Source organism: Cinclus cinclus, chromosome 1 (genome assembly GCF_963662255.1).
Source record: "Cinclus cinclus chromosome 1, bCinCin1.1, whole genome shotgun sequence".
Taxonomy (NCBI): Eukaryota; Metazoa; Chordata; class Aves; order Passeriformes; family Cinclidae; genus Cinclus; species Cinclus cinclus.
The window spans coordinates 41,320,199-41,392,287 of NC_085046.1; the positions used below are offsets into that span (position 1 = coordinate 41,320,199).

Consider the following 72,089-nt stretch of genomic DNA (forward strand, 5'->3'; position numbering starts at 1 on the left):
AGCAGTTGGAAGAAAATTTGTGAACTGAATACTGATATCAAAATACAGATTTCAATAATTTACTTTAAAAAAAATTCATATTTATAACCTCTTACAGAAAATAAAACAATTAATCTGATTATCAGATACATCCCTCAGTTTTTCCAGTTCCAAGGTATACACAGATCTCCATCCTGCAGCACAGAGTAGAAATGCGAAATGCAAAGGTGCATTCCTTGTAGGTAGGGCAGTGACTCCTCCAGCAGCCTCTTACAACAATCTATCATCTGTGCACTGGAAACACTGGGTTCCTTATACAACCGATCCAAAGAAAATCTTTCCGTGGAAGTAGTGATTAGCTCCTTCTCTGTAATCATCATCCTAGCAAATGGAGACAACACACAGTGACAAAGTTATAGCTTAATCTCTTAAAACCCCCACTTTAAAATAAGCATTTCAATATATATTGAACATGTACTAAAACAAGAAATACTGAAGGAAGTAGGTTATATGCTTGTTAAAAAAAAAAGCGCCAATTCAGCTATGGTAGAGCTGAGATTTTTGTGCAGGTTGACACGTGTCTCATCTCAGAAGTCAGAGTGAACATTCTTCCATGACTATGGGCACTGCACACCCACGGACTCACATTTCAAAGCCCGTGCCATGACATCTTTTTGCTCACTAAGTAACTGGGAAAAACATAATAATAAAAATCCTGTGAGGCTTCATTTTTAATGTAAGGAATTAAAATACTTAAATAACACTGAAAGTTTAGGTTTTAAGCATAAAATCATGTTCATGATTACTCTTAATTAAACCAGTACTCCATATGTCATCAAAACCAACAACTGATAGATACAGTAAACTGATGCATGTTAAGTGTGTTAGTAACTTCCTAATTGCAGAACTTTGCTGATGCGTTAGGACCAAATGATCTTAAAGGTCTTTTCCAACCTAAATTCTTCTATGAATTTTGAATCCAAAGCTTGCAGATGATTTCTTTCTTTCACCTCAGAGAAGTAAGACACTACCTGGCAAATGCAAATTGCTCAGAAAGAAAGTTAATGCGTAGATTTAATTAAGTCACTGGAGCTGTGACTGATCAACTGATGAAGAAACAGTTGAGGTTCAGCCAGCTCTACTAGCTCTGGCACTGTGCCACACAAACACAGCCGCACTTCCAAGCCAGCCTGGCTGCAGACACAGCACCACAGCTGCCCTACAGCACAGACCCCGTGCTAGACAGGAGAGGAGCTACAAAGCAGCAGCACCACTGGGGTGTGAATCAGCCCAAGCTAAGCACAGACATTGCTACTGAGACCATTTGCCTGACATGAAAATGCTACTGTAGGGCCTTGCCACTATGCTCCAGAGCTCAGGATGGGACCTCTGTGTACTTGCATGGCACTGAGCTCTACTGAGGCCCTCAGATCACTGCCCAAGAGCCAAGCCCACTCTGGCAGTCAGCAATAAGCTGAGCCAGTGAGTTAACCTAGAGCAAGCCTGTCCTCTCTACAGACCACTTCCATGCCACCTTCCTGAGTGCATTCCCAAATACCTAGGCACCAAGCTTTCCAGTTCTATGAAATCTTAGGCCCCCTTGAAGGAATTCCAGTTAGCTGGAGAACTGCAGGTTTGCTTTCTGTCACTTCCACAGGGAGGTTTACACCTTTACCACCACACAAACCTGATACTTTAAAGAAGCATGGAAATGAGAATCCTACATGACTAGAAGACTGAGATTATCCACACAGATAGCAGAACTTTGTAGAGCAGCAGCATTTGGATTTGCTTGTGCATGCAGGTCAGAATTACAGCCACTCTATGCTGTTTACTGCATGTAAAGCATTCAAGTCCATGCGCAAAGTGCAGCCAGTACATCTCAAAGTATTCTCCATCTTAGGGCCTTTTTAACCACCACAGGCTAAGGAAAATCAGAAGGACATGAATGACTCCAAGGAAGCATGAAGTGGAAAAGGAGTTTTCAGCTTTGATAAAAGACAAGTAAGAGGAAATACAACACAGCTACAAAACAAAAGCAGAGGTGATACAGAATGACTGTTTTGTATTTCCTACCACACAAGAAGAATGGCAAATTAAATCATCAGGCTGCTGGGTCTATAAATTACAGAACCCCTCCTCCCTCATTCACATGCCATATGTCATTCAAATACGCAATTTGCTGCCATTGGCTATCTGGAACCACAAAATGCAAATTGGCTCAAAAAGTGGTAAGACAATTAAGAGTGAGGGAAATAAGTCTATTGAATGCTATTAACATGAGATAATGTTTCCAGCTTCAAGTATTTTCTCAAGTGCTGTCAGACAGAAACTGGGAAGGAGTATGGAGTGGAAAACCACCACATTTTTTATCCCATCCATAAAGCCTCTCTGTAAGCTAATGGATGATGGGGACAGACATTGTGAACCAGTGTAGCTGTCCTTTACTATTTCATACAAACCAGCAATCATCCAGTACACAAGATATGCATCTTGACTCTTAAATTCTTACAACACAGCTGCTTGTACTCTGAGGGCACAGTTTTCCTGGATTACTGTCTTTATGAAGTGTGGTAGTATGAGTTTGCAAGTAGATGCAAATGTATCTATTTGCTACAACATCCCTCCCAAAAATCTATAGACAATACTTTCCCAGATGTAGCATGTGGACAGTTAAATAGAGAACTATTCAGTAATTACAATTTATATGGCAAAAATCTAATTTCCAAAATAGACTAGGGCTGTGGAAAAACCCCCCAAAAATCACATTCATGGAAGTCCACCTGCAAAACGTATCTTTCCAAATAATGAGGTCTTAACAGAGCTAAAACCACAGTGCCTCCAGCAAGACTCGTGCCTAAAATAACTTCACAGAAATGTATCTGGACCTATACAGCATTCATAACACTCTGATAGTCCAACAACTCTATAACAGCTTTCCAAAGCAGAAAAATAAAGTTGCAATAACTCCTCTGAAAGGACAAGTACCACCCACTTACTGGTAACAGCATTTTATCAAAAAACCCCAGTATCTCTACTTCATCCTCAAGGACACATACAAGGTACAAGGTCAAGAACCAAATTTCCAGTCCTCATGGATATTACAGAGCATGGCCCTAATATTAAGTATATTGCTGTGACTCCCTATCCAAATCACTCTCATCTCACTCACATCTGTGAGAGAGTACCCACAAGGGGTTTCTCTCATAATTCTTCCTCATTTTTGTTTTCTTTCACCTTGTTATGTACTAATTAATATTCTTCTCAACTAACCGAACAACCAGAAATAATGATTCTCTTGTTGGTCTCAGTTACCTTGAATTTAGATTTCACTGCTTTTTTGTCACATTTTAAGTAACCTTATTAAAAACTGCTGCTTTTCTTACTCATTAAGAAGGTGTTTTCCACCTCTTCTTTGGGGACATAAATGTAAAAAGAATTATGCAATTTTGTAAGCAAAGATATTTTACTTCTCAATGATGTACAATTGTCTCTGTAAGGTGAAAGAGGGTGTTGTCTAATAATTGTCTGCATTTGCTAATGCCGTAATTATTTACTTAGTAAAGCTGACGGGTAAAGTTTTGTTTTAGAAACAAAGTGGGTTTTTCCACCAAATAGTATGAATACATTCCTTAAAACTTTGCTCCCTCTCCAAATAAAAAACAGGACATGCAAAGATTTTAAAGAGCTAAATGTATATAGTCACAGGAACACTTACTCCTCCTTTCTTTTCAAATTCTCTCTTGCTTCCTGTGCTTTGGCAAAAATAAACCACTGAAGAGCTGCTGGGTCGCAGACCGTTGGGATCATAAAGTGTCCAAATTCATGTAAGCTTGGTGCGTATCTGTCACTAATGAACGATGGAAGTAAAGAACAAGGTATAATTTTTTTAATGCAACTACTTATATAAATTACTTTCAAAAAAAATTCTAAACATAAAAGAATATAAATTAATCACAATCAGAATAATTGGTGAAGTTATCAAGTTTGGTGCATGAGAACAGAGAAATATAGTAGGTTACGCTTTTTAAAAATTACATTTCAAAAGCAACTGGCAGTAATACTCAAAAAATATAAACACCATCATGACAGCACAAAACTTGATTAAACCCAGCGGAACACTCTAAAATAAACAGAACTCTTGAGTCCAACTCGAATGAAATTAAGCAGGATTTTCTTCAGTCTGATTCCTTCTTAACCCAAAAAATGCACTTAAAACCTTCAGAATCAAAAGAACTTTGACATAATGAAAATCTGAGATTATATCACTTTTCTTCTTAGTGAGAGCAATAAGCAGGGTAACAAAAAGAAAAAAAAAGAAATCAGCCTTCCCTGCCAACACCTACCTTTCCAGAATCATTTGCAAGCCTCGCAGACTGCGAGGATGAAAAGGTAGTCTGCTGTCACATAGTTTATTATAGAAAGAGTTCAGAAGCTCAAAGTACTCTTCTAGAGTCAACAGAGGTTGCAGTTCTTCAATATAAATTACTTGGATGCCTCCCAGGAGTTGGCTTATCCGATCTTCCAATAGCAGCAGCCTTTTTTGAAGCTTATAATAATTTGGCAGTCTCTCAAAAATCTGTGCATACACATGAACAAACATTTTCTATGTTACCGAGCTTAAAAGTTAATTCTAACAAATTAAAAAATAACAAGAAACTATAAAAGAGACACTTAACAATGCAAATATGGAACCCAAGGAGAAAAAAAAGTAAAGTAATACCATAGGTGAGAAATATCAAACATATACATTTTGGGACAAGATACAATCCAAGAAGCTTTTAAGTATTTTCTGTATTTCTAACATAAAGGTACTAAAAGGACATAAAAACATGGATGGATGTCCTCTATATAATCAGAAATTAATAGTCTCAGGTAAAATATATATAATCTGATGCCTATATAAAACGTTTATCACCACAGTTATAGGGGTAGAGTTATTCCTCATACAGTAGTCACTACCTACCATCTACTCTATTGATATTATTTTAAGTAATTTTTTTGTACTAAAGTAATGCTGCTGCTGCAACAAGTCAAGTGATTTCAGAACTATCTCTTTAGAAACCCAGAACAGCAGAACAGATAGTAGACAGTTCTGATAATAGAATCAGAACAGCTTTTGGCACGATAAAATTTGGTTCAGCATTCACATTTGTTACAGAGAAAGCCAGCAAAATTCCTTTAAATACCGTAGCTCTGACCAAGCATTCTACAGACTGACTTGGACAGTATTCTACTGCTTCCTTCTTCTAGTAATTAGTTACAAAATGTAACAGCACTTAGAACTGCTTTCTAAAATGAGGTAGAATTGGACAAATACACTCTCTAGAAACTGACTCACCAACCTCATCAAGATCTTTGCTGACTTCCTGTGTAACATTTCATGTGATCTTCAGTGCATTTCAAAATAAAAAGCCTTTGATTTCAGGTTTAAATATACACCACACTTTTGTCTTCCCAAGCAAATACCATCACTACAACTAACTATACACATTGTTCCATCTGCACGGCACTTTGTGTGGTTTTATGACACCTTTGGAAAAACCCGCAGCAAAGGTGAGAAAGATGAAGCATTTGTCTTTACAAGAAAGTCAGTGTTTATTTTAGTATAATCAGAACACTTTTATTGCAATGACTACTGACACTCTCAAATCTCAAAAAGTTTTCTTTCTATTAAATTCTAGTTTCTTAGTTTAAGTTCCTAGTGAATTGTTCACACTAACAAGACCTGGTTTGTTTCCCCCCCCCCTCAGGGAAACATGTAAAGGCAAAAATTCAAACCACCACCAACAAAGAGATTGTATTAACTTTTTATAGGACTCACTGATTGGAATAGAGAAATAGAATCTGATATTCTAGCAGGGTGAAATTCCCAACTATTAAATTCCACCAATAATCCCCTTTACGAAGAAATATTTTTTGATAGAAGTATCAGCAATGTTTCAGTAACCAAGATGAAAGAAAAATTCCTCAAGTGACATGTTAATATTGCTACATATTCAGTTTTTAGTCCTTCGCATACAACACTATCATTTAGGATGTCAGAAAGCTTATCAACTCTGAACTTTACACAAGCAGCAGCAGAATTGACATAGTCACTAAAGATAAAATTCTGCAACATCCACATTAGTTGCCTAAAAGAACAAAAGGGAGTGACAGATTTGGTTAGTAGTCAGTGACTGAAATCATCAGTTCACAACTCCCTTTAAATCTCATATTTACAAAAGATCGGAATAAAATCCATTAGCTCCTCATGGGAATGAAGAGTATTCTGCCAGCACTCACTGCACAGACTGGAACAGTGCATAACAAATTAGTTTTCTTTATATGTAATCAGAAATAGTACTGACTTACTAATGAAAGCAAAGATCTAGCAGAGAGTGTTGCTAGTAACAGCACACACAGGATTAAATTTCGAATGCAGTGTACGCCACTATGCTAAACACATTAACTAAGTGTTTACTTTAAATCACTCAATGGTTATCTGCACCCATTAACATTTTTGTTTGTAGTTTAAAAAAAGGATGTCACAACAAGGGGCGTTTTCATTTAATCTGAAATCTTCTTACTTTGGTCCAGTGATGGTGAACATCCATGGTCCCCAGCATTATGTGACCTGCTGCACTCATACCCGAGCGGTCTGTAAATACCACTGTGCGTCCTAGAGATTGAACAAAGCTTTTTACTAATTTGGATTACTGTAATCATTCCTACAATTACTGAAGACTTAACTAGGCTGCTAACATGTCACGAGCAACATATTTCTGCAGCACAAATGCATGTGAGAAGGTGATTTTGTTAATCTCAAAAGTCTGAAAGGTTCAAAAAAGTCTGGTTTATGAAACTTGTCACAGAAGACCCATGGTCATTTCTAAATCAATACTCTATTAGGATATATGAAACAAGCAACACAAATACCTTTAACATTCTCTAATATTTCAGGTCGCTGTTGGACCAAGCGACCCAGACTGTGTAGCTGGCTACAGCGATGAGCAATGCCCCAGCTTCTCTGCCACCTGAAAAAAAAAAGTAATTGAAAGCATTTAATATTGAGGAATATTATTTAAAAAAAAAATAAAATCACAGAAGTTGAGATGCAGCTCAAAGCCTTATAACACAAGCAAAATAGCACCCCAACAGTAATATAAGCAAAGGCTACTCAAAAGCAGTCCATGTCATATGCTATTTAAACTCATAAAAAGCCTAAATAAAATTCCAGTGTTTCTTAAAGTGAGTCCCAAAGAACAAACAAAGAAAACCAACACCAGGAAAAATAAATATAAAACCAGGTAGACAGAACTTGTAAATCTCTTCCCCAGTAAGAGGGGGTTAGTAAGGAAACAGCACCAGACAACTCAGTATTTGATTTGGTCATGGAGCACGCTGTTTGTTTGGACACTGTGTAATGTTTGTCCAGAGGAGCAAATACAATATGTAAGGACATTGTCTTTTTTTTTTTTTTTTTTGGTTCCTAACCCAAAACATTACTATGATTCAAATGGAAAGTCGCTATGTATTATTCGTATTTTACAGTGGAGTAATTTCTGTTAAACCATTCAAGAGCCAGGTGTTACCTTGCTGGCTGTAATACAAAGAGATTTGATATCTTCTCCATCACAGACTGATCAGACTAGTTGCTAAGCACATTTCAAAAAGCAACTAAATGAGAAGTTGTCCCAGTGTATTGGAAAAAAGAATACACCTTTTTACAGACTTTTAGTTGACATAAAACTGTCTGAAAGTGGAAAATTCCCATTCCTTTATTTAACTGTGTCTGTCTGGAATTGAGTAAATTTTCTTCATAACACCCGTATTTTATATTTCATTAATAGTGATCATAACACATAGGTATTTTGGCTATTGTGCAGTTCTGGCACAGTGTCCAGATGTTAATTTTTTCTTCCCACTCTGCCCCTCCACCATCAGAAGTAGGCTGGGGTGGACAAAGTGCTGGAAGGGGACACAGTCAGGCTAGGTGGCTCCTACTAATCAAAGGGATACTCCAGACCATGTCATGTTCAACAATAAATGCTGAGGGAAAGGAGAAGGAAAGGGGACCTTCATGGTTACACCTTCATGGTTACGGTGTTTGTCTCCCCAAGCAAGCATTACACATGCTGAGGCCCAACTACCCAGAAGTGGCTAAACACCTGCCCATCAGAGGGGAACAGAGAATTAATTTCTCCTTTTGCTTTGCTTGAACTCAAGAGTTTTGCTTCACTTCAGCTATTAAACTTCTGCCTTAACCAACAAATTTTCTTGCTTGTGTTCTTCCTATTCTTTTCCTCCCATTCCACTGGGGGTGTATGAGCAAGTGGTTGTGTGAGTGCTCAGCTGCTGCCTGGGGTCACCCACATAATTTCATTTAGGGAAACCTAACTGGCAAAACCTCACTCTTTGGAATGGAGAGAATGGCACTATGCCACAGCACTTGTGAGGCAATTTAATCAAATATAAGTAATTTGAATTATTTACTGTTATCTAGCAATATCACTTTGCTTTCAGCAGCACCAGATGGGAGCAGAAAAAGGTGGCCATTTCTTCATAGGTCCTAAGCTTATATATGAAATAAAGCCAGTGACCCAGTTATTTTTCAGATCTTTGTGAACACTAGCACGAGGCTCCAGAATCACAAGTAATAGTGTACTATTAAGATACGGGCTTGTCAGATTTCCAACACTCACATCCTTTTCTGAATTATAACAATGTAACACAGGGAAGATTAATAATTCTTCATGGGATACAATTTTAATGTATTTTGGAAGCACAAACTATTTAAGAAAATTAATTTAAGCCATGAACAAAATCAAACCTACGCATTTAATACTAAAGACTGTTTCAGAATGTTAAAAACCCTCACCACAGCACAGTTACAGAGAATTAGAAATTGTGTTCAAAAAACCTGGCTTCAGCTTAAAGGAAACCAGGGTCTTTTGCAGGGTGAAAGGACAAAAGCATGATTTTAGAAGCTCCAACTCTCTTTCCTGGTTGAAAAAATAGAACCTAACAGACTAGCCCTTGAAATAACCCCCCCAAATTTTTTTCTATTTTTCCATTTGTGAATACCTTCACTGCCACTTTTCCCACCCTGAATACCTCACTTCACAACAACCTCGCTCAAAGGCACAAAAATTAAAAAAAACCCTGCAAATTACTTTCTGGAAAATATTCTGAAGAATCAAGACCTCCAACTGCACTCAGATCTTTCAAACAAACAAATCTCCTCCTCTGGAGAGTGAGAAACTAAACACTAAAAGAAAGAACATTTTTATTAAGCATTCACAGGATGTCATCATGTGCCATGTGCAAAGTTGCATTTCGCTGCTGGTCTAGTTACCTTTGTAGATATTAACTTGAATTCAGGAAATGCAATTTTAACCAGCAAAACACCCAAACTAACACATACACACCAGTTCCATTTCTGTATATGCTTCAACTGGAGCCTATATTTTCAGTTACAAACAGGAGGTCTCTCGGAGCAGATTGTAACAGGAAACTTTTGTTCCAGCAGAATACTTCAAGAAAAATACTCAGTGCAGTAACACTTCTTCATATATGAAATATAGCTGTTTTGCTGAAATAAGCTTTTAAAGTTCACAGCATAGTATTAGACAACACTTCCTTGCTTTGACTGTTTTAATCCAAGTTCAACTGACCTAATTAATTACCTGATATCTGAGAGCTGGAGTTCATGAGAAAGTTCAATTTTTAAACGTTCTAATTCTTTTCTAAGCGGCAAACTCTTTTTCAGCTTTTTTACTGCACTTGCTTCATTATAATCTAGCCAGGACCTGAAAGAGGAAAAATACTGAACAGTAGAAGCATGCTGCTATATGATGTATTATGTAAGCACTACAAGTAACTCAATTCTTACTGCTAATGTAAGTATTTCTAGCCAAATTATCAGGTAAAGGGATTTTTTAAAAACAGAGGATAGAAGATGAAATGGCTAAACACTTCACCTGAAGATATCTACAGAGGAAACCCTGGCACTTAATATCTTTGGAGGGGACCAAGAAATGAAAATCAAAATCAATGACAGTGTTAAAACTGTAAGACTTGGATGTGTGTGTAAAAGGCATAAAACAGATCAGTGTGACTTCAGGGAAGATCTCCAGAATTCTGTGACTGAATTTAAGGAATTTCCACATATGTGCCTTTAAAAAAACCAAAACCCTAACAAACCCAAACACATCAAAACCTAACAAAAGAAACCACCCAAACAAAGGGATAACAGTAGACTATCAAATATGGGAGGTGGCACCTAAAGGACTAAGTTAGGTAACTTTTACAGAGCTGACATGAACATAGATCGAACAGGTCAAAGTTTTATAGTTTTTTTGCCAATAATTACAACCAGACAAACATGACTCTTTGAGAACATCTAGACTTTCAGCAGGTAATTCTGTTTCTAGGAAAAGGTTACTATTTAAGAGGTTTAGTCTTTGTTCACAGTATAAACTCATTTTCATAGTTAACTTTTGCAAACAAATAGTTCAATTCTCATTTGTATTTGAAGCAAAATAATTTAAATTCAAGTAAAAAGGGAGGCCTGATGCCAGCTGTCTATGTATTAAAATGAGACTGTTAATACGTAACTGTCTGTGGCACTCCTTGTAAATGTGTAAAAATCAGTAAAAATATTGACTAGCATGTTAAATTCCAGTTAAGTGTTTTATAATTGTGTATATTACAGTAGTTTTATTTGTGAGGTGGTATGCAGGACAAGGGGCATACTTCGCTCTGAAGATCCTTCCAGCACAGTTCTGCATGCAATACAAATGGCACCTAAATGTCATTGTTCCAAAGAGTTTTTCAAGGCCCCAAAATGCGTATGTGTCCCAAAATGAGTGCATATAAATTTTTTAGAACCATCAACTTTACTACAAAACATACTACATGTAATTCAAGTTCAGCATTTATAACTACATTGACTTAAATATTAAGGTTTTCCTGCTGAACAACAAATGAGAAGCAGAACAGTAAGATACCATACATATTAAAACCTTTTAAGCTTAGTTTTCATGTATTTTCTCCCACCCTCAACAGAGTGGGATAATGAAATAGGAACAAAAAAGTTAACAGCCATATCAGTTTGTGTTACAGAAGTCCTGTAAGAGGTAAGGAGTTATTTGGAGAAAGTGGAGCCCCTGTTTCCTTTTGAACTGCCCCCAACATTCCAAAAATCTGAAAAACTAGATCAACCAAAACTAGATTGACCAAACATGACTGCTGGGCAAAGAGGCAAGAATGTTTCAGCTTTGCTGGCACTGCAGTTACCCCAGGAGCTCACTTGAATTCTAATTATAAAAAGCATAGCAAAATTACATGTTGGACAATGAAGTTTTGTATTGTTCAGAGTGTTTACTGCCTACCTTAAAATAATTCAGCATTAGAATAAGACCAATTTAGGTTTCAAAATTTCAGTTCAATGAAAGCATTACATACAGTAAAGTTGTTTCCACTCTCTGGGCTTGCTCAAGTTCCTCCTCAGGATCCTTGAATCCAGTAAATGAATAGTAAGTTTTATCCCATTTGATAGGTCTGTTCACTGTGCTTTTTGCTTCCTTGTGGGGCTGAGAGTTCACATTCAGACTCTGAACATGCTCTGTAGATAAACTGCAGGAGTTGAGAATATCTAATACTGTGCTCAGGAGATCCCTAGTATGTAATGTAAAACTGACTGCTCGAAACCCTGTAAAAAATAAGTATAATTTAATTTAAATTATTTAAAATGCATTCCCATTTCTTTCCTCTTACACAAGAAATTAAACAAGGCTTAGATAGTTGGAAATTATGATGATACTGTTATTTCAATACTCACTGCACAATTGCACATGCACATAGTTTAATTATGTCCCATCACTTAGCTACTGGGCCTAATTTCCCTAATTAGAAAGTAAGCTTTGACTCAAGAGCAGAGGACAACTTCTAGTTCAAATGTTATGTTAAGGAGACCAGACATAACACTACCATTTTCCTGAAAAACAGCATGATTTTACTTCCTAGCATAAGGGTCCCTCACAATTTGCTCAGGGGTTCTGACTGTCAGGATATAGAATATAAAACTCTTCTGTTAGGTAAGGCATACTGGTACTGGAGACAAGTATGTAGAATGAAGTTAATCAAAAGCCAACACCCCAAATTTGGCAGTATTTTTTGTAGTCTCAAAGATAAGAGACAATGAACTAAACTGCAACTTCAGATATTATACAGCTTCTGCTTAGAAAGTTCCTACTGACTGTACAAGCGCCCTGACATTGTGTAGTACACATGAACTGAAATGAGGACAAGGACCCAACTGTTGCTACACTTAAACATGGCAATGGTGTTAAAAGCAGAAATACTACAATTTACATCCACTTTTTTTACGTCCTTATACTGTAACTTTGACCTGAGGGCTGTCATGTCTCATTCTTTCAAGGCTTTGTAAAGCTTAAGATGTGTAATTACTTGGGATGGTCCCACCTGCCTGATCTAATACAGATTTTCACACTTTGACAGGATTTTATTCAGTTAAAAAGTCATTATGACTGTACAAGGCTAAGCAATGCTCTGAAGGAATTTAAATACAGGAAGATACATTCTACCCAATATAAAAGCACCTGAAGTACTGAAGGAATCCTGAACATTAGAAGAATTTGGTTCTCTTTCTCTTACATAAAAAGTAAGCTGAGTTGGCTTAAAGGAACGAAATCCTGGTTTCTGTAGGTTCTCCAAGTAGCCATTTAGCCTCTTCAGAGAGTTTTCATTTACTTCCTGTTTTAAAACAAAAACAAACAAAAACTACAGATTATGAATTTGGCCATTTGTCATTTAAACTTTTTAATCTTACATGCATAATTAAGTTTCACAGAATGTCAGCTGCTTTTAACAAGTAGTAATATGCTTCATACTCTCAGCATTTATGAATAAATTTGTATGGTGTACATACTTGCACATTTGTGTACATTCCAAAATCCACTGGCTTTCAGGCTTAAAGAAATTCATTGATTCAAATATACTGCACAGCATTTCAAAGGGATAAAGTAAAATGTATTATAAATTAGCCTGAAAGAATTCAGCATTTTCTTTATAACAATTAGAAAATACAATTAACAAATCAGGGCCTTTTACGGGACCTACCCTTGCTAAAAATTAAGGAAGTGCATCTTTTTGTTCTCTGGTACCAGCCATAATTAATTTTAACATTACTTTTGTCTCTCTGACAGCAGGAAAACTCGGAAGTTTCCATCCTTGATATGAAATATTTACAAAGAAAGCGTACTAAAGTATTTTTACCCTCTCTTTGGGATGCTGGCCAAAGAAATCTGGATGTACAGCAAAATAGAAAGGTCTGAGAGCATTGATGGCATCAGCGCCTGACAAAGTTCTTGACTGAAGAAAGCATTGCAGCAGTATCTTGTCCAGACATAACCTAACAAAGCAGTAAAATGTTTATGTATAATGCTAACAGTCAAGTGACAAACTGACATAATTACATTTAAACATGACAGAATGGAGCTAACAGTCATAGTTGCAGGTATAATAATTTAAAATGGGAGAATTTAAATTAGGATTCTGAATTCTGGATCTTTCCCCTTGGGATTAACAAAGCTGTGTTTTGACAGTGCCTATCCAACAGGTTTGAGGAATGGTGGATGCTAGTGGTTGAACAAGACATGTAAATAAATACAGGAACTTCTCTCTACTTTCTCAAACATGCCTCAAATAAAAAATCCCCAGTCAAGTAGTTCAAATTGCAAATACTGACTTTAGTGGCACTTTTTGTACACACTTTGCTGAAGCTGCTCTTAAAAGCTAACCCTATATACCTCTGAACCTCCAGGTTAAAAAGCCAAACCCAGTATTTTTCAAGAAGTGCCAAAAGAATATTAAATTTTACCCAGGAATAATAATCACAGTTCAGTGAAAAAGGTTCTGCATTAGTTTCTGAGTTCCATACTTGTGTCCATTAAAAAAAAAAATCTACTTTCCTAAATGTACTCTTTTATAGAAAACATCAAGTAAAAAGACAATACTTTTTGTCCTTTTATCTTCACTGAATTACAAGAAACAAGGACTAAAAGAAATTTAATGGTTAAGAGAAGTAGATTGTTTTACCTAAGATCAGAAGGAAAAGTTAATTTGAAGAATTTCTAGGAAGTTCAGAAAGTTCAAATGATTGAATGCCTGCAATTATGTAGAAATTAAACAACATATTTGTTGTTTAACGAGAATATTTGTGTAACAGAAGATTGAAATGGAAAGAAAAACTAAGTCCTGCATTAAAAACCACCAAAATATCCTGCCATAGCTCAAAGGCAATATTCAGGTTTATCAAACTAAGAAGCAAGAAAGTATACATAAAAGCAACAAGAAAATGAGAATTGGGAGATACAGAACAATAGATTTTTCCTTCAGCCGATTTCACAAACTAACAAATTCAACAGGCCAATTTTGGTGATTAACATTCATTTTAGTTTGCAAATCAGAAGGGCAGAGACTCTGCCCTGTTAAGCAGTACAATGCAGTTTAACTCCTCACATTATCACTCAAACTGCAACCCCCAAATAGGAAAATATATGGCAGGTAAGAGACAAAGCTGCTTCCAACTCACATAAAACGTAACTTTATTAATGACAGTTAGCAGGACGGTTTTACAGAGAGCTATTTGTCCAGCATCCTAGACCAAATAATCATCCTAGACACAGAAATAGGAGACTTTCCCAACTGTTATAATTTATTTTAAAAAATCCAAAAATCCCCAAATTTGTACTCAGACAATAAGCATAATGTTTTATTTTGGAAAATGATAAATGACAACAATTGAGTTGTCAAACAGAAACAGTGACCCTCACTTTACCTTTTTTCTATCAATCTTCCCAGCTCTTCAATTAGAAACATGAAAGCAGTGAAGACTAATTTTTTTCTGCCTAAGAGGTGGGCAAATATTTAATTAATAAATCTTGAAAGTCAGCTTGCTGAAAATAGAAGTTATTGTAGAAAAGTGGGACAAAAACCTCATGATGGAATTCCAAATCTGCTATGACTTAAAAACAATTTTCATGCATGTAAATGAAATGTAAGATTAAAATTAAAAAAAAAAAAGGCACTAAAATATATTAGTGGTAAACACTTCTACCTCCTTGTTGGCTGCATCTCAGAGACTCTAAGACTAAGACTAGTCACCACTACATCCCATGATCCTACTCAAAACAGGAGGAGATGGTGAAGCAGTATAATGTTATTAGGGAGAGTGAAAGCTCTTAATGACAAAATCATGCCACAGTTGCCCAGTGATGCAGGAAAAACACCTCTACTAGACTAGGCAAGACAGGAAGCAAAGCACTCTGGAAAAAAGTCCACTTGGTCACATGCTTTATCACTTTGGATCTGGAAGCACAAAATAATTGTCTCGCTGCGAAAAAAATAGCAAATTTTTCTCTTTTTTTTCCGGCAGCAAGTGAACACAAAACAGTAAAAGGAAAAAAAGTATTTCCAGAAAAGTAAAATAATTAACTAACTAGTTACCCTTCTGATTGCAGTTGACTGCCATGCAAGAAATTCACATCCTCCTAGACCAAACTGCTAGGAGGAAGGGGAGCTCAGTTCTCTGTTCACCTATTTGTACTCCATTTCCCACATCCACTCTCAACCTACACTGCATAATATTTCCAGCAGTTCAGAACAAAAGTTCAACATACCTGGAAACCATTAATCATACTTCTGAGTTCATTAATAATAAAATTCCATCTGTTACTCTACATGAGAGATGGCTAAGTATGGCTAACTTTAGTTCCCTTGTTTTGTATCTAGACAACACTGTCAGGCTAGAAGGAAGGCTCAGGATTCCAGCCAAAAGTCTATTTTGAATTTGCTTAACAGAGAAATGCTCAAAGGCCAAAATTAGTCTGTGTGACAGAAGGAAGAATTCATTCACTGAAGGTGAAAGACAGAATTCTAAGGCATCTTTCAACTGAAATGACAAAGTAAGTGAATTAAAATGGATTTAGAGGGGAAAACACAATAAAGATGTTTGTGGCTTCACTCACAAGGAGCAAAGATTATTCCAAGAGCTTAATTTAGATCTGAAGAGCGGAGAAAGGCTTCATATTAAAATGAAGGTCACAACCACCTTGAGGACAGCGTCTCCATGAAAGACATGAAACACAATCTCTACTAGAACACATTATGCAATCGTACTCCAAGACTGATTTAATTTATTGGTTAAATAATACCCTTCATCTTCCTTTTTCCTCACATCTCTCCAAAGTTCAACTTTTTGATGTATAGCTTTGGCACTGAAAAGCTCTGTTAAATTATCTTCATAGTTACAGACATATTCACACATTTTGAAGCACTGAGCTTGAATAACTCAATAATGCAGTAATATATTGGGTATCATATTCGTATTTCTCATAATTAAGCCATTTTAAAACCCTTGTTTTGTTGAGAGCCTTTTTAATGTCTCACATGAGGACAGGCAATTGGCTTTGGAGGGCTTTCAACTGTGGATGTTCTGCTGAAAGCTTCAAGCTGCAAAGATGAGAACGTCAAAGAAACAAGCATTAAACAAAAATACCAAACCCGTTTCACAAATATGTAAGTCATAAGCAAACACTGGAACATATGCTAAAGGTAAATTAGTTCAGTAACATGCCATACCTTCTCACGGTTCTCAAGCAGCAAAACATTTCAGCAATTTAATGGTTGAGCCAAATTTCAGCCATCCACTAACTCACTTTTAAAAAAAAAGGAAAAAAAAATCCCTTTTAGAAATGGACATGGCTATTTTCCCCTGTTACTTACCAGTGCATTTTCTAAACCTTGGGTGGTAACTTTTAAAGTCATAATAGTAATATAACATTGAGCAACCACACATAAAACCTAAAGCTTTGTGTAAGAATGCTTTCTTGTTTCCTCTACTAACAGCGAGTCTTGCCAATATTAAGAGTTGTTACAGTACCTTGATTTGAGAATGAATACTTAAAGGTACTCCAGTTAGGGAAGAAGAACTCCTAAGAATTTAAAAAAAAACAAAACAAATAGAAGCTTTCTTTAAGCACTAACACATGGAATTCCACATAAACTTTTACTAATTCCTACACTCAAATATTAATACCTTAAAACACATGTCCCAGCTACTTTATGAGAGAGTAATATAAAACCAGAGGGAAAATCACTGTCATACAACAATGCCCGGGAATCTTTATCAAAGGTTTGCTGATATCCATAAAAATGAATTAGCAATTCTTACCAGTAACTTCTGCACTAGGCAACTGTAGGCAAGAGTTTGCCAACAGGAGACAAACCACTTGGCATGTCAGAGTGCCTGTATACACCTAGTTATTAGGGATTATGAGGTAAGCTCCCTATTGGCAATGTTTTCAAGCATTTTTTTTAAACACTTTGCACTCATCAAACATGCCTGCTATGTATGCTGTTTTAAAGAACCCGAGATGAAGAGAGAAACAACAGGCAAGTTCCGATGCAGCATGACACTTCCTATGCCTACTTTGCACAATACCTGAAGTTTCAGAAGTGCATACTACTAAAACAAATGTACTTAACCAAGAACCTAAATTTTTACTAAACGCAGACACAGGGAGGAAAAAAACATACTGAGCTAAAATACCCCCAAAACATTTGGTAATTTTTGTCTTCTGATTTTCAGACAGGTGGGCAAAAGAGTAACCATGCCATTTTCACTGTCTGAAACAACAGTCCTAATCATAAATTAAATTAAACACATTAACAAGCTCTCTGGTCATAAAACAGTTTTCCCTCACTGTAATTTTAGCTTCAGGCATTTGCGTAGAGAATGGAAAAAAACTCAACAATCTCACTTAATCCACAGCGACGATTTATATAACCAGACAAAAGCATCATTGTTTCTTACTTTAAATGCTCTATTAACTGCTCGGAAATTGGTACACGGCTTAGCTGAAAAAACAAAACCTCCTGGGTCTAAGATTCACCTGCACCCCACCTCAAAGCCAAACCCGCTGAAACACAACAAAATACGAATTATGTCGCAGGAGTCTTTGGCACCACGACGTCGCCCATCGCTGCCACCCCCCGCCCAGCCCGCTCTCGTCTGCTCCAGGTGTTTACCTACACTGGAGGGAGCACGGAAAAAACAGCGTCAAAATCAACAAGACGACAGCGCTCAGAAAAATAAGCTCGGGCGAAGGCGAACTCGCTCGCTGCCTGAAAGGGAATCAGCTGCAGTAGCCCGACCACAAATTACTTTAACTCCCAAAAAAAGAGCCCTGGCAGAATTCGCTAAGATCCACTAAAAGCAAGGTCTTCCCAGAGGGCGGCAATGCTGACCGCGATACGGCTCACGGGCCTTTCGCACCTCGACAGGGACGAGGAGCCGCCGGTGCCGGGCCGGGCCGGGCCGGGCCGGGCGGGCAGAGCCGAAAGGAGCCGAGCTCGGCCGAGACGCGGGGCCGCGCGTGCTCGCGCGCACGTACCGCCACGCGCGTGCCAGCGCGCGGGCAGCCCCCGGCCCTCACACCGCCGGCGGACACCGAGCGACGCGGCCCGGCCCGGCCCGGCCCGGCCGGGCTTCAAAGCAGACCCGACCCCCCCCAACCCACTCCACCGCCCGGGCTCGGCCTCGCACCGGTCCTCCGTCCGCCGTCCGAGCGGACCCCCCGCGCAGGTGGGCGGTGGGCCGCGCTGCCTTCCCTCCCCCTCCCGCTCGCGGAGAAGCGAGCCGAAGGCCCCCGCCCGGCCCCGCTTACCGCCGCGGCCGGACAGCGCCCGCCGGGGCTCGGCCCCATCGCCCCCGCCGACGGCCCCGGAGGGGGCGGGCTCGGGGGGGGAATTCCCGCCGGGGGCGGGGCCAGCACGCGCCTGCGCTCCCGCCCCCTGGCGGCTCCTCCGCTGAGCGACCGCTCGGGCGGGCGGGGCTCCCACGCCCGGGCTCCGCCCCCGGCGCCAGGCGCGCGCCCCGCAGGCCCCGCCCCTCAGGGGCGCCTGAGGGAAGCGAGCCCTTGGTGCTGCGGGGGTGCCGTGCTCGTCAGTCCGGGTACACCTGCAGCGGTTCCTCGCGGATACAGACGGGGAAAAATCCGACAGAAGGAATGCCTGCCGTTTTGCTGAGGGGATGGGAGCAATTTGGCCAAATGCTTGCGTGCGCTTCGCGTCGCCTTTTGTTCTGCAGAAAAAAATACCGCCAAGTAGACGAAAAACCAGGCATGAGCTCTGCAGTCCCGAGGGGAATGCAAGAGCTGCTTTCCTGCAGTTACACGGAATCAGTTAGGTTGGAAAGGACCTCTGAGATCATCGAGTCCAACCTGTGACCGAGAACCAGCCGGCCGCTAGACCATAGCGCTGAGTGCCACGTCCAGTCTTTCATTAAACACCTCCAGGGACGGTGACTCCGCTACCTCCATGGGCAGCCCGTTCCAGTGTCTAATCACCCTTTCTGTGAAGAAACTCCTCCTATTGTCCAACCTAAACCTCCCCTGGCGCAGCTTAAGACGTTATCTTACGTTAGTAATGCACGCTGTACACATACACTTTCACATCTGTTTTTCTTCCAAGATAGTTGGTGTCAAAATGCAGCTCATACAGGGACATGGAACCCCGGGACAAAAATGTCTATTGCCGCTGGTGTTTGAGAGCAAAGGGAGAGTAGGGATTGGAGTTATTTGCATGCAATTTATTGCATTTCCAGCAAGAAAAGGTTAAAAAGAGAACTGTCAAGGTTTAGGAACTATCTGTAGTTCAGTGAAGCTTTAAATTAAGATTCTCACAGCCCTTGGGGGATTTTCATAATTTCTGTAACATGCAGCATGTTTTTCACTTCCCAACAGAAGCCAATCAGTCATATAAGCAAATTGTCTGGACAATTACGCAAATGGAAAAATAAATTTAATTTATTCAACGGAAAAGCATGCTGTTTGTTTTACCTGGAATTTATTTTAACTTGTGGAGGAATAAAATAAATTGGGTGAGGTCATCAGCAAATGCCAGTCCAAGATACCAGCTCCACTGCTTATGGTACACATTTTCCAACAGAGCACCCCTATCCTGCTCCAGCGTGCAAATTAATTCCTGCTTTTTAGCTAAGTATCAACATTTATTGTGCTGATGGGAATATTACTGTGGCTTTATCTGGTCACAATATTCCCTATCTATTCCCAGGACACATCCCACTAGCTCAGCAAGAGCTGCACCGATTTCCAAATGGAAAGCTTGTTTTATACCAGATAAAATTATCATCTGGAAAAGTCTGTATTTTGATATCTTGAGTCCTAACAGAGAATTTTAAACATTCTTGCTTCTTATTTCTGAGTTGCTACAAGTGGTACTTGGAACTGTTTTTTCCTTACTCGTTTGTTTCTGTTTTGGTCCTTGGTCTGTGGAAGGTCAAAAAAGAGCATTGGTTTTGGCAATCCCATCACATGCAATGGTCCACAACTCTTGAGACAATCCTGCCAGTATAATTTTGACACTACACATCATTCTAGTAATTTAAACAAAATAAAATTTTTGCAGGAGTTAAGACTGAAAAATGTAGAGCTGGATTTGCAAGAAAACCCTCTCCACTAAAAGCACAGACGCAAGACGCATCTGGAGAATGTGAAAGGACAAGGAATTGCTTTTACTGTGGCTGAATTTTACTAAGTTTCGGAGTATGACATTGAGACTTTAGTAATTAAACTTCTACTACTATAGCAGAGACATTTAATTTTACTATTTCTCCTCAACTGAAACTCTCACTAACACCCCTTTGAATTCTTCAGTGAACTGAGCACAGTCTGTAACCCTGGCTGTAGCCTCCACTTCCAGTTAAAGCTGGAAGCTGGCCATCTCCACAGCTGGGAGTTTTAGCCCAATTTATTTATGAGCACTTGCTACATTCCGTGCTCTGGTGTAGTGAAGAATTGCTGAGTCTGACTAATTTCACACTTTCTTCACCTCCTCATGCCACCTACCATCCTCTAGACTCTTGTAGTGGTGACAAGATATTAAACTCTCTACGTCTACTTCCCTGCTTGCCTATCTTGCTGTGTATCTAAGAGTATTCATTACAGGAATCTGAACAGAATTAAATAATTTAATGACAATACAGACTCAGATTTTGGAATGCTTTATATAAATATTAAAAAACATTTATTAACAACTTAACAACTCCTCAAAAATGCTGCCCCTTCTTCCCCCACTGCTCTTTATAAAACACCATAAAACTATCAAGGTCCTTTTCCCAGCTTCTCACCTCTGTACCACATTTTGAAATTCTCAAAATTATCAATATTTTGAAATAAAATTACGGTAAGTCTTCCAAACCACATTATTCTGTTTTAGTTACAAGAAACTGTCCATACCCAACAAAAATAATCTTTCCAAGAGCACAGTGTGTAATCAGTGAAAACTGAACAAAGATTTTCACAGAGGGAATTTCTCATGCATTTAACAACATACTGAGGGAGCACAGTGTTGTCTACTCCAAGCTACTGAACACAGCACAGGGCAGTTTTTATTTTTACATTTTCCCTCTCTCTGCAAACAAACAATTTCCTATATGAAAAATTATACCAAATAAGTTGTTAAATATCAAACACAGAAATTCTTTCAGTTTAACTATATTGAGAGAAAGCAAAAATATGGACATTGTCTACTGCATGGCTGGCTCTGCAAAACTGCATTGCCTCTGTTGTGCCAGGATATTTTTTCCATCTTTCCAGCCTCATTTCCATTCTACTGTGGACAAAAACAACAGTTTTGTCCTGTTTGGCACATGGAATTTTTCTAACCAAAATATAGAGAATGTTACACAAGAAACCCTTCTGGCCTTCTGACACACATCAAAATTAGGATATTTGCATTGTATTTCACGTGGATCCAGACAGAACAAAAATGTGAAATAAGGGACTTAACAGCAAAGTTGTTTCAATTGCCTACTGGTTTATCATGGTGATACAGGGAGAAACATTACATTGACACAAACACCAGAAGCCTCAGTTGTAAGAAAACTTCTGAGCAATGATGTAGGGAGCTTGCTTTGCTTGTTAATATAAAACATGACTGAGATTACATCCTATCAGCTGAAGACGATACTCAGGAGATGGAGCCAAAACATTGCAAAAATTTTACACAGTTCCAAGTCAAGCTTGAAGGTCAATGATTAACTTCTATTTGAAAAATAAAGCAACATTTGGAATTTTGTTCTGGGGATGATCTAAGTGAAAATTCAAGGTTGCTTATAGTGAAAAAATTCTGCTGTCTGTAGAACATCCCAAGTTTTGAAGCCATACAGATTATAAAGAGAACTTTGTCCTTCTGCATCTGTCAAACACACTATTAGCCACATCGGGTACCACTCACAGAAACGTGGGATTTAGCTGAGAGTCAGATAGCCTCTGTCTAATTCCAAGGGAGATTAAGCCACAAAGGAGCTTACAAGAAGTAATGAGCAAAAATTACTTCATTTCTTACTACCAGTTTTAGTTTGTTGGAACCTTCCAAAATTGCTCTTTCCATGAATGCTGGAGTAGCTGCAAGAGCATCAGTTTAGAGCCCTCACCTGAAACCTGATTACTTCTAACCCAGTCTTTCAGCTACTGGGAAGCAAAATCAGCAGAATCCAGTTGGATTTGACCAGGTGGATACATTTACAAATGGCCGAACCATCTTCATGAATGTGAAGAGGCAGAACCCAACGTCTGTTTGGACCAGTGCCAACTGTATTCTAAGACTGAGGTGAACAGCTCCTACAGAACTGCCATCTGGTACCATTGGTACTGGATCTACCATTTTTTTACAAGGCAAGCAGATGATCCCTACAGAAGAATGATACCCTGTGAAAAGACAAGAGCCTCTATCCTAGCATTTCTCTGTACAGCTGGCACAGGAGGAAAGCAGTGATCTTGGTGGTAATCAGATTCAATCCTCTCTCTTGCAGTAGCAACTCCCTAACAGACTGGATGAGAAGCGGTACTGAAAAAGGTCAGTACCTAGCCCTGAGGATGTCAGGAATCCAACAAGTGATGATCAGATTCATGACATCAGATGAATGGCATAAAACCCAAGACTGGAGTGGCAACCTTCTCCAAAGAAAAAAACCCTGGATACCAAAACCCTCCACACAACCATCCAGTACTAAGGTCATGATGCCTTTCATGATTTAGAGCTGCAAAGGCACCTGCAATAATGGTGCTGGAACTGGGAAAAGACTTGTGCTACCCCAAAGAAGAGACATTTTCCAAACACTGAGGTCCTGTGCCACCATCTTAATCTCACTTCTAATGGAACAGCCTAAAAACTCATGAACTTCTATAGGTAAAAGAACTGAAGTGTTCAGAACAAAAGGCTTTAAAATGGATGGAGAGCAGGACCAAAAGAGCTGTATTATTGGCAAGTTTATGAAGGTTGGTGCTGGAGATCTAAACAGCACTACGAAAGTGGAGAGCTCACTAAGTATCAACTTTGACAGAGGTTGTATTGTTTTGCTATGAGAGGTTTTATAGTATTAAATGTTTGGTTCTTCTTATTCAGGCTGTAGAGTGTGACTTAAGCAACTCATGCTTGGAATGTGATTCAGGATTTTCACACTGCTAGAAGTCTCCATCTCATCATGCAGTTGGCAGAACCTAAAAGATGGGCAAAACCACCTTTCTCTAAGAGCACAATCAAGGGAGAAAGCAAGTTTTCCTTTTCAGTGGAAGTATACATATAAACAAATTTGAAACCATACACAAGCTATTAACTATATAAAATAAATATCTAATTCAATGATTAACTAAACCTTCAGCTGTGAGCAACATGTAGGCAGGCTCTCAGTTCTGCGAAGAAAGGTATCCTAAACCAGGCATGTCTCAAGTCATTTTGAGGTTATTTTTTTCTCAGTGCTTTTTATTGGGCTTTTGGAGTGGAGCAAAGAAACCAAGATCTAAGGTACAAAGAGTTGGGACAGTGACCTCACAAGTTACTGTGAGGCAGACAAAAGAAAACAGGTATTACTTCTACAGACTATGAATGAATGTGGAAAATACCTCACTCAAGAACAACAGATGCACTCAACCAATGCACTTACCTACACTTTTATCTATGCTTATACTACACTTATATGATTATCTGCTGGAAAAAACAAGCTAAGTGCTAATTCTTTGTAAGAATGGAGAACGTAGGTTCTGAGGCTGCAGCTTCCTCATTATCTGGTGATACCATTGCAAAACATCTATATAAGTCAGTGTGACAGTTTATATAGTTAGGGAAAAAAATTACTCTTTCTGTGTTGCTATCTGGATTATCATCAATATAGTATTTAAAACCTCAACTTGAATTTGAAACCTTGCTGTAAATCAGTAAGACACAGTCCGGCCATGATGGAAACTATTTAGTAATTACTGAAACAGCCAGACCTTCTCAGCCCATTCCATATTCTCCTGAAGCCATTTTAGAGCAGATGAATGTTCCAGGCTGTAAACTTCTTCCCTATAAACGTTCATTGTCACATGCTTAAGAAAAAGCTTTGGATCAGATAAATGAGCTGCCCGGATCAGCTTCTCCACTGCCCTGTGATAGGCACTGTTATTCTGAACTGCATCTTCAGATCTGTAAGGGAATTTTAACAAATATAAAACTAGGTACGCCATACAGGCCCAGTATCACTTGCCTAACACTCTATATTGGCAGGAAAAATATAAAAACATTAAAAAAATGCCTTGTATTTTTCACTGATAAATACTATGCTATTTCTAGACAGATTATATTATTGTTCTGAAGAATTAAAAAATTATAGAAAGTGTATTTTTAACATATTTAATGGTAAAGAAAAGTAATCTGCTTTAATGCCAGGGCAAAGTAGCTCTGCAATATTCACAGCACATTTCATGAAAAAATGTCTCTGGGCTGAAAAATTCAGTAAAGGAATGTAAACAATTTAATGAACTGGATATAGCAAGAATTCATGTACATGCTTGAATCCATAAGGTTTACTCAGTTTTGGCATGTAATCACTTCTGGAACAAGACTGTGCCTAAGTGACATGCCTACATTTTTTGGAAGAGCAGATCTTACTCTTTAAGAAAACAAGCAGATGTACAGTAGCATAAACATGGAAACAAGGGATAAAAATCTTCCCATTTATCCAAGGAGCAAAAAGAAGAGATGCATTCTTAGGGAAGGATAAGGAAAACAAGATTACTTACATGATCACATGAATAAATACAATCAAAATGGTACATATCAGACAACAAACCTTTTCAGTATTATTTGAAGAGCCTGACTAGTCCTTGGACTTTGAATATCACTGGCGTTTGAAACAAGAAATATTTCAATGGTCAACAGCATCTCAATTTCAGACAGGTAAGAGGGAATCTTCAGAAGTTTGTGATATAAATTTCCCTGCAGCTCTGTGTAACAACCTAGTGATAAAGCATCTGTGAGTAAAAGCAGAAACATAAGGAATTAGGATTACCAATACTAAACATAGATATGTTTGCTTCTGTCTGACTAAATGTGGAAAAACGCCAACCCCAAACCCTTAATGGATTTTACTATTTCACCTATGAAATGGCCTGATTTGAGAACACATCACACAGCATTCACATGTAATATTCATGGCTATGAAATGTTTGGATTTATTTTTTTTTCAGTGAGTTTTATCAGCTATAATTAAAAAGCTCTGTCAGAAGTTTGAGGATACCAAATGTGTCATAGCACAAGTACAATTTAGGAAGGTCAGACAGAAGCTGTTAATCATGGTCAAAGTGAGAGAACATTTGAACAGTATCTCCCGCTTTGCTCCTCTCTCTTCTGTCAAATGATCCCAGCAACCCATCATATACAGACAGCATTTCAGGAGGAAAAAAAAGAGATGAGGAAAAACAGTAATTTCAATGTTAACAAAACCAAATATCTATGCCAGGAAGGATGGACTCTTAAAGAAATCTGCTAACCTCAACAATTGTAAGACAGAATCAAAGAGTAAGTAATGTGACGATACGGAGACACCCTATGCACAGTGGCACACCCAGTATTATGTCAGCTCAGAAATGAGGAGTTGAAAACAATTACAGACTATTAGCTTTTAGTTGAAAGGAATTTTCTTATAGTTAGGAAAAAACTAATTAGCTAGACTTCTCAAATCCTAAATATTATACCACTGCAGAGATGCTGGTACACTTCTAGAGAGAAGTATGAGGAAATCTAATTTGCCTAAATGAAAATGTGAAGATGATGCACTTTTCAAACATTTCAGGGCTCACACTGAAATACTGAAACTGAATGTAAAACAGTAATTTTATCACAATTACATTTATTTCATGCCTGATAGTATGCACTGATTCTTATTTTCAAGTGACCATTTCCTAATTAATATTTTGATTACAAATAAATTCCTGAGAAAGACATAGAAAGTACCATTTTTCTTTTTACTCATACTGAAATGTTATGAGCACATTATCTAAAGAATGTAAGGTGAGGATACTGTTTAAGAAGCAACTTACTTTTGTAATAGGTCCTAGCTTTGGACAATAAAGAACTTCTTCCCAAAGCCGTGATTAATCCTCTAAGTAAAACAAAATCAATAGCAATCTTCCTGGAAAGCATGAAGTCTACTGCAGAAGATGAGACCGCAAGGTTCTTGTTCTCAAAACAGGCATTTATCAACTTGTTAAAAAGGCAGCTGTATTGAGAAGCATCTATAATATCTGAAATGAAATTAAACTACTGAATTAATTCAAATGCAAATCTAGTTGAAGGACTGTTTCTAAATCAGAACTCTCGCCCTTATCAGCAAGATGGAACAAGGTTGGGAAAACATGAATGCTTTATTCATCGGAAGTCTTTTCATACAGTAGGTCATTCATATTGTGAAGGACAAGTGTTAAGGTTCAAGTAATAATTTGCTTCCAAAACCAATAGAATCAGAGAAAAATACATTTACTTGCTCAAGCCTATAAATACAATCTTCACCTGATCTCTCATATTTAAGATTTCCACCAATAAAAATCCCCTTGGTTTTCTGCTTCTACTCTTACTCTGAACTGTCTCCCTTTCGGCAGGAATGAGCAGCCTTGTATTCACATCATAACTCAAAGAAATAGATCCTTTCAGTATTCTCTAAAGTAGATGGTCTTCCAACCAATCTCTCCTAACGTACCTAGAAGTGCCAGTACACAGTGAGACCTACACACAGGAATCAGCTGAGGTTTCCTCAGTGGAGCCTAAGTAACTATGTATTGCATTTTGAAGTATTCATCCAAAATTTGTCAGATAAATAGAGCCTGAAAGAGCACTTGGTTCTTAACATGGTATACAAGAGATGCTTAGGTTAGCTACCTCAGTTAAAGAAAAAATCCCCACCTCAGTCATCTGAAATTGAGATAAAATAAAATTAAAATATCCCTATTTCAGCTCACTGTATAGATTGTGTATGATCCTTAAAAAGTTAATGGGTCTTTCTGTAAAGTAACAGAGCAAAAGAGGATGTGCACACACACCTATCCAAGTGTGTGTGCACAAGTGCAGCAAGAACTGCAGAGCACAACACATACTTAAGTGACACTATACTCTTTGGAAAACAGAAACAGGCTTGTATCTCACTTCTTCAGTAAGTTTTAGCTAGAAAACACTACAAGAACAGCACAGAATCATCTGTTAAATTTTTACTCTTCACACAGTATCTTTTTCTTTACTTACCAGAATGTTTCTGCAAACCTGGTAAGTTCTGCAGAACTTCAAATGCTTGCCTGTACAAACTCTTCCCCAGATATTTGTGCACTATTGCACATAACAGATTATGTCGATTGAGGATGTCCATTTTATCACAGGGCCACAATGGTGCATCCGTAATCCATTCTGACTCTGTGGCAAACAACAGTGCAGCGTTATTTCTAGGAACTGGAGCTTCTGGATGTCAAGACTTTGGGCCATTGAGAACATACTGTAAGCTGTACCATGACACAAACTTCAGAATTGCACAGAAAGTGCAGCTCAACTTATTAATAATTCATTCCTCATGACCAATACTCCTTAGACTGATTCTCTGAACCTTTATATATAACCTTTATTTATAACCCTTCTGTGAAATATCACTGCAGTAAAATGGACTGTCAGTGGCATATATAGATATGCATATATCTATGTACAGCTATAAAACTGAACTGCAAATTTACATCCTCAATATCACTTTACTGCATACATTCTGTTCTTTTTACTTCTGAATTTCTTCTCTTTTCAGCAGATCAGAGTTCCAAAAAGCCATTATAATGCAGAAAGATGGTACTGTTCTAAAGCAATTATATTAAATGGTGATACTGTCAGTTGCAAAGGAACACTGCATCGACCCAATCCAGAAATTTGATACTGAATGTCCCCTGGTTGAAAGGAGAAGTACACGGACATCATTTTCCAAGCTGCACTTCTCCCTCACTATGGCAGACTTTTGGGTAGAATGGTGTTGATGTCTGAAAAAATTAGTTGTAGTATTTCTTACACATATCAAGAAGAATATTAACCAGTAAGATGCTCACCTTTCCTTTACTGCCTCAGTATTACTAACAGTATTTAGTAACACACCAGCTTGTAACTTTTATCTGAAATCTGTCAAAGAAGTGAACTGTTCAAATTCAAGTCAAAATTGTAAGACAGGCTTACCTCTCAATACCCTAATTGCTCCATCCAAATTTCCAGAATGAAGAAAGATTTCTGTAGCTTTATTAACAATCTGACATCTGGATGCTGTCATCCCTGGACCTATAAGTCCTTTCAAGACTGTAAAATGTATCTGTAGCTCATGCAGTTTGTCCAAAACCTTGCTTCCCTAGTGTAAGAGGGAGAGGGAAAGGGGAAAAGTCAGAGAAAGCAATGATATCAGTGAACACAGAGTATATTTACATAAAATTGAACAGATTTAATTTGGTGACACAGATTTATAGGTATCAATGCAGTTATCCAAACTGAGTCAGGGGTGAAGTATAGTAAAATTTCAACTGAAAAGTTTAGGTTTTTTTTTTTACTATGTAGACAAAAAAATTCTACCAACCTATTGTTGAAGAGTTCCAAACACACCATTACCCATAACATTATTTCTACTATATAATACCCAATACAGTATTTTTAATATACTTTGTAATTAATTCGTATGTGCTTACTTTGGTTTATTAATACTTTTAGTTTTGATTCCATTCAGCACTCCACAATCTACAAAATTCTAAAAGACCATACAGTGTTTTCATTTTGCAGCTGAGATGTAATTGTTAAACTGAAATAATTACTCCAGCACAAGTCAAAGGAAACACTGATGACTGTATGCAGCAGGACAATAAACTGAAGAGGTTGGGCCTATCTAGCCAACACTCTAACAACCAACAACTTTATTATCAGATTCCAGACTGATATGTAGACTAATTTTCTACAGAAACTTCATCTTAACAACTTTTTGGCTGTCCCTTTCTGTCAAAAAAGGAAGAAAGGTAGCAGTCTCAAAGGCAATTAGGATCTGAATCTAAAAAAGAAGATGATCAAGCCACGGCAAGATATCAAAACCATGTCCCCAGCAAGGCATGGCCAGGCAGAATTCTGTACTTGTTCTACCTGGCTGCACCTTGCTAGTCAAGCAACATAGACAAAACTCCAAACCAGATGTGCTTCAGCTCTTGCTTAGTGGGTGCATCAATGATGAAGTGGCTTACTAAAAACTGTGGTGTGTGTGAGCGTGCATTGTCATGGCAGAACAAGGGCCATGGTGGCAGAGGGAAAGAGGTTTAGGAGAACAGGGTTGTTGGCAGAAAATTACTTTTTAAGAAGCTTATTTAAAAAAAAGCTTTATGCATATGTACATACACACTATGGACTTAGTATGTGCTCAAAATGGGACACTTATGAAGGCCTAAGGGTATCTGCAATCTTTTATTTCAACATAACCCATAAAAAATAGTAACATTAACGGCAGTTAACATTTAAAGTGCAACCCATTCAACTGTAGATGTATGTGGCTGAAGGGGAAAATACATACCAGAAAGGCTCAGGTGAAACTTGAAATCTAAGTGCAAACCAGATATGAAATATAAAATTAAGGATGATCTGTATCTATTCCACACTTCTGGCAAAAGAAGGGACCACTAGGAAGTGGTCTTTATAGGAAGACGGAAAGTATGCAGCTAAAAGCAGAAAAATGATCCTTAAAGGAAGGGCCCTCAAAATGCAGTTGAGGAATGAGATCCTTAGTTGGACTAGAACCTCTGACCAGTTCTCTGAAATACTAAAAACTGAGTAAAAATAAACCATAGTGATGTCTTTCAAGAAAAAGTTAAAATAGGAAGTGGATGAAAGAGCTGCCAAAGGAGCACTGATGTTACAGAATTCCCTACAAGTAAATATCCAGAAAGCAGTCTAGTGTTTCTTGATGAGCTGTCTCCATACAAGACATACTTACGTTGCATGTTTTTGTGAGGTACATCTGTTTTATGAACTTTCCTTATCTCTTACAAAGAAAATTCTCTTCAGAACCAAGCAACATATGTATTTTACCCCCAAGAGCCACCAAAGTTCTGCAATAAAGGGGTTTGGTGTTCTTGAAGGAAAAATGATATGAAAAGCACATTTAGAGTTTCAGGCAGTCTAACATTTTTCATAAAAGAGCACAGGGCATGTCCTAAAGCCAAAATTAATGTGCGCAGAACAGGAAGAGCAAATCCATTGCTACCTTACTTTATGGACTACCTTTTGGGCAAAAAAGACATGGACCAAGTAGATACTAGTCCATAACCCCAGGATTAGGGATTTATCTGATATATGTAATGGAGTGAAACTGCTAAGAGAGAGGCAAGAATGACAGCTTCCTGAAGCAGAGATAAATTTGGGATCTGCCAATTCTGATAAAATTCATTCAGAGCAGAGCCTCATTCACACTCAATTATGGTCAACACAGGTTGTCTACAACCTGTTTGAGGATCTTGGTCAGTAATCTCTTGAGAAGTAGGTTTGATACCTAACACAAGGCTCTCAAAGAAACAAAGATCTTCTGCTCTAGACATGAAAGAAATCATAGTATTGTAAGAAGCATTTACTTTCAGTAACTCTTGTACAAGAACAATGCTACGCATACTTTTCACACCTTGCACCTCTGAAATTAGGACATGAAGATGAATCTCCTTAAAACATCAGAGGCTGTGCAAAACAAGATAAGGCTCTTCAGATGGATCTGGAAAGCAGTTAAAATGTCTGAAGGCACACAAACATTATATGCTGAAAAAAGCAGCCAAAATCCAAGCCAAACTAAACTTCTTCAGTGGGCATGTGAGCACTACCACTCCTCAATGCCAACAATTTAGATTCTCTCTTCTGTGGTCAGAAGTATCTTAACTGTTCTAACTGCTAAGTTTTATGGAACAAAAAAGCCTGAAGACTTCTAGTGCAGTATTATACAAGTGCTAATGCAAAGACCCTCTCTCCTTTCCTTTACTCTTAAACAGTACCACACTGTGCTGCAACTTGATAGGGACCTGCTGAAGGCCACTCAATTCAAGAAGCTGATGCTGCAAAATTAATGGTTCATCAGAACAGGTATCCTGTCTCTAGTCTCACAGAATTTAGAAACTTGGATTTAGTGGAAGAAAAGTACTTCCAGCAGCTCTGGGGAACAGGCAGTTCACCAACTGCAGCCGTGCTACACTGCTTTTCTGTCTTCCTGGCCTTATCCATTCCATTTGAGGTTAGATGCAGAAGAACCAGTGCAGGAAACTGCCCAAACTTCTCAAAATATCACTTCAATTGGGAGGTCTTAGAATGCAGCATGATTGCCAGGCAGAAGAAAGTGATGTTTCTGGGAACTAATCCCATCAGCACCTCACCCCAGAATCTCAGGAAGACCCGTTTCTTAGTTCAACCTCAGCCTTTCAACCTCAGCTCAGAAAAAACACAAGATGAACATGAGCAACCAGTTTCTAGTTTGCAAGACCAAGTTATGATAGGCTCCATAGAAGACTACTGCTCAGAAAAGCACAATACAATGCTTTGATCCAGCTGGCCAGTTAGGAAGTACCAAGATGGCAGGGAGGCAGGTGGCACACCCAGTCATTCCACTAGAGAAACTAGAGTTTAATATCCAAAAAGAGAAATTACTAATTCTTTTTTTCTTCCAGTCAGGTTCCATTAGCTCTGCATACCTTTACCCACTGCAGTACTTTGTGATACGAATACATTACACTTATCCCAGTCCTTCCAATGAAAAGTCTGTCTGCTTTATTATGGTGTGAATTTTTCATTACTGGAAAGAAAAAGAAAAGGGCTTATTTATTTATTTAACATGTAAATGCAGTTTTAAAGAAATTGCACATTTCAAAACCACAGTAGTTGTGAAAATACTAAATAAATTTTCTGAAATATTTGCCATTGAAAGTAACAACTTCCTAAGTCATCCATAAAATGCTTTGACATGTAATGGCCCAAGTTAGTAACATCATCATTTGTAAAGTAAGCTTTACATTTTCTGGCACCACAAAGGAATTCTGGTAATTGCAGAACTGAGTAATTACAACCTCTTTGGAAGCACTTTTAGAATTTTAGAGCAGCAGTCTCAAAGTAGGGTGGGAGCACAACAATCCATTCAGCTGTGGTAAGGAAATATTTTTTGTACTATTAGAAAATTAAAAAAAAGTAAAATACTTTAAAATGTAATGTTTATTTAATATTTATCTCATATTTGTAATTCCTGGTTCTGTGTGTGATTTATAGTGAATTTAATACACTGGTGTAGTAGCATATGTATATAATATATAAGTAAATAAATTGTGGGTGACTGCTCAAATATTTTTTACTGATGGAAGTGCCTATCAGCTGGGAGACCACCGCTCTAGTGAAGACAGACTAAGTTCCAAGCTCCAACAAAATCTCCTGTGTCACAACTGGAACTTCTGACAGCTTTTTTATGATATGAAAATCTGTGGTCAGGAAGGATATGTTAAATATCTGGAATAAATACTCATTATGTTTTAGTAGATAATACAGGTGGAAGAATATCTAAGTAATCCTTTGCAAAACGATTTAATATCCCACTGACACTTCACCAAACCACAGTAATCTGCAAACTCCTTAGGAAGAATGATACAGATAGACAAATGAAGGGGCACAGGGAGGAAAGAAGCAAGAAAGCCTGCCAGAACTATTAAAATATTGGGTTCTAGAGCACGCAGCCCTTGCAGACACCCTTTGTTCTTTAGAGAATACAATAACTCTAAAAATCCATCTTATTAAAAAAAAAAGAGCACAAATTACATACACGATTTAATCTGTTCAATGTGTTTTAACATCCACACTACTATATATATATTTACAGCACTAAAGTTTATTTATGATCTTAACAGTGTGACACTTTACATGAAAATACTTAAATACATTTGCCATCGTCCTGAGCATAGGCCATTTTTATTAAAAATCATGAAAAAAGATCATGAATTCTAGGTTCTCTTTTTGATTTCACAAAACTCGACTGTTCCTCCTTCAGAATCTTCCTTGACTTTAAGTGTAAGCATTTTACTTCTACTAGAAAATAGCTTCTACTGAACATTACAGCTGACTCTATTTGCACCTCAAAAAATTCAGAATATTTTAACATAAAATTAACTAATAATGAGAAAACGGTATGAATTAATTTTTTATCTCTTTTAAAAACTCTACAGAAAGCATTTCTTGCATCCTAATTTTACCTGCATCAGCAAAATCACAGAATGGGACTCTTGGTTTGTCTGTCTCAGAAGCTTTGGTTAGAATTTCAGCAATAGATAAAAACAACTTCTGAAGATCATCAAAATGTTCACATCCAGTTCTTGCATTAAGATACAAAGCTCCCAGCTTGGTCCAATCCCTTTTTTCCTTGCAATGCTGTAAAGAAGGAAAAGAATAAATATAAGCAAACCTGCTTCCAGAAAACCAAACAGAAAATATAGTGAAATTTGAGGTATGTACCTGGGATAGACTTAACAGAGAAAAAAATGGTGATGGAATGCTACTGCCAATAACCTTCATGTTCATATGGCAGTTACATGTTGCCAAACTTGCATGGACTGCTAATTACTTCTGTTCCTCAAGAAATTAAATTCCTTATTTCATGTCATGACCCCAATTGAGAAAGCTTATAACTTATTCATCCTATTTAGGAACTGGCATTTATTCAGTATTTTTTTTTCCATAATGCATGTTGAATTTATGGTTATTTTCTATGTGAATTAGTCTTTTGCTCGCCAGATCACTTGATGACTTTGGTGTTAAAGGACTAAAAAAAAATCAGTACTGCTTTTTTCCTTTTTATATTTCAATCTCTGGATCTACAGAGGATGTGTGATAATATGTAAACTGTGTTATAATTGTGCATGAGTAATCTGACCCTGAATATGGAAGTCCCAAGTGTCCAAATGAAGAATGCTTTACAGTATTTTCTTAGTCTTTAAAATACTGCTTAATGTTGTCAATTGCAGCTTTTACTACTGTGTGTTTTTATACTAGACATGAATTCTATTTGTATTAATAATTAACTAATGTATTAACATTAACTAATAATGTATTAAATGAATTTTTGGTGAGGAATGATGTACTACTACCAGTTACAACAAATGTAAAGCACAGGAAATAATTGCTTAAGGTTACAAAATCTTTGAATTAGATACAAAATGAAGATAAAAACTACAAGTATATAAATTAAAATACTGACATTACAGAAAGGTCAAAGACAGTTTTCTCCTGCATGTTAAGCCTTCCCAAACATGGCTTTGCATAAGCTCACTGTACTTAATAATAAAGCCCACTAATTAAAAAAATGTCTAGAAATTGCTATTTCATGAAGGTTTAAAAGAAGTCATGAAGAATACACATACGATACCTGAATTTCAGCCACTGCCAAGTTGTAGTCGAAAATCCATGTCTTTTCAAAATATCTTTCCTTAAATCTTTCATATGAAAAAAACAAAACCAAACAACTTAAATTTTAACACATCCTATTGAGCTAGCAGAAGGTCAACAACAAATTATCACAAACGAACATTAAACTGATGTGATTTTTGATCCTATTTGTTTCATATTACACAAACTGCACACTGAAAATGCTCATTTAAAATCTTGCCAAGGGAAGTTAGTGCATGTATTACACAAATAACTGAGCAGAGGTATTTTCACAGATGTTGCATATTTGGTTTTCACTAAGAATCAAAGGTATGTTTATGAATCACAAATTTAGTTTCTCAACTTGTGTGTGTGTATATATGATGCAGACAATACAAGAATGAAAGAGGATCACAACCTTGTTCAAGAGATGGAGAGGTACGAGCACTTTTTGAACAGATTTGACATTTTTCCCAGCATATCCCAGCAGTACTCAAAAAATGACCCTCCTCCCTAGCAGCGTTGGCACAAATGTCTATCTAGTCACACTATAAAGGAAACTAGAAAAGTATTCCAGATTATAACTAATCCTAGAAGGATTGTTTATTGCAGAAGTACTGTTGGCTTAAGTGGGCCTAAATGATATATTAAACCATGATGTTTCTAACTTGGCTAGCTATATAAACTTCTATCACAGCTGGCAGCAGATTGTACAATGATGATTGATATGGAAAAAACTAATAACTGTGGTCAGAATATAAGTTTTTATTTAACAGTGCTTGATCTTTGAAACCCAGTAGATTGACAGCACCTTAAAATACAATCAGGCATGATATGATAGTATTTTCAACCAACACATCTCTAAAAAATTCCACATAAATTTATAAAAACACATGTTGAAGAAGGAATTAGGAATTAGGAATTGTTGAAGCTGTAATTAGGAAATTGCTCCTTAAAGACATACCTGGATTTTATGTTCAAAACAGTACTCATTTCCCAACTGGAAACTTGCAATTGGTGAAGTAACTTAATAATGTAGTCAAAATGTTCTAACTCAAGGAAGATACCAGCATCAATGAGCTGTAATATCAGACAAGGTAAGAAAAGTAAGCATACAAAAAGTTGTGATGACAACGCATCTTCAGAGGTAAAGTGACAAACAACATTGGGAAAAACACATTGCAGTGAATCACAGTCAAAAATTAAGGAATAAATTAAAACTGATAACACAAATTCAGCTACTCACAATAACACTTTAAATATCATTTCAGTACTGTTTTTTAAATTGGTATGTTTGAGTTTTAAAACAAGCAACATATTTCAGAAATTCCAACAAGCAGCAGTAGTACAAATGAAACTCATACCTTACAGAAGGTACTGATTAATGTAGGCACAGCATTTCTTATATTCAAAGATGCCACATGCTCAAAAACTTTCAGAAGAACATCTACAGCTGGCTAATATAGACAGAAAAAAGCAGTTTTGCAACTCCATTCAATTAAAAAGCTCAGAGATTTTATAATAGGGTATTCTGAATTACTCCCCTCACCCAAGATTTGAGTACCAGTATTATAAATGGCATAGCACTCAAAAAAATAAAATTATGAAACTAAGATTTAAAAAATATTACAAAGTCACTTACCAGGGTCTTGATTTGTACAATTACATTCAATATCTGAAATACTTCCTGCAACATACAGTTGCTGAGTAATGAAACAAGAAGATCATTCAGCACTTCAGAAGCAAAATCTGCACCAGGAGTAACTTCTTTGTAATACTGCACAAATATCTGGACTGAAAAAGCAATTAAATTGAATTTCACTTTGGGGTTAATTGATGCTAACTATTTAAACAAGTTATTTCCTTACATTTTAGACACAGTGTAACAAGATTTAATTATCCAAGACATTATGGGACAGGGACATGGAGAAATATGGGTGAAAGGATCCAGTTTGAATACACTGTTAACCTTATCAGAATGACTATTCTGAAATATGTCATATCATTGAGCTGAGCACTGTAAGCCCTGTAAGTTCCGAGAAAGTTTAGCTGATCTGGTGCAGCACAAGAAGAATGCACAAACCCAGGTTACATTTGATACATGCATCAAGGTAGTAAGGCCTTTTCAGACAGGAAGCTCTAGGAGGTGAAGTGCTGTGTTACAGTGGATGGTCTCACACCCTGTTCCAGCACCACCCTTCCTTGACAGACACGTACAGTGGCCTGCAGTGCTACCCACATTAAAATACTCACGTGCTCAGCATGGGAACACGGCAGCACATGGCGCAGCTGAATTCCCCATTCTCATTCTACTACATTCTAAGAAGCTTTCAAAAACTTAAGACTCCTCAGGACCAGTACAAAAGGAATCACTGTCCAGAGTAAACACAAAACAAAAGCCCTTTCTGACTGAACTCAAAAGCTCAGATGGATGTGAATGAACTGCAGTCCCCAAAATGTGTTAACATTTGCATATGTGGTGTAAGGACTAAACTAAAGCTGTTGGGGTGCATGCAGTAGCAACACTTAATTTCAAGAGCTTTCATTCTCAAGCTTTTTGATTTTTGATGTTTGGCCAGGGTGTTCAAAAGCACCTTAATCAAATTTGGTTAAACCTCCTCCCTGCCTTATTTACATATTTGTACTCTCAAGTCTAGTTACAGTCGGGTTAAGTTCATTTTATGTGGAAATAAGATTTCTAAGAACCTCCTGAGGTGTGTATCTAAACTGAATGTATTCTTTGATTTGAAGTAAGAACTTTTTATTCACTGTTGACAGTAGCAACCATTTCTCTTTCAACAGCCTATTTAATTTGTTTCAAATAAGCTAAGTAACAAAGATACATCAACAGCTATTACTATACATCATACCTGCACGTTTTAGGAGGCCGGATTCTTTGATACTAATGTATGTTCTAAGAATTGCCATGCAAATCTGTAAAAAAATACATATATATATATAGTAAAATGTATATTTTACAGTTTATACCAAACAAAAAAACTAATCAAAAACATGAACTCTATTATATAATGAGCTTTACACTACCTCCATGTAAGCCATATATACTGATAAATTATATAGGAAGGTGATGAGGTCTGTAGACAAAGGCTCTGTCAAAAGGCCAGCAAATCAAACAGAAAAAATAATGCAGACAAAATGTTTGGGAAAGAAGCTGTTGGGACCACAAGTGTTTCCATGTGTGTGTGCATACTCATAGCAAACAAACAAACAAACAAGATCATTTGAAAATGCAGTTACTTCAGAATTAGCATAAATGTGGCAGACTGTAAACAAAGAAAGGGAAGTAAAAATGTGGAAGTGAAATGTGGTAAGTAAAAATTCCATTAATGTATCAACTAAGTAGTCAAAAAATCATCCAAAAATGAAGCTGGTGAAACCGATTGTCAAAAAGAATCATTCATAAGTACACAGCATAAAAAACTCCGAACCAACTTGATTTAATGAGCCATTTCACCACAGACTGAATTAGCTAAATAAATAAATAAATAAATAAATAAATCCACACCTATGTATTTTAATGCTATTTAGTACTGGAACATTCTTGTCTTATCATCTTAAGCTGTCAGCTTTGTGATACTTAAACATTTTGCTCCATCTCTGCAGATGAAAAAATAAAGACTGCTGATTTTATATCTTAGAATTCCAAGTTAGGGAAAACCCCCACCCCCTCTTAGAAATTCTCTGTCACTTCTGGAACATTTATGGTCTTTTTGCACAACAATATAAATTTTAATATTTATTTCCTTAATTTAATATTCAATACTATTTTGTGAAATAGTTAAATATTAAGAGACAGAAAATACCCTAAATTAGTAGTCATGGTACTACAGAACTGAATCAGGTTTCTTTTTACATACAATGTCAAAGTGACACAGGATTCACTCATGAAGCTCATTATACAACAAATGAAATAACATCAAAGCAGAAGATATTGGTTTATGGCCCAGATATCTTTCTTATTTTAAAATTATTAACCTGTTTATATAATCAAGCCAAAGAACACAAAAATTGTACATCTAAGTATAAATGAAGCTTATTGTTTTTATTTGGAAGCAGTATCACAATGCTGAGGTACACTCCAAGATATACCTTTCAGAAAATCATGTCAAATTTTTGATCATTTATGTATGTGAAGTGTCACTTGGGAAGAGATTAATTCACTTAATACAAATCTATACTCCCAGGTGCCTGAGGGCATTTCCAGAATAAACTTTAGCACATGCTTACAGTATGGAAATTAGTTTGCTTTCTTTTGGAATCCGTTCTACTCCTTCTTTGGACTGACTCCCAAAAAAGGCAAAGAGTGCATTTGGAGCTCTGATTGTTCCAAGTATTAGTGAAACTGCTTGGACAACCACTTGTAGTAGTATCCAATCATGGTTCATGCTGTATTACATTAATAAAAGAAACTGTGTTACTCATTTACACCTTCTAGAAGGCTTCAGTTGATTTAGTTGTTCTAGTTTTGAAAGGTGTAACTGCACCCACAGACTATGTAAAAATATGAGAATCTTTAAATTTTGAATTAGCTGTAATAGATTTTGAATGAAGGTACATGTAAGAGGTTATTCTTATTTTTAAAAGGCAGTATAAATCACACTATTCTGTCATGTATCAGTTGATTCCATGACTCATTTAACACAATTTAATAAAGGCCTCTGTATCTTACACAACCAACCAACTCCCCAGTAAAAACATGGTCCTACTACAACAGAAGAAAAAGCACAGGAATTCACTAAATACTTCAGCATCTCCCAGTCAGTGCCCACTCTATTGTTAAGTAAGGGAGACACCTCCATACTGCAGCCTTTATCTCAGTGAGATCAAAACCAGGATTTTTCTTACAAGAAGTTTCTGTACACTGTGGAGGCTTTGACATCCACAATTTCTATTCAGTGTGGCTGAAACTGACTAAAAGGTTCAAACGTCATTTAGTGGTGGTTAGAGACAGTAATAAAAGCACAGTCTAGAACCTCATTCTTTAAGAAGCCACATTAAAAACACAAAACCAAAATCCACCACAACAGAAGCATATATCCAAGGCCCTGAAGTTGTAAAACAACACTAATGAAGGCAGAAATCTTCCTATTTTATATCCTTTTTGTTTCCAGTTAAGAGGTTCATAGGATCAAGGAAAAGGAGAGTATGAAGTCACAGAAGTGTCATTTGAGCAAAATAATTTCCTGTATTAAGCTCACTGTCTCTTGCCCTTTCACTGAGGACCACAGAGAAGAGTCCAGCATCACCTCCTTTACCTTCTCCTCCATCACTGATATATATTTTTACAATTCACCTTCCCTTTAAATACTTTGGCAAGTATTTGAAACAGTCTTTTGTTTACTTTACCTAATACAACACAGATTTCACTGTTTCAAAATGAAAGGGATCTTTTAAAAAAACCCCAAAAATTGTACAACTTGCTGAGCTCAAGAGTATGCTGATCTTCAAAACGTATGATGTTTTATGAATTCACGCACTGCTGTGCTGTGTGATCAACTACAACTATAAAGTGCTAAATACTAGGAAGTTATGCCTTAAAGCATCAACCAGTTACTAATTGAAAAAGAAAAAACATTATGGGGAAAGGTATTTCTCTTCAAAAACTCTAGTAACTATTATCACTGAGAACACAGCTCTAAGCAGATGGACTATCAGTCTGAGTAACAGTTCTTCTCCTGAAGAGATTTATTCCTCCTGTGTAAGATTAGACTCCTTTATTGCTTCTTTACCTGTTTTTCATTTATGTACTTTGGTGCCACCATGAGGTGCTTGGCCTATTATCATTTTCAAATGGGCAGGTCTAAAAACAAACTCATACACAAATAAATAAATCTCAGGTATACTTTCAGGCTACCAAGGATGTTTGGCTACGTTTGGTGGGTTGAACAGTTAAAGTGTGCCGGAGTGCTGCATCACAAGTAAAATCAAACGAAATAGATTTTTAATAGTTTTAGGGAAATAATTCTTTAATGTGTCTGTAACATAATGAAGCACTGCAAACCACAATAATTCAGATAAACTAGCTGAAAATTACAAATATTCACTACAGCCTGCCAAAGATCAAACTTGAGAAAAAAAGGAAAAATGTTCCATACAAAACTACTCTCAAATTATCTTAGTATTTTTAAGATGTCATAAATAATATAAATTTTCAAATGGTTTAGAAATCATTAGCAAAAATATAAAGCAGCATATATATAGATATATATAAAGGAAATGAGAAAACATTAAGAAAAACAAAACCAAATTACACTGATGTACTTCAAAAATTCAGATGCAGTATATTTAAGGTATCGGTAAGATGGACAAGCTCCTTTAGATGTTAATTTTTTTTTAGCAATTATGTCTAACAGGTTAACTGCAAGTTAATTTTTTACATTTTGATTTGCAATTTTTTTACTTACTGACATCAGTGATAAAATTGCTCGCATACCAGTAGGATGGTAGGTAAAAAATAAATCTTGTAAAATCTGATGAGGACAAATTTATGCATTTGTTATTGGTTACTTGCTTTGATGCTTTTGTTTGCTTCTAACTTACAAAACTTCCATACAGCCAATTTCAAAATCGTTTTACATGTCAGTACAGTTAGCTTGTCTTGCACAGCTCTTGGAAGCATTAAACTCATAACATCTCTGTTAAATGGTTTGAAAACACATTTACTTTGCCCATTATTGGAAAACTATTCTTGCTTGCAAATATGATGAGAATTGTTGCTCTATTTAAGGAGATTACAGCATCTTAAAACAAATATGCCCATTGTAGCACAAAACATCCAGAAGGTAATATACCACAGATGGATTTTGGCTTTAACAATACATACAAAGTCTTTGCAAAAGGTTACTTGAAGTCTCTGATGCTCAGGATAGAAATGTCTCAGAATCTGCCCCTTCTACTACTCTGTATTTGTACAACCTAATTGTTGATGTGTGCTCTCTTAAAGCATCTACTAGTTCAAAATTATACAATTTAAAAAAAATCCCCAACTTTAGAAGACCTTGAGAAGAAGAATTTCTCAACAATCTGTTCATCCATCAATCTCTGATTGATTACTCACTTCCCATATATAAATGAACAAAGATGATGATGTTTTGGTTTTAAAAAGTGCTCACATTTACTTACTTCAATTAATATTTTTACCTTTTCATCCCCTTGTCCTGGAACATGACAGAACCAACATTTTGTTCTTTCACACCCACGTGAAGTCATGAAATAATATCTGCAGTATTTACGGGGCAAGTTAAGTGCATCAAGGATCTGCTGGACTGAATGACAAGTCTGGAATAAAATAAAATTACAACAAGCAGAAAAAGCTACATAATATTTCTTGAAAGCAAACGTGGTCTTTTTTTTAGAATTTCAAAATATCTACAAAGTATAAACAAAAGCAGAAAATGTGGTCTATAATTAAGCCTCTGAAACAACCCTCATCTCTATACTGTACTAGCAGCATTTCAAAGGACACAAAGATCAATCCTTTCTCAAGTCACTTCACTGTCTAATACAACAAAAGCCTGTCTTGAAGACCACAAACAGGGATAATGCAAGAAGTGCTAAATGAGATGGACAATGAGCAGAGAGGAGGGAGAAAGGTGACAAATTCCTGCACAGCTCCGAGTAACCATCTGAGAATTCTGGGGCATCAATTTCCTTGACTCTTTTTCAGTGCCCAGCATCATGGACAAAGCAGGCTGTCTTATACATGTGAAATCTTGTCTGCTTTTCAGTTCTACAAACACTATAAAGCAAAAATCATTATCTGATTTTGCTTAAGCTGGAAACAGAAATCAAGAGAACTTCACTGTGAAATAGCAGTCCCTTCATCACTGATTTTGTTCTCAGAAATTATACTTACTCAGTAGTAACACCTTTAAAGGTGCAAAAACATAAACACACAGATTCACAGTTTCTGACTTGATACATAGGGAACTGTCTGAACATCCACAAGAAATTTAGTGCCACAGGATCAGAAATCAAGATTTAACAACTCACAACTGCATTTTTCTCCATCTTCCATGGCTCAAAATCTTCACAATTCTTCACAGGCAGTAAAGTACTTCTTCCTGAAGATTTGTAACCTAAAAATTAGGATGAGGGTGGCGAATCACATAATAAAAACGAATTATACTGAAACCACTCTCATTTATCTTATTTTCCTTTATATTTATAGTTCCTTCAAGTCACAGCAATGATTAATGAAAATTTGATTAATGCAGTCTAAAGCCAGTAATTTAAATTACAGTTTTCCTAATTATCCTATAAGTGAGAATTTACACAAACTTCAATAGTAAGCACATTTAAATTAAAAACTTCACTACTTTATCCAAGGTTCCTGCTCTAACTTACAGAGATAAGGAATAAAAATATCCAGAATTTTCAATTTCAAAACCTACCCACTTTATCAGACATCTCTGCATTCCAACATCACTAGCCCTGAATTTAAGCTATTTTTTCAGAACTGATAGAAAACCTTTCATACTTTTATGTCTTAAGTAATGCAAGTAGCAAGTTTAAGCCCAGCGTAAGTTACTGGTTTCTTAACCATGAAACTTGGTTTTAGAACTTTAATTATTATTGAATAACAGTTTCCTTTCTTTGAAAAACGAATCATGCTAATGGAAGATAAAAGTTCAAATTTTCAACTCCATATCTAAAGACAAATGAGAGCTTTTGAATGCCCTGCATTCTAGGATTCCATCTGGCCCCTTCAAAGGACTGAGTGCTCAAAAGACAGGGTGCTTAGCCCTTTCTGGCAAACTATAGTTACTAAAGAGCATCCAATAATGAATGTTCTACTAGATACTGGCACTAGGTACAGGGTTCTTAATCACCATGTCTTCCTAACAGATAGGAAGGAAGAGCATACTGTAGAACAGTGGGTATTTAATGTTATATATTGTCACATTGCAAAAACTTGTGAAATGACCGTGGGCCACTTGATAAATTCAGAACTGGATACATTTAGTGACAAGAAAAAGACTGAGAAAACAGCCAACAGCTAGCTACAGAAAAATGCCACCGGGAATTTGACCTTTCCTCCAGATTCTTGCCATCCCCAAGCACAAAGTTTTTCACCAGGTCCTTTCAAGAGTTTGTACTCTCCCTTGCTGACTGTAGGTCAGACTTGTGGGGAAGCAGGCACAAAAGTTGAAACAGCCAATCCTACCTGCACAGTTTTGGGAATAAAAGGATGTTTTGCCCTGTCCTAGCACAGAAACTCTTGCTTTGGGAACTTTCAAATGACTTTAAGAAGGAAGACAGAAGAACTCTTCAGAAGGTGTATATGCTCTGAAGGCCAAAGACATGAACAGGTTCAAATAACTGGAGTCTGAAGACATATTCAAAACTGCTTTTTATAACATGTGTTTCTGGCACTACCTGAAAATACTGTTAAATGACATGACGATAAAATTGCTCTACAAGCTCAGACTGACAGTAGAATTTGAAACTAAACAAGAACCCCCATCACTGATTTTAATTCAAGAAATCCATATTTATAAACATCCATATCAATCAATACTTCTAAAAATGTTGATTTCCAAAGCACCTGTTGCAAAGAAACAGAATGCAGTACCTATCCACAAGTAATCGATTTCTGTTTTTTCTCTATCTTGTACGCCAAATAAACCATGCATTTATGCAAGGCTAAATGTCAGATTTGTTACGTGCAGTGACTGCAGTTCCATTATGATTTCTCTGGTGGCACAAACACTGAAGTGGTATCTGTCCCAGGTGTGAAATGTACTGGGTCAACATGAAGCGGTACTTATCAAATATATATAATTATTTGATCCAGTCTAGTGAATGCCTCAAAAACATTTGAACTGGCATAAACAACAAAGTTCTGACCTTCAGCAAGGTGGGCAAATCACTCCAGCAAGTTTTATTAAGAACAACTAACCAACCAAATCTGCAGTCACATTCTCTGACCACAAATAAAGGAAAACAAGTTACTTGCTAGTAACATGTCTCAAAAACAGTGTCAGACTACTAAGAATGTGGGCACTGCTGCACCATTAAAGTATCTAAGAGACATAAATATCAGATAAAATCATTTCTATTCAATGCTACCAAATAGAATTCTGCTAAAACCCAACCCCAAACCTCTCACTAACCTACCATATGAGAGCTTGAAGTACTGCTTTTACATATGCAAAGTAGAACTCCAGCCAACATCTTCAGGAACTGAAGACAGTCCTTAAGATTTCATAGGCAAATAAAGCACAAAAAAAAAAAAAAAGAAGAAAAAAGGAAAACTGAAGAGTTGACCAACACAGCATACAATACCATTTGTCCAGGATTTCATCTCTGTACCTCCACTGAAGAGATTCACTTTTCGGTCATTCAGTGGTAATCCTGATAGCAATTCACAGTTCACTTTGCATTTAGAGTCACTGTTGAGTATTAAAAACCAAAAAATTGTTAGGATTAGTTTGTTTAACCAAATTAAACAGGCATTTCTTTCATGTACTGCATGCCTAGAAAGAGGGATTAAGTGCATAAAAGATGAGAATTTCTTCAACACTTCATGCAACACTTCAAAACTTGCCATAAATCTAAACAGCCAGCAATGCCAATAATTTCACTTTCATTAGTCTGATTTGCCTGGTCCATTCTGATTATGATTTAAGATGAGATTATTCTGCCCTAATGCACAACCATATGAAATTCAAGAAATAAGTAGAAAAGGCACCTGTGAACTACTTCTTCCCCCATCCCTCCATGCTGACAAGAAGACCAAGATGATTTCTGTCACCTCTGAAGAAGCATCTACCTTACATTAGCTGGTTATGTAATATCCACCAAAGGAGTAAACCTCAAGGCTTTTCAAATTGCATTTGAAGAGTAACAGTACAACTGTTTTCTTTCCTACAAACTGACCACTGGACAGAAGATTTAGGTGATTTCAAAGGGAACGCAAATTAAAGACTGTTCTGCTTCTATTCCCAAACATGTACATTCCAGAGAATTAAACTACTAAAATGCGGTGTTTTCAAAAATAAGCTAAAATACTGACAACAAAATCCTTGGCAATCTCTTTTGTATTCGTAATCAAAGCCACAGGAAAAAGATCATCCCCTTCCCCCTTTCAATTAAGAATCTTGGTTCAGTACAAAGGACATTTTAACCTGCTTGATCCTCTGCAGACAGAAACAGAGCTGCTACCTCCTATAAGGGATTAAAGATATTTAATACTTCTCATAGCCAGGATAATTCAAATAGTTCCTAAACGTCAGGATGTTTTCAAAACAATTTGAAGTAAAAATGCCACAGTAGAGAAACAGAAATTCCATCTAACAAACCCGAATTTTTCAAGATCAGTCTTTATTTTAATCAATGCATTTGAGATGGTTTCCAGAGGGAATAAAAAATCTGCAGTTTCAGTTACTCAGAAATTTCAAATTACCACAGAAAATCTTATGCTTCTTCATGATGCCAGACTCAGTTCTGACATAACAGGATTTTCACAGCAGTATCCCTTCAGATTTCTTCAGTCTAGACATGAAACTACACACAATTTTGCCAGGGACTGTAAACTATATAGCTCTCCAAGCATTCTTTTTTAGTAACAGCACCACTAGAAGTGAAGTTCAATAAATAAGAACAACAACTATGTTTTCTTCTGGACAAAACTTTGCAATTGGAGCATGGGTATTTTATAGCAGAAGGAGGACCTTGGAGCTCTCCAGTGGATTAACAAAAAGATGCAGTATTCTCCACTAAAAGAATTCTGGTGGACTCAAGTCTGTCGCAGAAATGTCAGTGGTGTTGGAAAAGAGGCAGTACTCTCTTCTATATCTGCTAAGTTTTCTTGGTTATTTTGCAAATTAGTGTGTCCTAGTTCCAGCCAGGACAGGGTTAATTTTTGCAGTAGCTAATTGGTGATTAATGCTCCTAAACCACAACATATTCTAAAATATGTTATTTTTCTTCTAATGATTTAATAATTCCATCTGAAGTATACCTTTCCTACAAAAACTAATTCTCTGTCATTTGTGGACTGCTGATGAATGAAAATTTCTCAGTCTGATACTAATTCAGGCTCTGACAACTACCCACCATAACAAGGTAAAGTTATGGATTCTGCTTCCAGGATGGGGCAACCCTTGAAGTACAGACAGACTGAGGAATGAGAGGCTGGAGAGCAGTGCTGTGGGAAGGGACCTGGGAGCTCTGGTCAACGGCAAGTTGAACGTGAGTCAGCAGTGCTCTGGCAGTCAGGAGGGACAACCCTGTCCTGGGGGCATCAGGGACAGCATCACCAGCTGGGCAAGGAAGGGGATTGTCCCCCTCTGCTCTGCACTGGGGCAGCCTCACCTTGAATATTTTGTGCAGTTTTGGGTGCCACAATGTAAGAAAGGCATTAAACTATTTGAGAGTGTACAGAGGAGGGCAATGAAAATGGTGAAGAGCCTTGAGGGGAAGCCTGGTGAGGAGTAGCTGAGGTCACTTGGTCTGTTCAGCCTGGAGAAGATGAGACTGAGGGGAGACCTCACTGCAGTCTGCAAGTTCTTTGTGAGGGGAAGAGAAGGGGCAGGCACTGATCTCGGGAATGGCCTCAAGTTGTGTCAGAGGAGGTTTAGGTTAAACATTAGAAAAAGGTTCCTCACCCAGAGGGTGTTTGGGCACTGGAACAGGCTCTCCAGAGAAGCAGTCACAGTACCAAACCTGACAGAGTTCAAGAAGCATTTGGACTCAATGCTCTCAGGCACATGGTGTGACTCTTGGGAATAGTTCTGTGGTGGGCAAGGAGTAGGACTTGATGATCCTTATGGATCTCTTCCAACTCAGCTTACTCAGTGATTCTGTAAATCAGACTAAGAAATTGTGTACAACAAACACTACAAACACAGCTTGAAGCTAGAAGAACAGTAAAGCGTGTCCTTAACTGCATGTGACATGTTTTTAAGCACCTTTTTCTACTGCTGTACAAATATTTGCCAGCATGAATTTGAATGAAATATTTCAATTCTTTCATAAGCAGAAAAAAAGAATGAAAGCTTCACTATTTACTTATTACTATTTTTTGGTTTTGTTAAGCTCTGTTAAGTGCTACTGTGGCAAGAAACGTATCTTACGCTACACTCACATTGAGATGCATAAGTGAGACACTGTCACGAAGCTAATGTATTTTGCCACCAGTCAAAAGACAAAATAAGCCCTACTGTAAGGCTATAACTATACTTTGTACAGTGAAATTATATTATTTCACATATTTATTTTCGTCATCACATAGTTACAGTAACATGGAAAACGGATTTAAATACTGGTAGTGTTCAGGTAACATCATCACATTTTATTTGTATAGTAACTGGGGAATACCACAGGTTACATGAAGGACACACTATATGTACCTTTTTTCAACTTCACTCTTGTATTCTTCTTCAACATCAGGCACTCCATCTGCAACCTTAAACTGTGAAGATATTTAAAAGTTATTTTCAGGTACAGCAAAGCACTACTAAGCCCGTTATGCTTTACTCTACAGACTTAAAACTGTTAGTGTTCATTGCAAGATGTGATAAGACAGTCTTAGCTGAAGAAACTGCAATGCAGTGTGTAGGATTACTCTTACAACATCTTGGTTCATGGACACATGGCCTTTATAGTCTGTGTTCTTTAAAACAGTGATTGTTAATTGGAAAAAAAGGTGATGTGGCTGTCTTAACTTCCCTTTGATCTCATGATAATCTCAGCAATTTTTAGGTCCACTGCCCAATTTTAACTGTGCCTGAGATGTGTGGAACACCAGAGAAGTTATTCCAACAAGTTGAATGAAATTTAAAATTGCACTGAGGAGGAAATTAAGCATTTTGCTCAGCTCTACATAATTGTGGATAGTTAACAAGTCCCCAGTATTATGGAGAAAAAAGACAGCACAAAACATATTTGGAGGGGAGAATCTGAAATGACTAGTACAGAATAAAGTCACAGAATCCTAGCTTTGTTTCATCCATTATTCAGGAAGTAACTTAGGACTTTATATGCTAAGTACAAATTTATTATAGCCAAAGAATTAGAGCTGCATATGCTCTCATCAGATTTCCAAACTTTATTTTACCAGTTCCTGAATAGTTTTAGCATTTTCTTCATGGTTAGTTTTTGCCCTTCTCAAGGATTCTCAATTGGAAAAACTATCAAAGCAGCAAAATCTGAAAATCTCCCTGAATGGCAGAGTACCTGCAATAACTGTTCTGTCATTGCATTCCCCCTGCAGGTGTGCACTGCTATCTTCTATCCCAACACAGAACAGGTTTAGGTAGGGCTCAGCATGCATTTTGTGATTTGAGTTTGGGTAAGAATATTTGTATGTATTTTCTGCTGTCCAACACAGCACAGAAAAGCAAGCACTAGGACACTGATTTTATAAAGCCAACTGGGACTGACCTGGTAATAGTGCAACAAGTACTCCACCTTCAGCAAACCTCACAATTTGACAGACCCATTTTGTCTCTCCAAAAGATCAGGAAACAAAATGGAACTATTAACTTTGTGAATCCCATGTTGGCAGCCCAAATTCCATTTGCTAAAGGAAGTGCTTCTCTCCTTTCATATGATTTTGAAACGGAAACTTATTATCCGCTGCTTGATTAACTTCTCAATTACCTGTTAATTTTTAACCATGCAAATGTTACAGTTTAACTTAGCCAGTTAAAACCACTAGCCATCCCTGAAGTAGTGGATAACAGTAAATGCAACTATGAATGAGTGGCAGAGAGATGTAAATTCCAACTCATTATCCAAGAAGCAAATAGTATAATACTTCAGGAAATCTTAAAAGACCTAGACTTATTATCTAGAGGAGGGAAGCCAGAGAAAGGTCAGATAAAGTCAAATGAGCATAAAAATGATTTCTCCTGAACAGCTAGAAATCTGCATGTTAAAGGTCCTGTTGCTCAAGTAAAGAAGCCCAAAATGATTCTTCTATGATGCACGACGGCTGTGCAGCTCCTGAGCTTTCCAACACTGCCCCGTCCTTCTGATACTGACAGGCATTTAACAGCAATATTTAAAATCAGGCATGTTATGCAAAAATGTCATATATGCAAAGCAGTACTCATAGGTGTACACTGGAACTGTAATCTTCATACCACTGGGACCACAGCATTACTGTAACAACTGATCTAACAGTATCCTGTTTCACTTCAAATCTGAAGCTTTACTGTTGGTGACAAAAAAAAAAATCAAGTTCTGTTAAGCAAAGATTGCACTGCCAATACACAGCAATCCGTGAAATGCTAATATTCTTTTTATTACATGAAATTTAAAATTTTATTGGTAAAAGAGCATTAGTAATTAAAATTATCCAATAATGTGGATTGTGATTTCTTAAAACTATTTAAGGAGAGAAAGCATGATTTCTCAGTACCTTTTCATCCACATCCAAATTCGTCAAAAGTTCATCTAGTTTGCTCTGCTGTCTATCTTTAACAAAGTCCTCACTAACCTCTCTTGAAGGACAGCTTCCTCCGAAGGAGTTGTGGGTTTTCACATCTTCAGCTGAAAATGTATAAATGCATTGCTTTATGTGTTTCCCATGCCACTAGACCACAAAGCTTTTACCTCCTAAATATTACAAAGGCTTAGAACTAATGACATTTAAGAACTCCTAGGACTACCTAAATGTGAAATTTATATGGAAAAATATATCATGCTTAAGGCAGGAACCATTTCAAATAAATATTAGGCTGAATCTGCAATTAAAATTCTATCCAAGCTGTATGTTCTTTAATAGTCCCTGTAGAACACTACAACAGGTTTATTTACAGAATATTGAATTCAGTATTTTAGAAATAAATTCAGTTAAGCTTTTTTACTAAAACACAGCCAAAGGTAAGTGTGGTAATTTGCTAAGCAAAAAGACTTAGTCTTTGTCAGAAAAGGGCCTAAGTTAATCATACTGACATGATGCAACCCTGAGCTAAATATAGAGAGCTCTGAGAAACTCCAAATTCCTGTAATATAGTAAACTCAGTAAGAATTCAGTGACAGGAAATTTCATCACCTTTGCAGATGCCACAGGAAATTAACAACACACCTGTCTGCAATTTTATGAAACAGCTGTTTATGTACAACAGAAGAGTTCTACACAGAAAAGAAATTCACTACTGGATCCCACGAATGACTTCCAACAGCACTGTGTTGTCCAGACACAGGAATAAAGAATCAGATTAGTACTGGAAAGGCTTTTCTCTTATAGTCACTGGTCTCTATGATCACATAGTACAAGACACATCTGGATGAAGACAACACACACAAGATTTCCACTTGAAAGGTGAAGAGGATTGATATCATCCAGAATACTTTAACTGTAGTACTTCCCCCCCCTTCTTAAATGGTGAAACCACTAAGGCAAGGAGCCATGACCTCACTAAGTAACACAGGACACCAAAGCAGTAATACATATTCCTAAATAAATACATGAATAGTCAGCAATTAGCAAAACCAGACATCTTTCTTTTGTTCTGTGCAGGTCTTTTTTAAAAGTGATGTATTAAACATAAGTTACTGCATGTATATTAATCTAAGATTATGAGGCGATCCTGGTTCTCAGATCTGGGAAGAAGGACTTTAGGCACCACGAAAAGAACCAAAGACTTTCAGCCTCAAACTCTGCTAGAACATGAAGTAAAATAACAAAGAAAATGCAGTAGTTACCAAACAGTACAAAACTTGTTGCCAGGTTTGGCTTCAATCATGTCAAACATTGCAGATTCCATGGCAGAGGCTCTTTATATGACTAGAGGCATAACTCTGCACTTCCTCTTGACTGCCCCTCAGGGAACTTGTGTCTATTTCTTGGTACCTGAGCTCTTAAAACCTCATTACCTTTTATTTTGCTTTCTAATACCTGAAGCCTGAAATGTTCTCTTCCCCAAATAGTCTCTAGTCTCTCCTTTCCAGGAGGCACTATCTGCCATTATCTACGCTACTACATAAATGTAACACATTAACATGGAACTTTAAATAGGAAGAAAAACCACACTAAATCATAAGTAACCTTATTTCATTATGAAAGATTTAAAAACAAAACAGGGTTGCAGTGGAATGGGCAGAGCATTCACAAAAAGCCCCAAAAGGACAATCTCGAAATAAACCTGATTACAAAATTCTGTGTGCTGATGAACACAAGAGAAACTACAAAGCAGTACCACAGGACTCAGTGTGTTACTAAGATCTCAACAACTAACAGAATTCTTTGCCTGAAACTATCAGAGGAATATTTAAAAAACAAAAAACAAACAAAAAAAAGAACTAAACCAAACAAAAAAAACCCACTCCAACCCACCAGGACTACCAAGAGACAAGTACTACACAGAAGTACATGTTCCTGTATGATGCAGGCTTGTGCGATTTTGAAAGATGTTGACTCAATATGCATTAAGAAACAAATTGCTGTTACAATGAAAGATAATACAAAACCAAACAAGTTTTTTTTTTTTTGTGGGAAGCAGAGAGCCTTGGTTTTGTCACAAAACATCTTTTTGGTCTCTTTCTTCTTTTGATTATATACCAAAAATTTCCAGAGACCCTTACCTTTTAACATCATATTACCAGACTTGTCAGTATCACTTGACATTCCAGATTCTTGCACATATCTGTTTTGAACAAAAAGCGTATTTAAGATTTACATCTTGCAAAAAAAGCAAAAATATTCTATCAGTTAGATAAAATCAAAAGTTCTCAGTAATACTTTTAGCCATAGACAGAATCCTTACATTTAACACACTATTTTAAGACTCCTTAACTTTGTCTTTTGGTTTTCTTATGTTTGTCCCTTCAGGGGACAAACACATTGCCTAAACACATTAAGTAAAACCAAGACATTTCATAAACCAGAATTTTCAATAAAAGCTCATGATCTCATTTAGCATTTGCAGAAAATACTGGGAAGCGAAATTTTCTCTGTATAACAAATCAAGAAAATACTGTGCTAATGAGCCAATGCATAAGTTTCTAAAAAATGTGATTTACAGTAATTTTATATTTAAGATCATTTGCATACCAATGAATCTCAAAGACAGTAACAAAAACAACTGTTCATAGGAAGATACTTCACCTATTTCAAGGATAAGTTAGGAAAAAACTTAATACTTCTACTCAGAAAAGCTCAGGAGGGACAAATACATGTTTTAAATATTACATATAGAATATAAGATGATCATCACAGATTTTAGAAGCTTGTACATCATGAATGACATCAAGTGTACTGACAGGAAGCTGTCCAGTCAAGGCAACAGAAAATGGCAAACAATAGCATATGTGAGAAATTAGTTTTACTGCCCCATTCAGGCTTCAGGCCAGAATGTTTCCTGATGCCTGGAAGTGACCAGCACTCTTCTCTATGTAAAATGCAAGCACCAAAGAAATAAACTGTTGAAGTCACAGTTGTATTCTGTAAAACTCAATTTAAAAAAGAGAAAAAAGAAAAAAAAATAGTATGAACTGGTCATAATCTGGTTATTTTTTGGTGGTATCATAAGTTACCTGATAAAACTGTGGTAAAGTCTATTGCCTTATTTCAGTATTCTCATATGCAGTTCATGAATATGTTCCTGACTGTTACCAACTATGGTTAATCACCATCTAATAATCTTTGCAACAAATAAGACATTTTGCCCGTTTCTTCAGCAAATCAAGGGGAAATTCTAAGAAAGAAAAACCATGCATTTTTATTTTCCTTGGCTAATGGCAAACATTCAACAGGTGTCAGAAAGAAATTAATACTCCTTCTAATAAATTTACTATGCTACAGCCTAGCTGCTTCTCAAGAAGCTGGATGCTCCTACTACAGACTTGCCCTGTTCTCTAGAGGCTTGTTTTGGCAGAAAATTTATTCTATTAACCTTTTGAAAGTTTTATATTCTCATGTTCAAAAAAGAGTTCAGAACCTCAAAGAAAATTGCCTTCCTCTTCTACCTATGTGTTTAATGAAAAGGAAAGGAAAAGGAAAGCAGGGAGTAAAATAATAAAAAAAAAAGAATACAATTATAAGGCGGCACAGTCCTGAAAATAATTGAAGTGTTACTTAAAATGCAGGTAACATAAAGCCACCTAGAAAGACCGCGCAAAGAAAATTAAAACACCCATCCAACAAAAAACCTAATCTTTAGAGAAAAATCTTGCATTATTTCTATCTAAACATTTTTCTTTTGTAAAATGAAAAATACAATCTTAAAACTTTTTCACCAAACACAAGTATCAAAACTTAAGAGAGAAACAGACTAAACAATAGATGAGTTCATCCATTCCATGAAGAACTACTATCTCATTTAGAGAAGTTTTTACTTTAAATTTCTTTTCCTGTTACTGTTATTATCATTTCAAAACCCAGTAAGACATTAACACCCAATGATTTACCCCAGGAACTTGCTGAATGAAGATGCAGGATAATAAACCACTAGAACACCTTTGTCAAATCACACATCTGAAAAATATTAATGTATCTGGGGATAGGAGAAAAAGAGGGAAGAAGAATGGCAGAACAGAACACTACTGTAGAGACAACTTTTTGCTCTTAGAGATTCAAGAGAAGAATGAACTACACCTAAAAAGTAAAGACATGTCTAAGTATTATGCCACTTTACAACTAAGAAAACTGTCTTCCGAGGGATATCTGCCGTCTCCAATCAGGTCAGACTGAGAATATTATTTTTAATTATTATTGTTTCTATTTTTCTTCATTTAAAGGAGCCCTTCAGGGCTACCTTGTCTTACGAGTCAGAGTTTACACCAGCTCTTATGAAGGACAAATCTATCTGCATTCAGAATACTGTCATAACTCAATCAAACTTCAAAATCAAAATCAAATAAAGAAATAATTTCAACAGAAATTAGTGAAGTTTTTTAAGGAAGCCTGACCACTACAACCAAAGTATATTGATATGAGATAAAAGTACTTAGGAGTACTGTGATAAAAAAAGAACGATATGCATACCTAAAACTCTCTACTGAGTACGTCTTTTCTGAGGTACTGGGAGACTCAGGCTTAATATACACCTTAGTGTCTTTAATGCAGTTTGCAGAGGACGCTTTCACTGGACTATTGTCACAGCGTGCAGGTGCAAGCTCCTCTTCATTACTGGCTCCAAAAAGGTCAGGGTCATCCTGAATCACATCAATGACAAGAACATCTTGGTTGTAAGCTTCAAGGATATCTGGTAAATTCTGACTTTTGTGTTGTAAAAAGTTCCCTCTTGATATTTTATTATCATTTATTTCTAATCCAACAAAGTGGTCGACCACATTCCAAGAATGATCAGGTGAACTAGATTTCAGCACACATTCAGTATCACAGAAATCAGGCACAGATGGCTCTGGTTGTCCATCAAGAACAGGATGCGGATACACAGAAAATCTTTCAGGGAGCACAGACATCTCATCAGAGAGGTTTACAGAGCCACTGTGCTGGAAGTCCTTACTGTCAATCTCATCCGTTTTATTCTGTATGGAAGCTGGAGATGTAGCATCACTCATGACAGGAATAGGACGCTGCTCAGATTTTAGCAAGAAAGCCCCTTCACTTGTCTTCTGCCTTCCTGGACTAGTGCTTTCAAGAAGCTCTAGTGGACTAGTACTAGTACTACAAATTTTGCTTTCAAATGAATGGACAGATTTCTGTTTCTTGGACTGAGGTTTGTTTTTTAATAAAGGAATTTTGAATTTTGTCTGGCTTCCAGAGGTTAATGGTTTAATAACGTTTAAATCAGAAAGTGTCTGGTTCACCACTGATACTTTAGGGCTGAAGTTTATATCGTTTGTGTTACTTGCAGAAGTCCCATTCTGGACTGTCACGGATAGATTTCTGTTTGTCACATCTCCTTCATTTTTATCCTTTTGTTTTGTTGTACCATTCGGGACTGTCACAGACAGGTTTCTTTCTGTTACATCTCCTTCATTTTCATCTTTTTGCTTTGCTGTAAAATTCAAGGTTGTTTTAACTTCTTGCACACCATCATGGTTAAAAGACACAGCACTTCTATCTGTACTAACTGGTGATTCCCCATTTTCATTGTTCATTGTCAAAGTCTCATAAATGTCCACAGAAGAGGATTCCATTCCTTCAAGTGAAGCCTGACAGTCAATATTTGGATCAATCTTTTTATGTTTAATTTCTTTTGTAATTTCCGCCAATGATGTATGCAAATCCAGCTGTCTCACATTCCCAGTCACTGCACTACATCCTACTGCTTTAACACTACTTTTATCAGAGGAATTCTCAAAAGCAGCCTTTAACAGCCTTTCTCCTTCTGAGATGGACCTATGAGTTTTAAGAAACCATTCATCAGAAGTCCTGGCACAAGATTCAATGCACCAAACTTTTTTACCAGTCATGGGTATTGTTCTTTGACAGGTAAACTGCTGCAATTTTTTACTAACTTTGTTCAAATTTCTTCCTGACTTGCTTTTGTGACGATCAGAAACATGGATCCGAGCTAACACACTCAGGCCATCTGAGGCAGCTGCATAATGTGCCACACTGCTTGAATTTTCTTCTTTTACTACTACAGAGAGCTCAGATGTCTTCTTAAAGCCAGTTTCAAAAGCAAGTAATTTGGTATTTTTCTTTCTCCAGGCTGATACAGTTTGTACTTCATGAGTATTTCTTTCTGCATCAAAATCTGATATATGATCATATGAAGCTGAGAGAATATGATTTAGTCCTGAAACTGCAAATGAGCTTGACATGGCAACTGCTGCTTCTGTTTGTGACTCACACTTCTTGCATTCACTAGCCATGTCTGCAGATTTCTCTGTGATTTCCATCTTTTTTCTAGGTTTTCTACCAATATTCCACTTTTTTCCCCTTAAACACTTGCTGCTTTCACTCAGGCAGCATGAAACACAGCCTCCTTCATTTTTATTCCTTTCTTTATTAGGTGATAAACCACCTTTTATGAGTGATCTCTCATTTTGCATTCTATTAGTGCTGCAAATTCTGTCATTCAGCTCTCCAGTACCATGGGCTACATGGAAATATCCATTTAATTTATAACTGCTGGTAGTTCCACTAGCTGAAGGCTTCACTAATGTATTAATGTAGCTACAGTCCTCTAATATTACAAATGGATTCTTGCCAGTTGCACAGAGCAAGCCACTACAACGGCTTAGGGCATTACTGCAATGCTCAGCATCACATTTTGCAGACGCATTCATCACTTTTTCAGCTGCAGTCACACTTAAACTCTGCAAGTGCTTGATTTGACCAGATCTGTGTTGCCTTTTTCTACACTGCACACCAGGCTCTTTTGTTACAGCACGGCATAGAAAGCTCTTGCTTTCAGCTTCACCTGATGTAGAAACTGCAAAAGATCTAGAATAATAAGATTCCTTTTCCTTAGAATCTTCTGCCCTGTTTTGCTTTGTCTTAACCTTCTTCACAGCCTGCGAAGTACCAGAGTCTTGCTCAGTTGCTTTCAATTGTTCCTCTGCTGATTAAAAACACAAGAAGTGTCATTAAAGAAAACTCTAAGAGAAAAAGACTAATCTTATTTTATAAAGGGAACAAAAATCCCCAGACATGTAAGGCAGCTAAAGAACATGACACTGTATAAGGCTGAAGTGTTTCTGTGAAGTTTGATGATTTTTTAAAGAAACATAAACACTATTGGGACACTTAAGAGTAAAAAGGATATATTATCTTCAGAAACAAACGCAAAGAGGAAAAGAACCTTATGGTGTCATAAAGACATTGGAAGTTGTGTATTTGTTGTGTATTCCACATAGGTGGGAAACAAATTAGAGCAAATCTAGCAAGAAAATGCAGATGCTGTCTGCATGCTCAGCCTTAAATATCTTTTGTTCTCTGTAGTAGGAACACTTGTTCAATCTTTCAGAGACACAGTCCAACCAAATGCACCAAACTGACCAATATGATCCAGAAAAATTGAAGGACTTTGATTTTTAGACACTACTACTTTTTTATCTGAAAGCAAATAGAGATTATGTTAAAAATTGTAGATCTGAAAATTTAGACTAGGGAATGGACTCAAGAGCATACTAGTATAATGGTGGCTTTTTTAGACCTTTGTTTTCAAGGTAAAACACAATGATAAATACCTCCGTTTTTCCAAATATGGTTTTTACATAAAATATTAATACTTGACAGTATTTGTCATTCACTTCAAAAGTAAAAATAATGTTTTTAGACAATCATCCTGAAAAAAATACTTTTAAGACTCCTCTTTCAGAATTGTTCCAGTTTGACTCAGCATTCTCTTAAAACATCAAAACCCAATCATTGCTTCTATGACTTTTGGGATTCTGCAGAAAATAGCAACTAAAAAGTTCTGAGAGCAAACCCCAGAATCCTATAAAGGCAGACACTGACATAAGACAGCACCATACATAATCAAAAATAAACAGATAATAGACAGATGAATAAGGAATTGACTGTCATTTATTCTGGCACGGCTGAAACTACTGCCCCCTTTCTAGCTTGTATGTGACTGGCCACCTCTGCAGATATTGGGAACGCTTTTGAGGGAAACAAACTCCCAGCACTTCCTACCACAGGCCAGCCTGTTTCTATCCATATCTCTCCCTCCCTCCCTCTTCTCTACCCCCTCGAAAGGCTAACTGCCCTCCTCAGTGTTAAATAGGCTGCTTTTCTCCTTCAAGAAAACCCTTTCCTCTTTCTGAAAATCTGCCTCCTTCTAAGACTTATGGTATTCACAGTACTGGAAAACACACCCTAGCTTTTCTTAAACTAAGTCAGAAGCCATTTTTAAAAGGGATCTTGCTGCAGGACGAATTTGGGAGCCCAAATTTTGTACCCGTACTTCTACAATGGAACTCTGACAGTGCTTATTACCACTTTCCCCTGGGCTGTCTGGTCCTTTCTGAGGGCTTGAGCTCTGCTGCTCTTCTTTCATGCAACGCTTCCGAGTCTTTCTTCTGGTTGTTGGTTGTTCTTGTTCTCCCAGATCCTGCAGCTGTTCTGACAGCAATGCATTTCTGTACCTCATACTCAAAGGTCCTTTCCTGGGCTCTGGACACTGTGTATGCTGTTCTAGCAAGGCTGAACCACCCCTCTCTTTGGGACCATGCACCTTTGGTTTCACCACTGATCTCCTGCCTTTCTTGCTCAAGCATCTCCTTTCTTTTTTCTGTGTCCCTAGTATTCTTGATCCAACTAATTCACACCCATTCAACCTCTCTGATGTATCAACCTCTTGCTGAGGTTTTGGTTCAGGCACGGCTTCCTGAGTGCCCAGATTCCTCCCAAAATCTGGGATTTGCATATTCTGTGTCATTATGGAGTCAGTGCATTTCACTTCAGTACTCCATACAACCTTTTTAGGTTGAAGACCTCCTGGTTCTGGAAAACAGGATAATCTGTGTCTCTCTGTGCTCTCAATTTCCCCCTTCAAGGATGGGACTTCTAATTTTATTTCCATACAGGAATGTTTGCCTTCTCTTCCTGAGCTCCTTGAACCCTTGTGGAAACCTGAGAAGTTCAGGTCTTCTGAGCAACGTTCGTACCTTTCAATCCCTGCTGTGACCTTATTCTGCAAAGTAGTTCCTGAGAAAAACAGCTGTTGGTTTTGACCTGTCCTTCTTACAGTCTCATCCCAGCACACTGCTGTAGCTGTGGCTGCTGCTTGCCAATCTTCACACTCAGCTGTGTATGAAACTGCTGAAGCTACACCCTTGCTTCTGCTGGGAGACTTCCTGTGCTGAATTCCCTTGCTTCTTTTACCTGGGAACTTCTGGCTGTTCTCACCTTGCTCCTTCTGCACAGGCACAGGAGGAGCAAAACACTTCAAAGAAGCACCAGAAAGCCTGGCAGATTGTGGAAAGGAAGATAACGGCTGCCCAGGCTTTCTCTTTGTTACCAGGTGAGGAGTCCGTTTGACTAGCAGCTTTTCCCCTGGCTCACACTCCGTCCCCGAAGAGCTGGGGCTGCTGACCTCCAGATCAACCAGCTTCACCTTGCTTGCTCTCACCAGTTTCCCTGACCTCAACTGCGGCATCTCGGTGGCGCAGAGACAGCAGCAGAGCCCACAAAACCCACTCGCCAGAGCACCTCTGGCTGCAACCTCGCTCGCCCGGCACCCACGATGGGTGCAGGCCCGACCGGGAGCGGAGGACAACCCCACCCAGGCTGCCGCCTCAGAGGACACCCGGGGGCAGCCCAGACCGACAGAAAGGTGGCACAGGCTACCCAGAGAAAAACCACGGCCACCAACCACCACTTCCTGACACTCTCACCACCTCCCCCCGCCCCCAAACACACACCCGGAGCAACCTCTCACAGACCAGGGCGGTGAAGGAAGCGGCCCCGCACCTCTCCAGACTCGAGAAGGCCGCTGCCTGCAGCCTCCCGCGCCGATCCCCCACCCTCTCTCTCTCTCCTTCACTCTCTGCCCTCGTCTACGGATCCATTCCCCGACACCTCGTCTAAGAGCCGCCTGCGCGCACAAAGACCCGAGCTGCCGCCGCGCCGGCGGGCAGCGGCAAGGCGGCGGCGTGAGGGCGGCTCCGCGGCGGGGCTGCAACACCCGCCGGTCTGCGCTCGCCGTCTCGCCGGGTCAGCGGTGCCGCCTGCGCGGTTAAACCCCAGCGCTGGGGGTGGCGAGCGTGGCTCCTCCCGGTGGCCGTGCCCCGCTGTCGGCAGCCTGCGGCCAGGCGGGCGTGCCTTGGTTTGCGCCGCGCAGCCGTCGCGCCGCCCGCATGGCGCCCGAAGTGGCGTGCGGAGCTGGCGGGTCTGGCTCATGGGGCGCCCAAGGTACCGGGTGTGAAACTGCCAGAGCTTGTGAGCCCAACTCGCCCCGGGCTCGGAGTCGCTTGGGTAAACACCCAGGCTCGTCCTTTTTATCGGGTGTTCCGTCCCCCTCGGTGATGCAGTATTCCTTCCTTCGGGCACTTCGCTTTAGAAGCTCGCCAACACTGAGGGGCCGTGGGGCTGTTTCACAGAATCGCAGAATGGGTCAGGGTTGGAAGGGACCACAGTGCAGTCACCCGGTCTAGCCTTTCTGCTGGGCCAGAGCAGAGCCATCCTAGAGCGCATAGCACAGGATTGTTGTGTCCAGAGAGTTCTTGAGTATCTCCAGTGAGGGAGACTCCACAACCTCTCTGGGCAACCTGTTCCAGTGTGTGGTTATCTGCACAGTAAAGAAGTTCTTCCTTGTATTCATTCCAGTGGAGCTTCCTGTGCTTCCTTTCTGGCTGTTGCCTCTTGCCCTATTGCTGGCAAGAAGAGGCCTGGCTCCATTGGCACCTCACTGTGAAATACTACATAGTGATTTGTGTCATTATAGAAATACACCATGGGATCAGTATAAACAAGAATACTGAACTCAAAGTAAAGCATGGACGTGAAACAAAGGAAAATATAATGATTTAATTATATTTGTTTAAACCACTTTGCTGTGAATTGTTAGCTTTTGGTTTTATGTCTTTTTTATTTTTTTGCCACGGTAATTATGAATTGTATCCACTTTTTTATGTATAAGGAAAACAGGCTTGTGTGAACATGAACAGACTTGTCACCGCTGTTACCTGTTTGCTAGGAGTGTAACCTGACAACATGTTTTGAGCCTTGTCCTGACCTGGTGGGGGCTTGTAGCCACCGTTGCTTGAGTGCTAGCCAACATATTTGGGCTTCCTCGGACTTGAACCCCAGCACAGTAGGCGTGACAGAGCCCAACAAGAAACTGCCTATAAAAGGGGCAGTGGCCAGGGGTGGGACAGATGTGTTGGTGGAGCGTAGACTTTCCACGTCCCCAGCGCTGCTTGCCCATTCCTTATAAACGAATTAATAAATTGCCTTATTGATTGGCCTACCTGATTGTGGTGAGTAATTTATAACACCACCTTTAGATACTGGCAGACACAGATGAGGTCCCCTCTCAGTCATCTCTTCCTGAGGCTGAACATGCCCAGCTCCCTCAGCCTTTCCTTGTAAGAGGAATGCTCCAGTTGTGTGATCAGCTTTAAAACTCTCCACTGGACCTGCTCTAAAAGCTCCATGTCTCTCTTGTGCTGAAGACATCAACTTTGTATTTCAAATAACACAGATTCTTAGGGTTTGAGTTAGGGGGAGAGAATCACTCAAAAAAGGTTATGTAGTGATGTGCTGAAAAACACTTTGTAACCCACAAAATAAGTAATAAGGGTAGGTATGTATTTATTCAGTGCTGAGGTGCATGGGGGATAGCTCCTCCAAAAACATGCACACCTTCAGCGACCTGTGCCTCTTCTTTTATTCTCTACAGCCTATGACTACACAGTACACCAAATGCATATTCATTGCCTATCCCAACTTCATATTGAAATTAGTTTAGCGCCTCTTTGGGACTGTGTATTGTTCCTTTTAGGTTGCTCTGGTGGTGGTCTTGGGGGGGTCTTTGGGATGAAGAAAATAGTCTTTCTCTCAGTTTGAACTTTTCACCTTGCCTCCTTGTGCATGCTCTCTTTTTAGTCCTTTGGTCATTTTCCAGACTTTGAGGACCCCCCCCCATATCGTGTGGTGTCTTTGTCCTTTCATTCTGTTTGAGCATTCTAGCCCTTGTTCCCACCTTGTAGCCTTGGTCTCCTCCTGTTCTTGTAAGCACCGTAAATTTTAGAAAACTTACAGTATTGTCAGTCCCCCTTTTTAGTCAAAGCATTTCTTGATGCTTGATTCTTAATTCTCTATTTCTCTATTTCATAGTCAGAAAACAATAGAAGTTGGTGTTTGGGCTCTAAATGGGGTGATACTTTAAACATAGGTGGAGAACACCAGAGCTTCAGGACCATCCACTGTGTGATAATGTGAACATGTAGAAGTCAGCTGAAAAAATCAGTGTTGCACAAGGACTGAATCTAAGTGGCAGGTGTTATGAAAATCCAAAATTATTAAACTTAATGAGGTGGTACTTTAATGCCAATGATTCCGTCAGCAAAATTGCACGTGGTTGGTAAATGACTGTGTCCTACAAGCAGTCTCTTTGTCTTTGCCTCAGATGGTCTCTGAGGGATGAAATATCTTACTCAAATTCATTTCACCGTGGCTTAGTGCTTTCTGGTGTTCACATTTCATGCATCCTTGTTTGAGATTCATGCAAAGAAATAAGGTGCTTTATGTCACCACTTGCTAGAAGTGCAGTACTGTGAATGTAAATGAGTAGTTGGAAAGGTGTATTTCACTAATTGGCATTGCCTCTCTATATGACTTCAGCCCACATAACTCACTTTATCTCTGTTTCTCCATCCAGAGGTAAAGATAATACATATCAGTCCAAATAAAGACAGAGAACGTTGGATTTTTGCTAAAATCTCTCCATCGATGAAGAAAGAACAACAGGGAGACTGGGAAACGGTTAACTTTCATTTGCTTGTCATCTTTTTAGATTGCACATACATGCTTAAGTACAGAAAGTCAGCAAATGGCTAACTAAAGCTAATCAAAGAAGAAAATATAGATTTCTTAGGCAGTTCCTCCTGTGGCTCAGTATTGTGCTTCTGGTCCTTGGGACAGAAAGGACCTAATAAGAGGGAGTTAACGGCACAATATTTATCATTGTCAATGTTCTGCAAGGCTGGTATTACATAAAACATTCAGCTCTGGTGAAATTTAACCATTTAATCTTTCAGTTCAAATGTTCTTCAGTGTGTAACAGAGACTTAAGTTTTATAACAAGATGAAGATATGCTGAAAAGCAGTTGTAAAGGAAATCTGGAAAAATGGCATATGAATTATCTTATTGCTAACTCTAATTTTTAGGATTTTAGTTTTAGTCAATTATTTGCAATGATGAGAACTCTCCTCAGACCAGATTTTTATGAAATGAATAAAAATCTACTTGAAATGAATACTGATTAAAGGCATTCTTCATTAAAGTACTTTGAAAAAAGCACTAGAGCTTCAGAAAGGACATTTTGAAGCAGCTGTGGATTATGTTAAAAAAGAGATTGCATTCAGTTTACAATACTGCTAAAAAGAGGTAGTATAAACATTGTCTTGCAAAGTGGATCAATTTAACTGTCTTTTAAAAATACTTGAAAGATAAGAGAATTTTAATATATAGTCACGTTTAAAGAAATCCTGTGTCAAGTGTTAAAATTGTAGGTTATTAAAGTGAAAAAAACTTTTAAAAATCATATAAACAGCTTAAGAATGAAAAATTAGTTATTTTCACATTCCAACAACATTTGAATTAGCAATACTGCAAGGAAATGTTTAAACTATATTTTAGAATTATATCTTGTGTAGAAATAAAGATAAATGATTGTTCTTCTTGAGGTTTATAGTTATCTATCTCAATGTCATATCTAAATTTTAGAATTAATTAAACTTTTTCTGATACGTTGCTTTGTTTCACTGATTTCTTGTTCATTCTAGACACTTCAAGACAGTAATAGAAAAATGAGATACCAGGTGTCAGAAAGTAAAAAGGGGATTGTGGTGCCCAAAATATTTTTTCCCCCGGAATAACCATTATACTTAGAGATGTCTGGCAATTTTCAAGCAGGAAGAAGGAATCTGTGTGACTATATTTACATAAAGTCCATATTTTTTTTTTTTCTCAGAGAAGTGTGTGCACTTATCTTCCCAGCTGATGTAATTGATATTGCTACTGTGGAGAAATTGTGGCCGCAGATCTAACAATGATACATTTGAGCAATCTTCTAAAAGTTTTTGAAAGATTGAAATTTATAAACACATAATCCAGCTACATAGGTGAGCAAATCATAAAAAAATTTTATTTGGCTGTATTTTAGACTTTGCTAATATACTCACCCAGCAACAGGAATTAAGCTGTCTTTTTTTTTTTTAGCTAGGGAACTGGAAAGAATTAACTTGAAAATGAACCTTTTTCTTTTTTTAGTGAAGCAATGTGAAAAATGTCCCCTTGGACCACTTCTTTTTACACTGCTTGCATCTTTATGCTTGGCTGAGGGAGAGATTTGTTATCTCTAGCAAACCATGGTGAAAAGATTTTGGCTATGCTGTAATAACTGAGGCTGAACTTCAAGGAGTATGTTTAGTCTGTTACATTCTTAAAACACACCAAATGAAGTCCTTAAGTAATACAACAAAAAAGAAACAGAAAAGAGTTTCAGTCCAGTATGTCTAAGAAACTATCCTTTTATAACCCAAGGATTTATTAACAGTTTTGAGCTATTGGTATTGCAAAGTTAGAACCCAAAGATAGTAAATATTGATATGATTTTTAAGTGACTTCTTTATCCCCTGATTTCTGTTTAAATACTTGGGTGCTTTGGAAATAGGTGTATTGCTAATCTGTTGAAGTAAGAAATTGGTTTTTCTCTCAAGCCATTCATGTATATCCCTCTGAAATTGCTTTTGCTTTTCACTTCCAGGCTCTTGACTCAGGAGCTACCTTTGACAAGGCATTTAATGAGAATGCTGCTAACTGGCCTTGTATAGGGCTTGAGGTACAATGTTTGTGGTTAGCTCATGTCCTTGGTAGTTCCCCTGTGTAGGTGTTGACCCAGTTCATACTGACTGACAGCTGTTTCCTCATCTGCCCTGACTCCGTGAACTCTGGTAGACAAGGGCCAGTAGAGTGGTGAGAGCAAAGATACCTCAGTGAAAATATGTAATCTGTTTGTGAAACTGCTGAGTGATTACACTACATGGCAGACCAGGTGAATCCAGTGAGTAGCTGGATTCTGTTTTTATTACAGAGCTGTACAGGGCAGATTAAAGTAACTTCATTTTCCACCCGTTTAAAATGAGTCATTGGAGGAAAAAGGACAGCTGCTGTATTTTGTAATGAACCATCTGGCATTTCTTGGTAGATCCTCTGATTCCTAATTTGCTACTGAATTGTGACAGCATGAAAATCAAAATTATTGATTATATGGAATCAGTGTTTCCCTCTGGCAATTCTGTTTCTGTCAAAGGATAGTCATAGGAGAGATAAGGACCTCTCACACTGGGTTTTGCAAGCCTGGAAAATCATCTGTATAATTTGCCCTTTTTTGTAATTATGCAGCTTGACATTTATTCTGGAAGACTGACTTTCCAGATAATCACTTCTGATCTAAACCTTACAGAAAGTGGCACTAATCGGTTTTAAGGTGCCACAGGGGATCTCCCGTGTAAGGTTTGTATTCTGTTTTGCTCCCTTTCATTCATGTATTTTTTGAAGTTTAAGAATAAACTAGCTAGTTAGCTAGAATTAGAAATTAAAAAAAAATACACAAGCAAAAGAGGATTAACTAGTCAAGTAGAGGACTACACATTCTGTCTTGATTTATTTTTAAATTGTCTAAATAAAATATATATTTGCTTTCACATAGATAATACATACCATGTACCTACCGCTAAGTCTGCCCTTAGAATCAGCACCTTCTAGTGGGTAGATGAAAGAGATGGAGTTAGGAGGAAAGCATCTGCACACCAGCAAGTACATGACACCTCCATCTTGGTGCTAAAAAAAGATTATAAAATGTGATTTCTAGATAAGAAAGTTTAAAAAGAAAGGAAAAGAGGAAGTTAAAGTTGAGTAAATCAGAGCTAGAAAAGTCATAGGATTAGAAATGGTAGGGTATGCAGTAAGGTATAGATAGAATGCAGTAAACCAGTAGATAATCAGAGAAAAATGTGCTAGACAGAGCACAGACAAAAAAAACCCCAAATGGCTTCAGAAAACCACTCTTAAAATACAGAAAGGAGTGGTGAAGACTAAACACAGTAATAGAAAACTTTCCTGGGGTTTATACTGACTGAAGAAACAGTGGGGGATTGTCTTTAGCAGTGCTCCTAGGAGAAGTAAGGAAATCCTGAACTTTGAATAGTGATAGTGATCAATCACAAACTGGGACTCCAGTCTGAGACCTAATTCATCTTGCTTTTAGGCATTGAAAGTGACTGGCTCCTACATTCAATTTCTAGCTTCCGTTTCTTGTGCCATGGTCATCCATTAAGGCCTTACATCTTTGTCTGCTTAGTAGTGTCAAGGTGGCTGACGTACTGAGTGTGAAGCCTCAGAACAACCTGCTCTGCTTTTCGTTCTTGGGTGATTCATCCATAAGCATCAGGTCACTCCACATCCCCCAGTATGTTACATAGTTTGTATATATGCTTTTGAATCTGATGAGTGTATTTGCAGTTACTCTGTGTTTTTAGAGCTGCAGATCTGCACTAATTATATAGCTTGCCCTAACCAAAGCAGCATGCAGCCATTTTGGAATGTATACTGACTTTACCACTGAACATTTTTCCACTGACATATCCAGGGTTATCTGTAGGAGGGGTTGCATGAAAGCTGACATTATTGGTTCACATATACAAGAATGCAACAGCTTGGTGGGTAGGAAAGAACAGGGTAGATCAGAGATTCACCTATATTTGCATTCATCTGCTTACTTCTTAATATGTTATTAATTATGCCATTTGAAAACGACATAAAATGATCTTCAAATAAACCAGGAACATACTAGATGCTGTAGTGAGAGTTGGAGGTAAAATTCGTTGCTGCTAAGTCAAACCAAGGCACCCATTCAGCATAGAGTTGCATCCAGCATAAATTATTTGCTTAATATTGACAGCATTTGCATATCTTCATACTTTGGTGGGCTGAGTGGCTGGGTCATAACCTCGAAGTGGTATCTTTGCTATTTGCATTCTGTGTATGAGAAGACAGTTTCATTTAAAATCTAAATACTCATTGCCTGTGTGTCCTACTGCTTAGCCAGCATTTGGGGACTGACAATTTCTTTTTCACCTCTTCACCTAGATACATGTTTTTCTAATCAGCACGAGGATTGCTGATGTGTTTGTGATGGCCCAGGTTCCATGCTGTGCTAACTGCAAGAGTGTCCACTCTTTGGCTTGACTGTCATTTGGTGGGTCAGACTGAGCACATAAGTAATTGTGGAATGTGTGATTTCTGGAGCCATTGTCCTGCAAGCAACTACTCTGTTACTGTGTAGAGCTGACCACAGTATCTCCATGCTTGCTGGTGTAGACAAATATGTAATTACTGAAAAAATTAGATGTTTCACTGTTATAGGAGGAATTATTTACTGGACTGCCCTTCAGCCTTGCCACTTTCAAGAGCAATTCCTTTGATGCAACATAGAGAAAACATTCTTTAATAATATAACACAACAGCTCTGAAACCCCATTATGAGTCATAACTCCACCATAGGTTTTCTGCATAATATTACTGTTACTATTAAGTTGGTAGAATTCGTTAAGTGAGTAGTTATATTCCTAGTCCCCAGGTCAATCAGCTGAGGACAATTGAATGAGCCCCCTCAAGTGCTAGTTTCATGAAGATGTGAAGACTTTCTGAGCAGAGACTGTACATGGATGGCTTAAAGATTTTAATTCATGATGGTAATTAAAACTGTAATTTCACATTCACAAGATTTGGCATGGTGCTCAAGATGAAAACTGGGGTGCTTGCATTAATTATGGTGTGATGATCAGCTGGAAATGAGGTTATGTATTCACACAGCACAGGGTACAGAAATGAAGAAGAGTGGGTCCTCTGATGTTACAGAATCTGTGCAGAAGTACTTTCCTTGCACCTCAGGAACCTTTCTTTCAAATGCTGTAATTTCTTTCACCTGCAAGAAGGCTGGCAATAAGTGATAATTCTCAATGAATAGCAGTGTTGTTGTCACCATCCAACACACCAGTCAGAACAGCAAGGCAGTCAATTTTTTTTCTTGGCTGCAGCAATCGTGTTGCATTCACTATTTGTATGCCTGCTTATGCCAATCATTCCTTCCTGGTCTCTGAGTAAGTATTGGGGAATTTTGTCTAAATTTGACTGTCATGGGATACAGACCAGGGCTGTTTAGTTTCAGGGAGATGGACAAACATGTAGATGAGAAATCATCCATGGAAAGAAAGACTCACCCTTTATTAAGCACAAGTGATTCCTCAGAAAAGAGAGATGTCAGATACCAAGTCTTGTCCCACTGCTTACAGAGCTAGGGATTATAAGATCTTTAACGGGGTTTCAGGCAAGACTGGGTGTCGGGGGGCATCTTGCTTGTGAGGGGAGAGAGTTTCCACTGGAGTTAGAATTACTGGCAGAGCTTTATGAGCAGAAGGCTCTAAATGTTGTTCATGAGGGAACAACTTCCTAAAGCTGGGGCACACAAGCTGTAAAGCAGTATTAATCCCTCTGTGGGATGTTTCTATACATGGCACATCTGAATGTTTTTCAGGACTGTTTCTTGGTCTATCAGAATTTAAAGGAAAATAATTTATATATGTAGTTTATATATGTTGTGAGATTTCAAATAAATGTAAACAATATATTTGTTTACATTAGCATTATATAAGTTGCTTTTGTAAACATACAAATAGGTATTTATCTTTGCAGCTTATGTTTGAGTTTCCTACTCTCTTTTTAACCATGAAGAAAACCAGGTATTTGTATTCATTTGGCATGCTCAGCAGTCTGAAAAGAGACAACTGAAATTGGTCAGTTGCCTTATGTGGGCTAAGAATGATGCTGGCAGGGATTCAGGTGACCAGGGCTGGGCGAATGCTGAACTTAAACCTCTTCCTGTGCCGCAGGATATACTCAGTACCTTGTCTTTTCCCCACCCATAACATTTACACTTCATCTTCAGGTAGTGGTTTGTCACATAAATCTGCATTGTGGCCTTCCTGGGGGATGTTAGCTTGTTTTTCCTGTCTGCTGAGGAAATTAGTATGAGGAAATAGCCGAAGACAGAGTTATTTCCAATCTGGAATCTGTTTGGATGTTTTTAACTAACACCTTTTCTTTGGAGTAGTTCTGTGAATACAATATGTTTCCTTACTTTACAGGCTGTATTCATTAAAACAGAAAGGTGAATTAACAAATTGCTGCCTCATTAAAAAAGTGAGGCACTATATGCAGCATTTGCTTTTTCAGAGACCTGTTTTCTGATACCCTCATCCTCCTCTTCTCTTTCTCTAACCAAATGTTTTCTGTGGAATAGATAGGAAAGTTACTGTAAACAGTTCAGAGGCTGCACTGAGTTCTTATTTTGGGATTTGTTGGTGCAGCTGAACCTGCAGCACTGCCAAGAGGCTACACATGGGGTTGCATAGAGCTCTGTGATGGGATTTTTTGGTCTTGCCCTTTTATGTGTGGGTAGATGCTAAGGGCACTCCACAATGTGAATGACAACTGGCATTCAAACAACAAATCTCTCCATACTATAACCTCACCTTCTCCATGCTTGAACACTCGGCTTGGGTCTCGTGTCTGTTTTTCACTTTCAGGGTGACAGGTAAACCTGCTTGACCAGCGCGTGCTGGCCCCATGAGCTGGAGTGCGTGCTCTGCCACCATAGCCAGGCATCAAACACGTACAAACCTCTGCATTTTGGGAGAAGAAGAAGACTACGAAAAGAGAAATCCTGGTATGTCCTGTGAGAACATTACCATTTCTTTTCCCTTGTCTACTTGCTGCTCCACCATGCATGAAGGCTTCAAGCCATATAATAGGAATTAGTACATAGCTTATAAAAAGGCAGTAGTGTATAGCCTGGTTTTGCTATAAAAAGCAAACTAAACCAGCACACCTCATTAGTCAAATGGAGATGCAGAGGTACTGTTCTGAAAAGGAATTATATACACTGCAGTAGCATTCACTAGGACACACAGCCTATACATTTTTATTATCCCCTTCCAGATAACACTTCATGTCATCCTTTTCGGGAGTCTTGCCATTTAAACTGTAGGCTTTTGGGTCGGGAACAATTAATGTGGGTGTCATTGATTCTCAGAGTGAGCCATCAGCTGATGGAGCCTGCAAGTTGCTGCTGTGCCCTGTTCATGTGAGATAACAGTGGTGACATTTGCAGGGGCAACTGAACAAGGAATTTTATCATATATGGCCTTTATATATTGACTAATTGATTTAGCACTTGAGAAATATTTGGGGCTTGTGGATTTGTCTACTGAAACTGTAAATAGTTGCTGAGAGCAGTCTCCAGCTGGATTCAGAGAACACTGCTGGTCACAGTGACCTTCCCTCCTGTTCATTATTTGTTACTAGAAATAGTAGAAAAAAGAATTAATCAGGACTGTCAGGACTGTAAATTTGGCTAATTCACATTATCCAAACTCTATTAGTTCCTATGTTAAAACATACCTTTTGTGAAATGAAACCATTTTTATAAGAAGGAAACTAAACTATGTTGAATTAAAATGCCAGAGGTTGTTACAGTTAGGTATTTATATAGATTTATACACTCAATTTCCCCTGCTATTTTATGAAATCCTCATGATAGAAATTGTTTTCCAAAATCATAAAATGTTTTAGGAGAAATATAAACTGTGGGTAGTAGATTGGATTTTTCAGGAATGAATGGCTGCCCTGCTTTCAAATTCAATCATGGAGCAAATGACATGGTGGTGTAGTCAATTTGCAAAGCTGTGGCCAGGTAGTGATGAAAACCTAGTAATATTTTGATTGATTGATGAACAGGGAGCATTTATTTGAAAAACATTATGGATAACCCTGTCTTGATTGTTAATCCATGATGACATTCTCAGGGAATAACAAGTTAATTCTCACTGAAAGTCTGAACATGCAAGAAGACTTGTCTGTGCTAACTCAGTCCACAAGGCTACCAAAAGAAGCGGAAGAGTTTTTCAAAGAAACTAGAAGAATTTGCTCTCCTAAGTGCCTCTGGTCTTTCAGTCACTGATGTATTTTGCCACTTTACAGCATGCATAACTGGTTAGCTGATACTGAATAATGCCTACAATTCCACTGAGTATTCCTGGACGTCTTTCCTCTCTTTTACTCAATGCAAAGTTTATACTTTAAGATAATATCATTTTAGTTCAGCCTACTCTGAGCTACATCATACTAAGGCATCCTTAGCTTTCAGAGGTTTTGGGTTGCTTTTGAAGGAGATCCAAGAATTAAGGTTTTGCCAAAAATGCCCCATCCCAAAACTGTGGAACCTCCAGGAATATCACTCTGTATTTCCTTCTGTAAGCAAAAAGTTTGGACATTTTTCATTAATGTCTTTCTGGCCATGCCTGTGCCAGTCACCTGGGTGGCATGAGGAAACACTTGAGGATGGACAAATCAAGGTATTTCCCACAACAGAAGCAGTATGGTTGTCTCAGTGTGTTGCCTATACCCTTAATGAGCCCTTCTGAGGTTTCAGAAATCCTGTCCCGCAGTATTCTGTCAGGGTAAAAGTTTTCTAATTTCTGTCAAAGGTTCAGACTCCAATGGATGCTTTTCTGAGAGAAAAAATAAAAGCCTGCCAAAATTTTCCAGCTGGCTCTTGTTAATGTAGGGAGGATGCATGGTGTTTTTCATAGCTAATAAAGA

The 72,089-nt window shown here is 37.9% G+C and overlaps 2 protein-coding genes across 3 annotated transcripts in view; both read right to left on the reverse strand.

The window, feature by feature from the left end:
- The window catches only part of TCAIM (T cell activation inhibitor, mitochondrial), an 18,009-nt gene extending 988 nt beyond the window's left edge, over positions 1-17,021 (reverse strand). The window contains exons 1-10 of one of the 2 annotated variants that reach the window (XM_062509008.1): positions 16,627-17,021; positions 13,261-13,396; positions 12,585-12,738; positions 11,428-11,674; positions 9,648-9,770; positions 6,898-6,995; positions 6,549-6,640; positions 4,326-4,558; positions 3,698-3,829; positions 1-360 (exon numbers count right to left, since the gene is read on the reverse strand). The exon at positions 1-360 is cut by the window's left edge and continues 988 nt beyond it. In XM_062509008.1, coding sequence (XP_062364992.1) covers positions 135-360; positions 3,698-3,829; positions 4,326-4,558; positions 6,549-6,640; positions 6,898-6,995; positions 9,648-9,770; positions 11,428-11,674; positions 12,585-12,738; positions 13,261-13,396; positions 16,627-16,655 — 1,470 coding nt within the window. In that variant the 5' untranslated portion in view covers positions 16,656-17,021 and the 3' untranslated portion in view covers positions 1-134. Of the gene's footprint in view, positions 361-3,697; positions 3,830-4,325; positions 4,559-6,548; positions 6,641-6,897; positions 6,996-9,647; positions 9,771-11,427; positions 11,675-12,584; positions 12,739-13,260; positions 13,397-14,824; positions 15,523-16,626 lie in introns of those variants that run through there. The other variant, XM_062509000.1, reaches the window with a different exon arrangement.
- A 4,646-nt stretch (positions 17,022-21,667) lies between these two features.
- Positions 21,668-59,798, reverse strand: TOPAZ1 (testis and ovary specific TOPAZ 1). Its single transcript, XM_062496599.1, has 21 exons — positions 58,637-59,798; positions 54,761-57,254; positions 52,360-52,421; positions 50,192-50,322; positions 48,177-48,238; positions 45,109-45,215; positions 42,814-42,899; positions 41,962-42,099; positions 37,671-37,734; positions 36,443-36,594; positions 36,165-36,257; positions 35,765-35,880; positions 34,802-34,868; positions 33,633-33,807; positions 32,094-32,194; positions 28,582-28,747; positions 27,625-27,789; positions 26,430-26,633; positions 25,181-25,361; positions 24,344-24,534; positions 21,668-21,729 (listed from the first exon to the last, which is right to left on the reverse strand). Exons 1-21 carry the CDS (start codon positions 59,796-59,798, stop codon positions 21,668-21,670), a joined length of 5,979 nt encoding a protein of 1,992 aa, XP_062352583.1.
- Positions 59,799-72,089: the final 12,291 nt, after the last annotated feature.

Bases quoted from the DNA above. Each gene is read 5' to 3' on its own strand.
- TOPAZ1 (XM_062496599.1), bottom strand. From the start codon at position 59,798: ATGCCGCAGTTGAGGTCAGGGAAACTGGTGAGAGCAAGCAAGGTGAAG. The intron at 52,422-54,760 runs GTATGCATATCG...TGTTCAAAACAG, and splicing joins TACTCAGTAGAGAGTTTTAG to ATATGTGCAAGAATCTGGAA. The intron at 36,595-37,670 runs GTATGATGTATA...TTGCTTTTTCAG, and splicing joins CGGCCTCCTAAAACGTGCAG to TCCAGATATTTGTGCAGTAT.